This window comes from Neltuma alba, unplaced genomic scaffold (assembly GCF_004799145.2).
Source record: "Neltuma alba isolate B1F8T4 unplaced genomic scaffold, ASM479914v2 tig00002244_pilon, whole genome shotgun sequence".
In the NCBI taxonomy this organism is placed as follows: domain Eukaryota; kingdom Viridiplantae; phylum Streptophyta; class Magnoliopsida; order Fabales; family Fabaceae; genus Neltuma; species Neltuma alba.
The window spans coordinates 45-72,133 of NW_021632793.1; the positions used below are offsets into that span (position 1 = coordinate 45).

A 72,089-nucleotide genomic window follows, 5' to 3' on the forward strand; every position below is an offset into this window, starting at 1 on the left:
AGGCTTCCACCATGAGTCCATGACTCGTCTAATTCAGCCTATTTTAAATTTATAGTGTGCATTAATATCGATTATCTGGTACACATTAAAAAATTTATTTTGGTGATATAATTATCAATTGATAACTGAGTTTTTAAATGTATTACACTGTTACACACTTAGAGAGTGTTTAGTTTAACTTTTCAGAGGTGATTTTACAGTGTTAAGATAAACATATGAGAATAATTTTGTCTCTAGTGAAAATAGTTTTCTAAATTCTTTCAGAATATTTCAGACGCTTCCCTTTAGGTAAAAGTAAAAATATGTCTCACATCGTATAAATTATCGAAATGCCGAAGTTGAATTTTGAAAGTATTAGTAATTAGTTACATATATTTTTTTAATTATACGTTATCGTTAAATTTTACATTCAGCACTTTACTAGCGGCATATTTCGAAGCTGTCAACAATACATTATAGTTAAATGAGGAAGTCTTTCTAATATGTCAATAAGAGTTGATCTAATTAGTAAAGAATTAATTTATAACCCACAACTTCGTAAGAAGTGAAGATCTTATCAATGGCCTCTCATTATCAGTTTCTCACGGCAATTGGAATTGATACATGTTATGGCGCCAAAAAAAAATCGTTGCTCTACTCTTAATTAAAAAAATCACTATTTTAATCACAATTTAAACATAACCCTACCTTATGTTAAAAACTTGATTTCATATTTGGTTTTGCACTTTTTTCTTAATTCATTATTTTTAATTAATAGAATACTAATGTAAAATAGATTAATATTAGAAAAATCCCAAAACAATATCTCTTGAATTTCAAATTTTCAAATAAATCTTATTTATTATATTTTAATAGCAATTGATTACATTTAAAAAGTAAATAATAACAAAGATAACTTAATCAGAATTTGTAATTTAAATTTTGAAAGAATTAAAAACACAATAATATTTTTAAAAAAAGTAATCTTTTCAAAGAAGAGGTTAACATATTAGCTTGATCACCTGCTGATCCACATTAAGCGGGTTCAAGCCGGCTAAATACCAACTCACATGGAGGCCGACCTTTTTAGCGAGTCGGTCTGGATTCCCACTCCAAATTTGATGTCATAAATCTGACGTCATAAATCGCTAAAACTTAATTTAGTGCACTGATGTGTCCTTTCAGATCATTCAACGTTATCTTCGCGGAAAATGCGTCCAGTGATCTCTACAAATACTCTCAGATAAGCAGAAGACGATTTTTACAATGGAGGTGAATGAGAAGTCCAGAAATAAGTGGTATTCCCATGAATTAGCTCAGCTGTTGGCACAAGCCATAACTTACAAACAAAGCTATTGGACGTTCACCCCAAATAGGAAAAAGAAAGGGAGGGGGGGGGGGGCGTGGATAAGCAAACAAAACTATAGGGGATGTTTAACAAAAGCCTTTTTGCTTCCTTAACTTGCTTGAAGGGATGATCAAGGCTCCGACGCATTCCGTGAAGACCTCAATATTCCATTCCTTTCTTCTGCAAATCTGAACACTAACAGCTAGAGGGGCAATCAAAATATCCACCGACTTTTTTCTAATATGTTCCTCATCTTGTTTATGTTTATAACCAATATACCTATATTAATATATTAACATACAGTATAAAATATATAACAAGCTGTTAATTTATAAATCATAAACAATTCGGACTAATTCCTCGAATTTCATATAATGTATGAGAAAACAAATTTAGATAGAGGAATCAAATACCAAGGAAAACCATGATAAAAGAACCATGAGCAGAGTAATTTCCTTTTTGATATTAGTTGTATAAAATAACTATTTATCCCGTCGGAATCTCAAATAATTTTTCAACAATATGAACACTTCTCCAAGATCCGTATACAAAACCGGTCTTCAGTATAATCCCTCTTCATTCACACAACATTCTCCTCTCCTTCAAGAGTCCCACAAATTACCTTCAAAGTTTTATTCCTCAAGCATGGTCTTGGCTGCATCTACCAGTGTTGGTCTTAATTCACTGGAAGCTCGACCAAGCACCGTATATCCTTCCTTATCCTGTGCATCTACATCTGCTCCATGTCTTATCAGAAGGAAAGCAACCTGGAAAAAACCCCAGAAGGCAGAAGCCCTGGTAATTATGAGATCCGCTGCAATCTACTCTATCTATATAGACTCCAAGCTCGAGATAAATTCATATGCAAATGCCATGACCGATTAATAAATAATCCCCCAAGGTTCACATCCAAGTACAGTCAAACAAGATTCAGACCTCTATTGTCAAGTCAACAGAAAAATTGCAAAAAGCCAAATGCACTAGCATAGTACAGAAATATATGGGAAAGCTGTAAAACAAATTCATCAACCTGACGACTTAACAAGCTTACCTCTTTGTTTTGGCAAATCACAGCATTCATTAATGGGGTTTGACCAGCTCTATCAGCTGCATCAACCTCTGCTCCTTCTTCAATTAAAAATTCACACAGTTCAGAATTTCCAGTGCTCGCAGCACGATGTAATGGGGTGCTTCCAACCTGATTAAAGTTAAATCACATGAACAGTCACTTATATCAGCGGTCCTGAAAAAGGTGCTCTAGTAGATAAACAAATACTAATAATCCATAAATATCTCAAGGCGGTCATTCTTCATAACCTTATCCTTAACGTTGATCTTGGCACCATGGGAGATGAGAATTTCAGCAATCTTCAGCCAACCTTTGCTGGCAGCATAGTGAAGTGCAGTTCGGCCCCCATTATTTTGCAAATTAACATCAGCTCCTGATGAAAAACATTTGAAATAATTTAAACATTATAAATGAAATATACTGAGAAATCCAGAAGTCTTGCACAGTTTAAGTAGGGGGAGTAAGACACATTTAGGCTTTTAAAAAATAAGATTATAGTTGATATAATGAATAATTTAAAACAAACCCCTCCGATATCACTCTCTAATACAGCAAGAGCAGTGACAGGAACGATTCCAAATTAGCAACTAGTAAAATATGAAGCTTGACAGCAGAAAGATAAAAAATTTATGAAATATGGACCTTTGTTCAACAATGTCTCAACAATTTCCAGATTCCCAATGCTAGCCGCAGAGTGAATCGGAGCCCATCCTTCTTCATCGATACTATTAATCACTTCTGTAGACCCATCAGCAGATGCTAGGATCTTCACCACCTGATTTCATATCAAAAGGGCAAAGATAAGATAAAATTTCCGAAAATGACCGCCCAAAAAACAAGGACCTAGGGCTGCTCAGAAGCGAACAGCCACCAGGACTCAATTCCTCAAAGGGAAACCAGACAATTGCCAATACAGTTCAGCTCCGGTAATTCCACTCACAGATTCGAGGAAAAACAAAGAGAGGAATCGGATAATTAAGAAACACGAAGAAAGACAGACCTGAGAGTGACCGGATGAAGTGGCGACGTGAAGAAGGGAACGTTCATCCTCATTTCGAAGAGAGAGGGCCTTGGAGAGATTCTCCGGAGAGAGAAGCTGGAAGGTTGAGACGTCGCCGTTCTCGGCCGCTTTGAAAAGGTCCGCCGCTTTGACTACTTGTTGCTGCTCTGGTTTTGGAGGATCCACTTCCTTGTCCATTTCGTCACAATCAAAGGTACTGTAGTATCTGTTATGCCCGGGGATTTATTGCCTTCCCGAAATCAGGATTCTCGCTTAGGGTAAAATCGGAATTTGGCTTTTTGAAAAAGAAAAAAATTATTAAAATAAAAATAACCAGAGAAATTAAAAATTGTCAAAATTATTTTGGAAATTCTCCATCCAAATTCTCAAATTTTAACTTCTTGACATGAGATATCTACTCATCCTCATCTCTCTTGTTGCATTGATCTCTCTTCAAGGGAGACCATAATAATTGTCATTCATACATTTCCATACGAATGAATTACTCGTTACCAGCCATTGCATGTTCTTAAAAAAAATTTCATTTGCTTTTGTTTTGAAGCTGTTGTCTCGTCCATCGATATTGCCGCCGCCACCACCCAAGTTGCCGTCACGCCCTTCGCCATTATTGATAGTGGGGGAGGAAGTGCGGTCGCGAGGATGGCGCTTGTTTGGATCACCGTTTCAAATAGAAAAAGTTTATAAAAAAACATGAAATTGCAACTTATTTAGTGTGTTTGGATGAAACCAAACCGTGGTTTGGAAAAGTAATTCTGAAGAATAGATTCCGGGAAGAATAGATTCTGGAAAGAATAAATGTTATGAAAAAGTGATTTTGAGAAGTGAGAGTGTTTGGATAGTTGTTATCAGAAGCACTTTTTATATATACAAATTACTAAAAAAAAAGACATAAGTTAATATGATAATTACAGAAAAAATAAATTTTATGATATATTTTAATTTGAAGGAATAAACTTGTTAATAATATATTTTTTATTAACATAATTAATAATACATAAGATAATATAATTAATAAATAATTAATATGTATATATATATATTTTAAATATAAGATTAAATATGTTTATAAAAAAATATGTTTATAAAAAAAATAACAAGATACATATCCTATAAGCTCTCACACTCTCCCTTTTTTCTCCAAAAGCAAAAAATTTCTACTTTTTCCAAAACCATGGTTTTGGAGCCAAAACCATGGTTTTGGTCCAAAACCAGTGGGTGTTTGGGTGACTTATCACCCAAACCACGGTTTGGGGGTCCCCAAACCATGGTTTGGGGTGTCACCCAAACGGAGCCGAATTCTTAGACTAAGGGGGTATTTGGATATAACCAAACCATGGTTTGGAGAATAGTTTCTGAAGAATAGATTTTGGGAAGAATAGATTTTTTGAAGAATAGATTTTGTGAAAAAGTGATTCTGAGAAGTGAGAGTGTTTGGATAGTTGTTACTAGAAGCACTTTTTACATGTACAAATTATTAAAAAAGGCATAAGTTAATATGATAATTACAGAAAAAATATATTTTATGATATATTTTAATTTGAAGGAATAAAATTGTTAATAATATATTTTTTATTAACATAATTAATAATACATAAGATAATATAATTAATAAATAATTAATATGTATATATATTTATAAGATATAAGATTAAATATATTTATAAAAAAATATGTTTATAAAAAAAACAACAAGATACATATCCTATAGGCTTTCACACTTTTTCTTTTTTTCCAAAAGCAAAATTTTTTTGCTTTTTCCAAAATCATGGTTTTGGAGCCAAAACCATGGTTTTGACTCAAAACCATAGTTTTGGTTTTTTTAAGGGCGTTTGGATGATTTTTGCCCAAACCATGGTTTGGGGTCCCCAAACCCTGGTTTGGGTTGGAACCCAAACACCCTCTAAATGGTTGTTTGGATGGGCTAAAAACTCAACCAACTTCTGGCCTTCAATCTCAGTTGAACTCAATAGAGGAAAATCTGACTTTTTTCATTTCAAACTGCAGTTTCAAACGGTAATCATTAAAAATATACCAACTCAGATTTACCCTCATATTTTCTCTTCTATCTCATTTCCTTCGTTAGTATAATTAGCTTTTATTTAGACTAAATGAATTTTAATTTATATTCATGTTTATCCATTATATATATTTAATTAATTATCTACAATCTGTTTTTAAATTTTTCTTGGTGACATATGTTTTTATTTCATAATCTCACAAATAAACTATTTTTATTTTATCATAATAATTTTAGGTATTTTTTTAAACTATTATCACATTAAAAATATAAAATATCAAACAATATTATTTAATAAAGTCCATGCCTTTTTTAGTTATTTTACAATTGAATTCATTTTTTATTTAATTATCTAAACAACTTTTAACTTTTCCAACTGACTTTTTATAAACACCTATTTAAATATAAATTATATTATACTAACTGATATTTATCTTAATTTCAATTACAAAAATCAGTTAGACTAGAAGTAAGTTTTATCTAACGTCAATTCAAACACACCCGTCGAATCTTGATAGGAAGGGCTTTTGCCCCCCCTCCCTCTTATTGAGGGGATATTATGGTCTTTTATTTATTTGTTTATTTTCTTACAAGAATTTACTCGTTCTTCGAATTGAAACCGTACGCAGACCGCGTTGCGCTTTTCTGGCGAGAGAAGAGGGAAAGACAGCGTCGTGCTTTTGCGCATCGTCTGGGGAGGGGAGAGGGATAGAGTCAGAGAGAGAACCGATCTAGCAATCTCTCCTTTTCTCTTCCTATTTTTGAAGTACATTTTGATTGGTTCGGAAATTCTCTGTAAAATCACGTTAGATTGGGTTTCAGATCCTTCTACTGCTGATATTTAGAGGTACAGATTTATTTGTCCCATTGATTTGCTTTTGGTCCTTAACTTCTGTACTAGATTGGGTTTCAAGTCCTTTCAGATTTATTTGTTCCATTACTGGCTTCTCATTGGCAGAATGATGACTAAGCTAGACTTATTACTAGACTCGTAATATAATTAAAGTGCTCTCGATTTGTTGAAGAGCTGTGAATCAATAAGCAAAGTTGTTTTCCCAGTATAGAATCCATATTAATTTGTGGCCGTTTTTTTTAGCCTGAATCTTTTGATTACGTTTGACATGCCTTGGACATCAAAAGGAAATGTTGTTTAATTCCAAATCTACACTGACTGGTTAGAGAATAACTTGTTACCTTGTTGATCAGGTGGCCTGATTGGAAAGGCTTGGTTATAAACAGCGGAGGACTGATTGTCAAAAACCAGTTTCATGACAGTGTGATCGTGTCGGACAATGATCGACTGATATTTTTGTCGTTGATGCTGTTTCCTTAACAAAATTGCTTGTCCTTTATAATGTGGAATTTTGCTGCAAATCCATTGGCAAATATTAGAGTGAAAGGAAACTCTAGAGAGACAAGCCAAACTTGTTCAGACTGCTCAGATGATGAGGTCTTCTCTAATGCCAGCAAAGATGAAGGGTTGGAATGCCCCATATGCTGGGAATCTTTCAACATAGTTGAGAATGTGCCTTATGTCTTGTGGTGTGGACACACTCTCTGCAAGAATTGCATTCTGGGACTTCAATGGGCTGCTTTGAAACTTCTCACCCAACAAATCAAGATCCCACTTTTCGTTTCTTGCCCATGGTGCCAACTATTATCATTCCGATTGGTTTATAATGGAAATCTGAAGTTTCCTTGTAAGAATTTTTTCCTCCTTTGGATGGTTGAGAGCCGGAATGGTGATAGATATAAGCTTGTTTCTTCCAATGTGAATAGCCAACCAATATGTCCTCCCTTGAACAACTTTCTTCAGGGAAATCATGCTTCTAATTGTAACCTTAGGAGACGCTCAATTAATCTTGGTTCTGGGCAAAGGGAGTCTGATGGCAATGATGGTAGTAGGGATGGAACTAGACGCCTTTTTTCCCTTTATAAATCTCTGGATTTCTTCATTCATATTATGTCCAAATTCCCATTGGTCGCCATTTTTCTTGTGATCGCCTTTTTTGCAGTTCCATTTAGTGCTGTTAGTTTATCTGTTTACTTGTTACTCACCATAGTTTTTGCTGTCCCTTCTTTCCTGGTATTGTACTTTGCATACCCTACTCTGGAGAGGTTGGTCAAAGAAATAATTTCTTGAGATATGGCTTGACTTTATTATTTTTGTTCACTTGGAGGTTTTTGTACTTTTATGTTTCTTCTTCTTTTTCTTGGTAATGTTCTTCATAAATCAACTTGGGGTGAATCTTCTGTGAGCAACTCACTTCTGTTGAACAGGGAAATTGATTGTGATTCCTTTTACCAGCTGAGGACAATTAGTTAATGCATAAGAGAAATTTTAAGTGATGAAAATTTTCATGTGCCAAAATATTGAAGTTATGTAAGTTCAGAAATTTGTTTCATGCCTCATGCTTAAGTGCATTTTAGACTTAAACGGAAGACCAAGGGTCTACATGTATTGGTTTCCACTTTCAACCCTCCTAGAGGTTCCTTTTTCAATGTATAAAAAATTGTCAAATGTCCTTTCTCTTTCTGTGGCTTAAGTTTTTAAGGTTTGGATTGGACATTTATTGTGGCATTACTTATTGTAGCCATGTTATCATACCATTTTTTAAAAGCCTTTAGAATACTTAATGAAAATATATAGGGATGTAAGAAGCTAATAAAATGTCGTGGAAGTGGTATTTTAGGTAGTAAGGCCAATTAACATTCATTTTTATGAATTTTTATTAGCTTTTTGCATCAAAGACGACCAGGGAGAATGTATTTATGTTATTTTAGTCTCAGACACCAATGGCACCTATTGGATAAAACGTTTGCTTATTATCATATTTTTCCTCTGAATATATCCTCTAGCATCTTAGAGTAGTAGTGAAGGTAGGTGAAAAGTAATAGTCTAATGTGCTACTTAACCAAGATCGCCCTGAGTGATCCTTCGTTTATGAACATCTTCAATAATTTTGGACAGGAACTTCTTTCTGTGGAATAGGTGCAGCTTCTCATACAGTTTTTCATAAATTTTGTGGATTTGATATAGTTTAGCGCCATACATGATTTTCTTAAAAGAGAGGGAAAAGGAGAGAATTATAGATACAATAATTGAAAGAAACATCTACTGATGGCCCCAAGCGATAGATATAATAGTTATCTCAGAAACAAGAGCATGGTCCCCGAGGCATTCCTGTTGTTCTGATTCTATTTGCCTTTTCTCTTGCTTTAAGCTCTTCCTTCCTTCGTTTTGCATCTGCTTGTTCTCTTGCTCCCCTTGCAATTTGATCAATACGGTCCACGTCATCTCGGAATTTGTCCATCGCTTTCAGCCTTCTTTGCTCCAGCTCACTCTGATATTTCAGAAAGATCATAAGCACACACTATGCAATATCATTGTTAATCATAAAGTTCGAATGAGTAAAACCTCTTGCATGTTCAGCTTGCGTTTTGCTTCCTTCCTCTTCTTGTTTTCCCAGGAATCTATTGTCTCTTTCAACTTCTCATACCTGACAATAATTTTTATTTAGAGTATGAAATATGAAAACCTATGCAATGTAAAGACAATGCAGGAAGCAAGGTATTTGCAGTGTATATTCAAGGAACTTCAATATGACACTACTGTCAAGTACTTTTGTTTGATCTTTTCAAGCTCAGCTTTCTCCCAGGCATCTGCTTCTGTGTCCCTGGTGGGTGGTATTGCTGAAGTTGGCGGCCTAGAAGATTCAGATTGTGCTGGTGCAGCAACTTTTGGTTCTGTGGTGTCAGATTTTGTCTTTAAGAGCTCTCTAAAACTTAATGTCTTCTTTGATGGCACACTGGCCATGGCCTTTTCATCTCCAGCAGGTGATGTTGGCTCCTTCTTCCCTTTTCCATCTGTGAATTTGAATGAATCTGCATTTGATTCAAACTTGTTAATCTAATTTATTTACCTTCCAAAATCTCTCTCTCTCTCTCTCTCTCTCTCTCTCTCTCTCTCTCTCTCTCTCTGTTTTTTTTTTTTTTCACTGGAAAAAACTTTTTGTCCAAGCACTGTCCTTAAGGTTAGGCAAACAAGGCTGAAGTTAGATAGTCCTAGTGATTGTTGTGTGTTCTTATCTGTTTACCTGAGAATCTCTTGGATCCACCAGTCTTCTGTTGTGGGATTTCTGAAATTTCTTGGTTGCTAGCTGCATATGCGGCGGCTGCTATAGCAGTGACATGTTCCAAGTCTCCAGACTGGTCATCCCGATTCATTTTCCTTATGAACTGTCTCTGAAACCAATTCTGACCCTTCTTCTTTTCTGCGAAAATTCCCCACTAGAATATGTCAACATTAGCCTCACTGATTGTTTGATCAGGCAAAAAGGAAAAGAACATAAGAATATGATAACCCCCCAGTTTTCTCTTTCCTCAAATAGAAAGTTTTCTATATTGGGACATGAGCAAGTGTTAATTAGTAGATAACAATTTCTTCCCCTTCTTTTTAGCCCCTTATCTTTGTTAAACAATGTGGAAAAAAATCTTTTTTTTTTTTTTGGGTTCAAGCAATGATACTATTATTTTTTACTCATACAAATAATTAAGTTCATAGAATAAAGAAATTTCTTTACCTTGATGAGATTGGGTTTTCTGCATTGATGTCTTCTGGTCTCTGCCGCGACTCAGATCACCTTTTTTCTCTGGTTGTGAACCGTCAACACTTGACCTAACCAACGTGCACAGCCAAAAAGATGATAATTATGATTCTCATATCAGTGTTAGTTCCCCACTAAACCCCAATTTCTGTTGCTGGAAAATCCCTTTATGATAGTAAATCTGATTGAACAAACCATCCTCGGTGACACAGATAAAGCAATCTTATTGGCATACCCGCTTGGTAAGACGATGCAAAATATATACAAGAATTTTTTTTTGTCTGGGATTTGTGCGTGCTAGAAGATCATGCAGTCTAGAATACTTGTAAGGAATAAAGATTCAGAATTACTAACCTTGTTAGATTCATGAATTTCTCCATAACCCTACACCAAGAACTTGTTCTGAAACCCTTTTGTAATCAATGGGTCATGGCTTTGTAGTAATAAGCTAGGTGGCGTTCATGAGAAGAAAGAGCGCAGAAGAAAAGGCGAAACCTTGTTTAGGTATTGCCATAGGCTGAGGTTTGAAAGGAAAGCAAGCAAGGTTAGATATATACTTGGCATGTATTGTCTGGTTTTCAGAATAAAAAGAAAGTGTCTTTTGGATGAAGATTGGTATTTTCTTTCCTTTCTTTGGAGGCATTCTCGTTCAATGTATTATTTGATCTGCTCCACCATATATCAATATTAATCTAAAAAGTAAATTTTATTATTTGAAAGTTTAATATAGCTAACTTTTCAAATTCTTTACCATGCCCAGTAGGTTCGCTTTTTGATGAATGTAAAAAGAACTGTTGAGTTGAGAATAAAATTAGATTCTGTCTTTGGCTTTAGCAATTCAACTGATATAACTGTGCAAAGATTCTATTGCACCCTGAGCCAAATATGGAATAAGATAAAGCCATAAAAATTTGACCTTTTTTTAAGAAAAAGAAGGGGCCGTCTGGATGTCACTGGTATCTATTCTCATTTGTGACTCTTTTCCTCCATAAAGAGTGATGATTAAACAATGTGTTTTGATCTGGCTAAGGAAGAAATGTAACTTGAAAAGGAATTAAAAGCAGAGAATAAGAATATTTTTCGCATCCTATACCAAATTTGAAAAAAAAAAAAAAAAAATCCGTTGCATCTTATAGTGGAAGACAGATTTCTTTTTGGCATTGTTGTGAAAGACAGCCATGAAGAAAAGACTCCCACAAAGAGATGAATATGTCCACTGAAACATAACATGTATTGTAATGAACGATTGTCAAACAAAAGCATTGAAATATACAAATCGGCAATAGAATTAAATTTAAATATTATTACCCAAAGAATCAACCAATAAAGAAATCGATTCTACAACATTCAATCAATGCAATGAAGATACAGTATTTTGAAACTAAGCATAAGTGAGTGCGACAAGCATCCATGTTGGTGGGAAAAGAAGGATCCACGAGCACCAGTTCTATAAAAGGAATATTACAAGGCCCAAATCCAATATAATCAGCATGAAGTCGCTTTAAATAGTTTCATCTTTGAGAGTCAAATGGTGGTACTCCCAGGGCTATTCCAAAAATACCTGGTCGAGTCTAGCTTTAAAAAAGCAATCCAAACAAAAAATCGAGCTGGACTGCACCGGGTTGGACGTCAGGTTAGATTGGGTTTCGGACTGACTCAGACCAAATGGTCTGGTCTGACCTGACCCAGTGCTTACATTTATTTTCTTTAATTTATATTTTTTTAACCTAATCCTTCTGCCTCATTTAATTATTTCTGATAGTTTTTATTTTATTTTTAGATTAAGGTTGGTTTATTTTGTATACATGACATGACCGTCTATTATAAGTGAAAAAATGGCTACCAAATTTTTTTTTTTTTAAAAAAATACATGAATGGCAAAGCAACCTGGACCTGTATCAGGCCTAACTAGACTAGTCTTTAGACCAAAATTTTCAGCCTGATTATTTTTCAAAATAAACTTTGAGATGATATCTTACCCAGTCCAGTTTGATCATTGCTCAGCCCTAGCACTCCCTCTTGAGTTTGAAACTTGTTGGTTTGAGCACAGATCATGTCTAAATTAACAGTCGCTTTGAAGGTAGTAGAATTCAACATATCTAGTAGAAACTTATTATTTCTATGACTGAATGGAGCTGACCCTTGGAGCAATAAGCGTATGCACACAAATATGGCGAGCATTCATGTTACAGAGAGTACTTTCTTTTTTCTTTCGAGTTGGCAAACACCAAAATGTTTGTAGGTGCCGTTTGAACCCGCAATGTTAGCATCCCAAGGATGCCACCTATGCCCCCTGGGCCAGTGTTCATCGGCTTCTAGGGAGCGCTCGCCGCAATAGGGTTCTATTCAATAAGACATTGATCACGCCCAATAACTTGCTTTCAAGACACATACAAGTAACCAATAAAAGCTAGGAGCACAACAAACTAGTCTCTCATGACACAGTGAATCAAAATTTGAATTCCTGTTAAAAGATGTACTTATGTACTTATATTTAATGCTTGACAGTACTTCAAATAGGATTATCTCTATTAGGAGAATATATGAGCCTAGCAAAAAAAAAAAAAAAAACACACACACACATGTACATACACATTATACAAAGTAGCTCAAACCAAAAGTCACATCCATAATAATTTGGGTTAGGAATGGATGACGAAGTGTTAAGCAAATAATAGTTTCCTCTAATAAGTGTTTGTCTGCAATAAACCTTGTCATTAAATGCGTCATGCCCAATTGATCCAAATACCTCATGTTGATTAGGAAATACATTGAGTAAAGTTCATAAAATAAACATTTTTACCACAAGTTCACAAAATAAGGAGAGCAAGGAATTGAAATTAAATGAGAGAATAATTGAATGATGACCCAAGGATGCGCACAAAAATATAAGACCTCCACTATTAAATAAGAATATCAACATGCTAAAAGTCATAATATCTTTAATAAGTTAAATTATCTAATTTTCTTCATATAAATGAATATCACTACCAAATTAATAGTTATAAATCTAAGTTGCAAATCAAGTAAAATAAGTATCAAATTATTGGAGGTCACAAAAATAAAATTTTCCCTCTTCCTTCATAGATAGACAATATCACTTGCAAATTAGTAGTGAGAAAATTGTAAATGAGAGAACATGAGTATTAAACCATGATAAGTCATGGTATCTTTAACAAGTGAAATTTTTCATTTTCTTTTATAGACAGACAAATCTCACTTACAATAATTAATAAAGAAGAGTATCAAACCATTGAAATAGCCTTCAGTTCTGATTTTGGTATTCTCAAACTTTTATCGCCTTTTTAAGGTGAAAATAAAAGGAAGAGTTGATTTTTTTTCCTTCTTTAATGATTCGACAGACACAAGAACCTCAACCAAAAATGGAATTAAAAAAGGCATAAAAATGGTTTTTTAAAAGAAATGAAAAGAAAGTTGTCTGGACGTCCGGTGCATCTATTCTCAATGTAGAATTTATTTATTTTGTCCAAAACAACTACAAAACAATGTGCTTCTATCTCACCAGAGAAAAAATAGGCACAGGAGTAAAGCTGGAGACTGTACAGAACGCATCTGGTATCCTACACCAATATTCATTTATTTATCTCTAGGAAAAAAAATCATTGCATCTTATAATGAAAAACATGCTTGTACAAATAGGCCCCCCACAAACAGATGAGCATATCCATTAAACGTCACAAATATAGTAATAACTAGTCACGAAACATAACAAATATATTGACAACATAAATTGCCGATGGAATATTATAATCAATGGAAAGAACGAACAATCTATTCTAAGACAATCAATTCAATACACATACACAATATTTGACCATTGTGAAGCTAAGAAATCTAAAAAAACACATGATGAGCGAGAACATAAGAATAGGATCACTGCTAAACACAGGCAGGTGCATTAAGGTTGTTGAGACGAGCAAAGACAATGGAATCAGCAGCAACATTAATTGGAGAAGAAGGATCCAGAAGCATTGGCTCCATGGAAGGAATATCCTGAGACTCAGTCAAGCTCAAAACTTTCCCATTCAGCAACACGACGTCGCTTTGAATATTCCCATCCTTGGGAGTCAAATGGTACTCCTCTCTCATATTTGAGTCTGAAACTTGTTGATTTGGGTACAAATTCATGTCCATGTTAACACTAACTTTAAAGGAAGTAGAATTTGACATGTTTATCAATAGCAAGCTCACAGCAGCCTAGAAAAATACAAGAAGGTGTGAATTTTATCAGTGGAATTTGGCAATAGAGAAAAATGTTTTATTATTTTTGGAAATGAATGCACAGAGCTTACCTTATTCTTAGAACAATGAGCATATGCACGCAAGTATGGAGAGCCCTCATTATTAACAGAGAGTACTTTGGTTCCCATAAGCCGATGCCATAACAAGGCTCTATTAAACAAAAGATATTATTAATAACATACAATGGCTTTCTTTTAAGATGCACACGTGTTGGAATCAAAAGCCTTACCCATAATAATCTGGGTTAGGGATGAATGATGTAGTGTTGAGCAGACCATAATTTCCCCCAACTAGTGTTTGTCTACAATAAACCTTGTGGTTAAAGGTTGATGTCATTCCGAGTTGATCCAAATACCTGTTTATCAAAAAACACGTCAAGAGAAGTTCATAAAACGGGAATTTTCAAGAAATATGAAAAAAGGAGAATGAGAAAGGTGCTGATATTGAACAAGAAAATAATTGGAGAATGACCAGAAGCCATTAGCAAAGGTATGTGACACATCTTTGCCTCCACTATTATAAGCTCCTCCAGATTCCCCAACCCATGCTTGGGCCCATGGTGCATACTCTTTCACACTTGTTGATATGTCCTTGAATGTTTGAGCAACCTGACTTAGGAAAAATGGGTCTTGCACCTTATTAATCAAAGTCTTATCCACACCTACATTCATGGTATGAATGGAGTGTTAGGCATTTTCTCAAAAACCAAACACAAGATTATGGTTTCATTTTTCCTCTTTGTGTTTGTAAAAATGCTCAAAATAGAAAAGGAGAGAATACACAAAATGGTTAATTAATTCATATATGTGTGTGTATTTGCAATATCAAAAAGTCCATATATTTATACTTTCAAAAGCTTAGTAGCAAATAACTCTTTTAAAAGACGTTAATTTCATGGAAAAATTAATAAGAACTAGAGAATAATAATGTTGCTCACCAGCACCCAGATTGTAAATATGATGGGTGACTCCATCAATAACATTAGGTGCGGTATTCTGTAAGAAGCTATCAAACCACTCTTTCTTGTAAAAACCACCTGGGGCTAGCACTTGGGGTCTTGTATCAGGTTCTGGGTAAAACATATTCACTAATTTTCTGAGTTCAGTGATATCTTTTGCATATTGCACACTTTCTATTCTTGCACCGATACCATCACTACATAGCTCATTTCCTACCATGAATAGACTTGTATCAGAAATCACATACAACTCACATTAATATACTTGGAATCGAAGTTCAAAGCAAAAAAGCATTGCCTTACCTAATTCATATGAATCTATTTTGTATCCTTTTGAAATAGTGTAAGTCATAAGGGTAGCAGCATTATGTGGGTTCCAATTACCTAGCCAAAGAATTTTGTCCTCCACGGATCTCCTCTTTCCATGGAGAGCATTCAACCCAAATGTGAGTTTGACTCTGCCACAACATCAATGCTAGATTATAAGAATATACTTCAAACAACACATATATAGTTGCTGAGATAATGAGAGATCATGGTTTGGAATGATACATGATAAGAGTGTAATATACCCGGTTTTGTTGAAAAAGTCATTGATTTGATCCCATCTAGTATGATTAAGGCATCCAGAGCTAAATCCAAACAAGCCACCTGGATTCTTTGTGAATCCTATGCAATTTTTTGGATGTCTAAATCTATACACCACTTGATCTTCTAATGAACCTCCTAATCTGATTCTCAAGGAGTTAAATGCTACATGAACGAAAGCAAATACATATGAATATTTATTTGAATCTTTGAATGTAAATTAAAGTAGCTAGTTTTTGGCTATTATTGGAAGTAGCTAGAAGGGAAAATGTGATAAAGAAAAAAAGAAATTTTTACTTCACCATATTTTTACTGAAAATTCATAAATTGAAATTAAATTATAAAAAGAGGACAATTTCACAAAAGTTTACAAAAGTGCAAAAACACTAGATAGAAAATTCTCGAATCATTCTTGTCCTTTTTCTCAATAAAGAATGAGGGGTATTTGTCCCCCCCCCCCCCCGTGGGAAAAAAAAAGAGGGCCTGAGGGGTACTTGTGCAATATTAATATCAATGAAGGAAACTCCCTAAAATTGAAAAATATTCAAAATCACTAAGCGCCAATGACGAAACTTTCTGTGCTATGAATTTTTGTAAAGAAAGAAAATATTTTACCCTTTATAGCATTTATCATAATCTTGTTATTCAAATCCTGCCAACATGAAGAGAGCAAAAATAAGATACTAGTATATCCATGATATTTAATAAAAAATTGACGGAGAATTGTAAATTAATATATGTATGTATGTATGTACCAGATTGAGAATGCCCGCTTGTCCCCAAGGACATTGACCGTAATCACATTTATCAGAAGGCCACCAATCCAAAGTTGCACAAATGAAATTTTCATCTGTATTTGCTATTGATGTTATCACTTTTACATCAAGTTTCACGTCTTCTGAATGGGTTACAGAAAACAATGAAACAAGAACACACAAGAAAGCTAATTTTGCTTCCATGATGGAAATTTGTAAAACAAGAAATGGGAGGGAGGAAGCACGAGAAATTAAGAAATGTTCCCTACATTTATATAGTCAATTGGGTGGTAAAATTCTTCTCTTTCCTAATCAGATCGATTTGATTTAGAAAATATGTTCCAAGTATATTTCCGTTTGTTGTCAAAACAACATAACTGTACTAATTGACAGCTAAAACAAACTAAAGAATGTATCAGTAATGCCTCCTTTATGAGCTGTCTCAACAAAAATGGGTTGGAATTTGGGAGAGAAATTTTACCTCTTATTCGATGTTAAAATTGACTTTTTTGGCATTAGTTACCAAAATTAGTATACCCTTAAATACCATTGCAAGATCTAATCTGTATTCCGTATATCAAGAGGTAATTCAATTGTTAAAAGATTGAGTTCTGGTTTGGTAGATCAAGTCTAGTCCAATCCAATCTTAGGTTATTACTAGACTTGACCAAATTAGGGACTGTCAAATCCAGTCCAACCAAAAAGTAGACTAGTCTTCGGATTGGGCTCTGGTTTGATTCAGTGTGTCCATTGTGCAGTCCTACTTTCAGACATCATCCTGTCCTTCTATTTGCTAGCCTTAACTAAAATTCCATGTAATACAAAGTTCTCATGTTATGTGTCTCATTGATTGAAATTTTGGTTTCATTTCTTAATGTTTTCACGTCCATTTAATTCATTTTTGTGATGTTAGCTCTAAATAAATAATGTCAGTAGCAGTGACATCCACGTATCGATTTCGGGGGCTTGATAGGCAAAATTCTAGGAAGATTTTCTTTTCTTTTAAAATTAATACTCATGATTATTATCGTTGGACATAGAATGGGGAAGGAGAAAGGAGAGGGATAGAGAAGAAGAGCGGACAGAGAGAGAATTGGAAGGAGAGGAGAAAATTCAAAGAGAAAGCAAATGCTATAATAAACTCAATTTATTCAAAAGGAGTATACTGAAAATAATTCTTGCTCTATTTATAAAGCTCTAAGCAACCTAATCCTAACTAATTAATCTTCAAATAAAAAAATTACAAAAATTGGAAACTCTATTAAATAGGACATAAAAGAAATTACAGAAATAGTAAACTCTGCCAAATAGTAAATAATCTCTCATGCATCTAAACATAATCCAAATTATTTATTTTAAAGATAATTTTAATTAAAATACCAATATTTCAATATCATATTCCATCGTTTTTCCTCTTATTGAAAAGAACCCTCCTCTGAAGAGATAAAGAGCTGTTAAGACTCGAGCAAGGTGGGATTGATTTGGCGAAACTCTTTTTCAGCGATCAAGGACGCATTTGTATTAGAGTAACCTTTCTAATGAACAATATAGCAGTGAACAAAACCACCAGAGATGAGAATAGATTCCTCATCCATGATAGTATCAATCACTTCCTTGGCTTGTGGACAGGTTGGTAGTGGCAGACTAAAGCACTGTGTTGCTTGAAACCTGTAATGACTTTTGAAAGATGTTAATTTCATGGAAAACTTGATAAGAACTAAGAGTTATGTTGCTCACCAGTATTCAAGTTGTAAATATGATGGGTGACTCCATTGACAACATTAGGTGTAATATTTTGAAGCAAGCTATCAAACCATTCCTTCTTATAAAAACCACCTACGGTCATGTAAAAGGATTTGGGTAAAACATATTCACTAATTTTCTTAATTATGTCCTTTGCATGTTGATCACTTTCCATTTTGTCATCAATGCCATCACCACAGAGCTCACTTCTTACCACAGATTAGCCTTTGATCATAAATCACAATGGCTAAGATTAGCTTTTTACAATGTATCACTTGTTCACACTATGACAATGTATATGAGGAGAGAGGGATCAACGTGTCTAACAGTGAAAACTTCAGAGAATTTTATAAAAATAAGTTAAAGCGCAGGGACTAATTTATGAATTTGATAAAACTATAAAGACAAAAAAAAATATATGCACAGAACTAATCAGTATTTAAATGCTGTTTGAATCTTGAATGCTGAAAAATCTATTGAATTCAACCGCATTATTATGTCATCATAATATTAGGACCAGGTCAGTAGCTTTTCTTTCTTTTCTTCCAATTTTTAATTATTTGGTTGCAGCATTGCGCTAATTAGTCTTATTTGTTACTATAAAAAATAAGTCAGCCTTGATGTCCAAGAAAGTAGTCTTTCTACGGCTTCTTCCTCACTTGATTCTTTTCTATTATGATGGTATCGTATCATACTATAACATTATGTGGTTCTTAATAAGATCACGTAAATTAAAGCTGTGTATTCAACACAAACGGTGAATGAATGGCTAGGAGTACCAAATAAACTATTTTGTATTTAATAAAAGAAATGACACACTTGATTTGTAGTTATATTTTTTGAAGGATTCAAAGGTGATATTGTAAAATATTTTGAAAGCAATTTTCAGATGGGCCCAAATCAATATTTTAATGTTAAAATTTTAAACGCTGAAATGTCTACTGAATTCAAATTTTATTTAGTTATCAATTACCATCTTGATTCTTAATATAAAAGTCAGCTTGACATTCAATTTAATTTTAAATATAAAACTCAATTTACTTTGTCTCTTATATTTATCTATTTTCTTTAAAAGTAGTTTTTGTAGTAGTTACACATATTAAAAGTTTCATCAAATGGTAGTTCTAACTAATATACATGATTATTAAGGATATTTTAGAAAAAGATAATACCTATTTATTACAAATAACTAATTTAAATAATTTTTTTAATTTACTCAAATTAGTTAACCAATTTTTATATGAAGGACCAAAGATAGTAACCAGGACTTTGTCAATATAGTATTCTTGAAATAAAATAATGTCTTCTTGGCTTCTTGTTTAGTTGCAACTCGCCTCGTATGTTCAGTCTTTGCCTGTTAATGTAAAAAAAACTATATATATATATATATATATATATATATAAAAGAGACCAACTTTTTTGTCTAAAAAAATAAAATCACATATTCTTTAGCTTCCTCCTCAAGAAATGCACATGGACCAAGCAATGAAGAACTTCTATAAAACCCCCCTCAATGTAGTTGCAGTCTAATCAACCATATATGTACAAAATAAACAGAAACAATTATTGATAGATGGAAGAGGAAGTTGGCCAAGTTGTGCTTTTAGGGCTATGGGGAAGCGGCCGGTGCACAAGGGTTGCATTAGCCCTTAAACTTAAGGGCATACCCTACAAGTATGTGGAGGAAGATTTAACAAACAAAAGTGAATTACTGCTGAAGAGCAATCCGGTGCATCAAAAAGTTCCAGTGCTCTTACATAATGGCAAGGCAATAGCTGAGTCACTTGTTATCTTAGAATATATCGAAGAGACTTGGAATCACACTCCCAAACTCTTGCCTCATGATCCTTATCAAAGAGCCAAGGTTCGCTTCTGGGTTAATTACTTTGATCAAAAAGTAAGTGCGATTTCCTTACTACCTTTCCGTATGCAATTGATTATTTAGACATCAGTAAAATAACATCCAACACCTTGTTGTTATTTTCCAATAGCATTCAATATCTTAATTTTATTTACGATGCCCAATATCCTGATACATCTAACACCTTTTGATGTTATTTTTCAATTATATTTAGCACTTTAATCTTACTTATGGTTTAGGATACTGGATGCACTATAAATAAGATTAAATTGTTGGAAGCACAAAACAAAATTAATATCAGGATCTTAGATGCACCATAAATAAGATTAAGATGCCAAATGTAATTGGAAAATAACGTTAGGGTTCTAAATGCTATTTTATTCTTTAGAGATTCTAATAAAGATTGATTTTGTTGATCTTAGATTGCTTCAGCCTCATACACCATCTTCTTATCAAAGGGGGAAGAGAGAGAGAAAGAAATTGAAAAGATGAGTGAAATTATTAGAGTTTTTATTGAAGGAGTGAAGAGAGATTTAGGTGACAACTTCCCTTATAGCAAGGGCAAGTCCTTAGGACTCTTGGACATTGTGGTGGGAACACAAGCTTGCAACTACAAAGCTGCTCATGAAGCCTTGAAAATGGAAGTGATTCATCCCCATACGAATTCAGAGTTCTTGTCATGGGTTGATGCCCTCAAAGAACATCCTACAATGAAGGAGACCCTTCCTCCTCATGACAAGTTGGTGGCCAACTTGATAGAGAAATTTGGTCCTCTCAATTAGATCTTGTTTTAATAACAAAATTACTATACTATATAAAGAATATAAATATAGTGCTTTTGTGTTCCCTTTTGCATATTCTCATACTTGATGTTTTGTTGTAAAATAAAAATATGTATTAGCAATTGCTACTTTATATTCATGAGAGTTGCTCCTGCAACAAAATAAAAACTTGATTTGCTCATTGTATGATATGTCTGCTTTTATTTTGGAATGGATAAAGTTTGATTGAATCGCCTCCATTTCTCCCCCAGAAATATTTTTTCCCCAATTTAATCTCGGAAATTATAATTTTATTCTTTGACTCTAATTTTTTTCTCAAATATTATGTCATAATATGCTCTTGTAGTGATGAGTTAATTTTATCAACATTCATAATTAGCAGTAGAAATAATTTGGATTCCTTGAAGAACTTAACATGCATCGTGAGAAAGTTAAATTCAATTCTTGGAAAATCGAACGAGACCAACCATTATTCTGATTGTAAAATCGACGACTTAACACCTGGTCCTGTCCAAAATAATAGTCAAAGGGGGGTGGGAAAGCAAACCCGTATGACCTAATCAATCCAATTTTAAATTGATCAGAATCGGCAAAACTAATGGATTTGTTGGTTTGGTTAGGTTAATAAAATGTCGAAGAAGAATGAGAAAAATGAACATGGCCATAGATAATTCCCAAAACTTAAAGGCTATGATTTATTCCCCTTGACTTCTTTAAAAGAATGAGAGTATATTGTTTACCATCAATATAGGGGGAAAAAAATACTTATCATCTTTCGTGTTAATTGAAAATTTTCTATTTTAAGCTCATCAATTAAGTTAGCATAATTGATGCACACAACCACTATGGGAAGCAATTAATATGGGCATTTTGATTAAAAAAAGGTGAAGTCAAACATACTCATTTTTTTAATTGTATTTTTTATCGTTGGCCAAAAAAATTGTATTTTTTTACCTATATGATTTTATTATTTATTTCTTATAAATAGATTGAGGAGGAGTCGTTGGCCTTAAAAAAAAAAAAAAAGATTGAGAGGGAGTTTTAAGAAGAGATGGCCTTCCATTACACTTTCTAAGACAATTAATTACTCCATTTGCACCCATGTTATATTTGACAAATGTCACATTTGATATTTTTACACGCAGATTAAATAAGGAAAATGAGAAAGAATATGTCAAGTATGAGCTAATTAAGAGTAAAGCAAGAATAGATAGGGTCTTTTCAATAATCAGGCCAAAGATACCTTCCTCGATGCCTCAATGAAGCACTTACCTTTGGTTTAAATCGGATCACGGGCCGCCTCTTCTCCAACTAGAACAAGGTATGACGTCCAGCCATCATGCTTGGCCCTTTAGATTTAATGCTTCTTGGGTTCTCCATTGTGATTTTAACAAGTGAGTTAGAGAAACTTGGAATCCAACACTTCACCGATGAAGTCACTAGCTAGAGTAATTAAACAAGTGTATGGACACTTGGGTCATCGAAAAAGTCATATCATAGGTCAGCTAAAGGTTGTCTCTTGTACAATCACTTGTTATGGCACCTCTTTGGACCTTGACCGCTTCAGTTTACCCTCTAGTTAGATCTGGAAAATGTCTTGTTAGAGGAAGAGCTTCATTAGGCCTAGAAGGGCAAGTGCAATTGGTTCAACCTTGGAGACCGGAACACAAAATACTTCCACTTAAGAGCCAATGGTCACCGCAAAAGGAACAAAATAGAGGCAATAAAAATGATGCTGGAGAATGGACCGATGATAGAGAAGAAATTAAGCAGCTGGTGACAAACTTCTTTATCAACCTCTTTGGTAGGGAAGGCAATGTCACTTTTAGGAACCCCACGGAGATCACGTACCCAAACTTGGAAGACATTCACATCATAAGCCTTAGCCGCAACATTTATGGTGTTTATTCCAAAAAAGACCGCATGGAGACGATTAAAGACTTTCGACCCTCTACAACATCATCTATACAATGGTAACTAAGGTGATATCTAATCATTTTAAATTTGTTATGTCTCATATTATTGCACCTAACCAATGAAGCTTTATCCCGATCAAGGTGCACAAGTTTCAATAATATCATAGTAGCTTAGGAAGTTGTTCACTCCATGAAGACAGTAAAAAGGAAAAAGGGGCTACATGGCAATTAAAGTCACCTTGAAGAAAGCCTATGACCACGTTGACTGGCATTTTGTGATGGAGTGCTTACAGGAACTAAAGATCCCTTCAGATATCACTAATGTTATCCAACCTTATATTCCTCATCTTCCATGCAAATCTTATGTGAAGGAATTAAAGCTAACGTCTTCTCTCTATCTCGTGGCCTCAGACAAGGAAACCCCTTTTTCCCTACCTCTTTGTTATCTATATGGAGAAGTTAACACACATCATCCAAAAGGAAGTCCTTGAGAAGAGACGAAAGTTGTCAAATTGAGTAAGAAAGGGCCACCTATCTCTCATTTGTTTTTGCTGATGACCTTTTGAATTTTACAGAGGCTAGTTTAGACTGGGTAAAAGTCATAAAAGAGTGCCATGATTGCATCTGTTGGACTTCGGGACAAAAAGTGAGCCAAGGGAAGACAAGAACCTATTTATCAAGGAATATCAACTATACCAGAGTTCCCCAATTAAGCACAGAGCTTGGCTTCACTTCTACTGTGGACATGGGTAGGCACTTGGGGGTTCCCCTCCATCATGATTGTGTCACTAAAGACACTTACTAGGGCTTGGTTGAGAAAGTCAAGAGTCAGCTTAATAATTGGAAGATAGACCAACTTTCTCTCACTGGTAGAGGCAAATTGGTGAAGTCGATCATAAATACAATGCCTACTTATGCCGTGCAGACCACGTGTCTACCCGATAGCACTTGTGCCTAAATTGAGAAGTAGGCCAGAGACTTCCTATGGGGTTTTTCTTATGCAAAAAAACAGATGCACCTACTTGCTTGAAATGAGGTTTGCTTGGAAAAAATGTAAGGGGGTTTAGGCATGTGGCATATCAAGCAACAAAACAATCCCTTCATAATGAAGCTCGGATGGGGCTTGGTTAAACATTATGACTCGCTTTGGGTTAAGGTTGTTCGTAGTAAATATGGTTGTGGTGATGATATTGCTCTCCATAAAGATATCCAAAGTAAGTTTTACCACTTGGAGAGGCATTTGAAATAATTAGACACATGTTACCATAAGTTTACAAGAATTTCGGGACAAGCCCCAAAGTGAGAGATGAATTTTAATAATACGAGCCTTCCCATGAATTCAGAATGTATTTTGTGTATGACATAGAATGTCCCTGGAATAAGCGGGTTCCCATTCAGTGCTCATTAGGTGATGAGCACCCAATGCTCATCACTTGATGAGCAATCTGGACCGTCTCGATCTATTCTGGACGGTCCAGATTTAATATTATTAAATAATTATTTTAAAATAGAAAATATTATATTTTCAAAGAATAATAGTTAAGAAATTATCTTTATTTTTTATCCTATATCTATTAAAATAATTATTTTTTAAAAAATAAAAATAAACATAAAAATAAAAATAAATCTGAACAGTCCAGATCTAATTTAAGAAATATTACAAAAGAACAAGAAAGGAGCCAAAGTTAAATAGGAGAATAATTGGAGTATGACTAGAAGCCATTGGCAAAGGTATGTAACAGGAGAATAATTGGAGTATGACCAGAAGCCATTGGCAAAGGTATGTAACAGGAGAATAATTGGAGTATGACCAGAAGCCATTGGCAAAGGTATGTAACAGGAGAATAATTGGAGTATGACCAGAAGCCATTGGCAAAGGTATGTAACAGGAGAATAATTGGAGTATGACCAGAAGCCATTGGCAAAGGTATGTGACACATCTTTGCCTCCACTATTATAAGCTCTCCGGATTCGCCAACCCATGCTTGAGCCCATGGTGCATACTCTTTTACACTTATTGATATATCCTTGAATGTTTTAGCAACTCGACTAGAAAAAATGGATCTTGCACCTTGTTAATCAAAGTCTTATCCACACCTACATTTATCACATAGACATGGAGTGTTAGGCTTTTTCTTAGAAACCAAACACAAGATAGGTGTTCAATTGCCCTTTTTGTGTTTGTGAAAATGTCCAAATTTTAAAAAAGAAAATAGACAAGAAAAAAAGTGACTCAATTTGCATATGTATATTTCCAACAATATCAAAAGGTCAATATATTTTATGCCTTTTGAAAGCTTTTAGTGTTAGGTAATAAAGTCTTCTCAAAGATTTGTTAATTTTCATGGAAAACTTGACAAGAACCAGAATTATGTTGCTCACCAGCACCCAGGTTGTAAATATGGTTGGTGACTCCATCAACGACATTAGGTGATGTATTCTATAAGAAGTTATCAAACCATTCCTTTTTGTAAAAACCACTAGGAGCTAGGACCTGAGGTCTTATAGAGGAGTCTGGGTAAAACATATTCACTAATTTTCTAAGTTCAGTGATATCCTTTGCATATTGCCCACTTTCTATTCGGGCACCAATGCCATCACCACATAGCTCGTTTCTTGCCACAAATTTGACTTTGATCATATTTCAAAATGCACATTAACAAACTTTGACTTGAAGTTCAAAGCAAAGAATTTTGCCAAACCTAATTCATGTGAATCTATTTTGTATCCTTTTGAAATAGTGTAAGCCATAAGGGTAGCAGCATTATGCAGGTTCCAATTGTTGGCGGCAGCACTTGCAGAAAACTGTTAGTCCGAGTTGCATCCTACGAACGCTGTCCTTAAGAGCTATTCCGCAACCACCAACAAATGAGGAAGCGGCACTCCCCAGGATTAAATGGACTCCTCTTGCAAGAACAGGGTGAACAGAATAGCAGAAGAGAAGATGAAAACCTCAGCGAGGCAGAGAAAATTCCAGAAGAGGGAAAGAGATGCATGAAAGCTCAAGTGTGGGATACTTGAGCCTCTACCCCAAAGTGCCTTATATAGGCCTCAACCCACTGCACCGTTGAACACAGATTAATCACGTTTAAATGTGATTAATATCGTTGTTTTAGACGTTGCAGCAATGAAGGTGCATAATGCAGTGGTTTCTGAACATTGGGTGATTAAGGCACGTTAAAATCAGTTTAAACAAAACCGTTTCTGCAATTAAAGGATAATCCGTTCAGGTAACATTAAGGCCTTTACGTTTATGAAGGTTTCAAAATTCAAAAGGCACTAAATCATGTTTCCAGGTAAGCTTCGAAATTATTAAAATTAATTTTAGATTTTGTAAAAACGTCTAAACAAAAAGGTGCTTTATCCGCTTTTAACTCTCGTGCAGGAGGGGAAATCGCCAGATTTCCACTGTGTTTGCCTCCAGTGGCCCATGCTTATGTGTGCGAGATCCTCCTTCTCCTCTAGGCCCATTCACTAGCCCAAGAACACAAGCTTGTATTTATGGACTTGTGCCTTCACTCTCTTGAGCAATGTGGGACTTGTCCTTTTGACACACCCACAGAATTTCCAACAATCCCCCACATGTGTCAAAAGGGATACCATTTGCTGAGTTTCACACATGGATATAACCGTTGTATCTAGTGATCCTTTGGACTATGAACTAGACCTAGACCAATAACACTTAGTACACAAAGATGTCAGTAGTCCTATAGACTATGAACTCACACCTCTTGGGCGTATACTAGAGGCATTATCAGTCAGGTTATACCCCACCATTTCTATTGTTAACAGCGTTTTTGCACTTTAATACGACCGTGCGTGTACCTGGTGTATAACGAATGCTCTAGAGATTTCACCACGATCTCATAGGAGTGGCCCCACTCCATATTCGTAGAAGTGATTTCATTAAGTGTACCTGTAATGAGCACACCATCCTATAGGACTATGAGATCATTAAGAGCTTATGCTCAGCCTTACCAAAATGCATTCTAGCATAGCACTTTCTCACACACTATAGGAAGGAACTAACTGTTTATTTAGTGCTAACAGAACAAACAAACGACTTATTCTTACCCATTGAACCTTCTTCATGGGATAACCAATCACAAAGGTTGGGTTGCCATCGCTATTAATTTCGAACTTCAGTCTCATTCCCCTCGATGTTTCATAAATTTGTTTCCTCCCCAGAGGTTTCATTAACGGATCCGCTAGGTTCACTTCTGACCTCACATAATCAATTGAGATTACTCCATCTTTTAGCAGCTGCCTTATAATATTATGCCTCAATTGAATATGTCTGTTTTTACCATTAAAGGTTTTATTTTCAGTGGTAGCTATCGCTGATTGGCTATCACAGTGTAAAGACACTAATGTTGTTGGCTTTTCACCTAGTGGAATGTTCGCTAAGAAGTTTTTTAACCACTCAGCCTCAGAACCAGCCAACTCCATTGCAATAAACTCAGAATCCCTCGAGGATTTGGTTAGTATAGTTTGTTTGGCTGACTTCCACGTTATTACACCACCACCAAGAATAAAAATGTAGCCACTAGTGGATTTTGTCTCATTTGAGTTTGAAACCTAGCTAGCATCACTGTAGCTTTCTAATACAGTGAGAAATCCACTATATAGTATACCATAATTCATAGTACCCCTCAAGTAACTCAATACCCTTAGCAGAGCCTCCCAATGCTTACTGTTTGGGCTATGAGTATATCTGCTCAACCTACACACAGCATAAGCTATGTCTGGCCTGCTATAATTCATTAAATGTAGCAGACTCTCAATGATTTGTGCATATCTAGATTGAGCAACTGGATCTCCTTCATGTTTTGTTAAATGCATATTGGGATCATAAGGAGTGCTAACAGAAGAAACATCACAGTGTTCGAACTTTCTAAAGATTTTCTCAACATAGTGCTCTTGAGAAAGTAGGATACCACATTCATTCCTTATGATTTTAACGCCCAATATAACCTTTGCTTCACCTAGATCTTTCATATCAAAATTTGAAGCAAGAAAACATTTTGTCTCACACACAGCATTCATGCTAGTACAAAAAATAAGCATGTCATCCACATATAAGCAAATAATCACACAATCACCATTTACAAGTTTTGTATAGACACAACATTCTACCTTAACAGTAGAGAAGCCACCACTCAACAAAACTTGGTCTAGCTTTTCATGCCACTGTTTAGGCGCTTGTTTCAAACCATATAAAGACTTAACAAGTTTGCAAACTTTATTTTCTTGCCCAGGAACTATACACCTCTCAGGTTGGGTCATGTAAATTTCTTCTTCTAAGTCACCATTTAAAAAGGCTATTTTAACATCCATTTGGTGAATAAAAGCTTGTGGATCAAAGCTAAAGCAATCAGGATTCTAACAGAAGAGATCCTAGTCACAGGAGAAAATGTATCAAAATAGTCAACGTTTTCCTTTTGAGTAAAAACTTTGGCTACCAATCTAGCCTTGTATTTATCAATTGACCCATTTGGAAAATATTTTTTCCTGAAAACCCATTTGCACCCAATAGGTTTCACTCCTTGGGGCAAGTCAACCAAAACCCATGTTTTATTTTAATTTAAAGAATCTATTTCAACTTTAATAGCTTCTTTCCAAAACTAAGAATCTGGAGAAAAAATTGCTTCATGAAAATTTTTCAGTTCACCTTGTACCATATAGATATAAAAATCATCTCCAAAAGAGGTTTCTTTTCTTTGCCTTTTACTTCTCCTTAAATTCTCACTCAAACCATCATTTGAAGCTTTTTCAAAGGAAGAATTTTCAATTCTTTTAGGGACACGCTCAACTTTCAAAGGAAATATATTCTGAAAGAATTCTGCATCTTTTGTTTCAACAATTGTGTTGTGATCCAAAAAATTGCTTTTCAAAACCAACAAACAATAAGCAGCACTTTGTTGAGCATAACCAATAAACATGCAATCAGAAGTTTTCAAACCTATTTTTCTCTTTTTAGAATCAGGCAATAAGACTTTTGCAAGACACCCCCACACTTTTAAGTATTTAAGATTAGGCACAAATCCTTTCCACAGCTCATAGGGTGTCTTTTTAGTTTTCTTATGAGGTATTCTATTTTGCAAAAAACATGCAGACAACAAAGCCTCTCCTCACAAGTTATTAGGTGCAGCAGAACTCACAAGCATAGCATTCATCATTTCTTTTAAAGTTCTATTTTTCCTTTCTGCAACACCATTAGACTCAGGCGAATAAGGAGAGGTTACTTCATGGATTATTCCTTCTTTTTCACAAAACTCATTTAAAGCTAAATATTCCCCTCCTCTATCTAACCTAACTCTTTTAATTCTTCTATCAAGTTGATTTTCTACTTCTACTTTATACAAAAGAAACTTTTCAAACGCTTCATCTTTATTCCTTAACAAATATACCTTAGTATATCTAGAAAAGTCATCTATAAAGGTAATATAGTATCTTTTACCTCCTCTAGTTTCAACCTGTTTTAAGTCTCCTGAATCAGTGTGAATTAAGGACAGTAGTTTAGTTTCTCTTTGTGTAGAAAAATGTGTCCTCTTTGTTAATTTAGTCTCTGCACATACTTCACATTTGTTTTCAGTATCACTTTTCAGTTCAGAAATTAGACCAAGGTTCTATAATCTTTTAATATATGATTTATTAACATGTCCTAAGTTAGTATGCCACAAATCAAGAGAGTCAATCAAGTAAGCAGAAGAAGATGCATTTTCATTAATTTCAGCAACACCCAAGACAAATAGACCCTGATTACAATATCCCTTCCCAATGAGAACATTATTCTTAGTCATGACAACTTTGTCAGACTCAAAGGACACTCTAACCCCAGCTTTCCTAAGCAGCGCCACTAAGACTAAGTTTGCCCTAACATCTGCGACATACAGTACATCGTTCAGTGCCAAGGTTTTTCTTGATGTGAGTTTCAACACCACTTTTCCTTTTTCCTGAACCTTGGCAGTTCGGGAGTTAGCGAGGTAGATGTGGTCTTCCCCTTCTTCAAAGGAGGTAAACATCTCTTTATTTGCACAGATGTGTTTAGTGGCTCCTGAGTCCATTACCCATTTCTTCACATCAGTCACAATGAGGGCCTGAGAGACCACTGCAGCTATGACTTTATCATCACTGCCATCATCTCCTTCTACTAAGTTCACATTTAGCTTAGGAGGATTATCACCCTTTTGAGTAGCCCTTTTCCTGCATTGCGCTGCAGAGTGCCCTGGCTTTCCACAGAAAAAACAATTGCCTTTCTTTTTGAATTTGGGGTTAGAGTCCTTGGATTTGTAACTAGATTTCTTATTCTTATTATTTTCATTTTTGGGATCATTCCTCTTGAAGTGCGGTTTTGATTCCACCAAGTTTGCTTTGGCAGCTATTTTCTTTCCCTTTGCGGCTTGTATGGCCTTTCTGTTTGTGTCTTCAATTATTATGTGGGTAATAAGATCTGACAGGGACAACTGCTTCTGTTTGTGCTTTAACTGCTGTTTGTAGTCACTCCATGTTTCTGGTAGCTTCTCAATTAGTATGCCAGCTACGAACTCATTTAGCAGGTTAATCTTCTCAGCACGCAGCTCCTCCAACAACTTGTGGTACTCGTTGATTTGAAGCTTGATGTCTTTCTCTTCGGTCATCTCCCATTTGTAGAAGTTCCCCACCATAAATTTTTGCTTACCAGCATCCTCAGCAATGTACTTGAGGATAAGAGACTCTCATATCTTGTGTGCCTCCTTATAGACACAGTACACATCGAACAGGTCGTTAGATAAAGTACTAATGAGAATGTCTCTGCAAACCTTATTAGTATGTGTCCAAATATCTTTCTGGGCTTGATCAGCATCTGGGCCTAGTTCGGACTGAGTAAGAGTAGCAGCCACTCCATGCATATCAAGGACGGAGTAAATTCGCTCCTGCCACTGCCTGAAGTTCCTTTTGTCAAATGTCTATTTTAGACGTATCGGGGAACGGCCTAGGAATAGGTACTACTGCTAGGACAACAGTGACTGGGACAACATCGTTGTCATTCTGACCGGTAGCGTTGCGAGGTTGCTCTATGATGTAAGATAGCTGTTAAGATTGTTGGCGGCAGCACCTGCAGAAAACTGTTAGTCCGAGTCGCGTCCTACGAACGCTGTCCTTAAGAGCTATTCCGTGACTACTGGCAAATGAGGAAGTGGCACTCCCCAAGATTAAATGGACTCCTCCTGCAAGAACGGGGTGAACAGAACAGCAGAAGAGAAGATGAAACCTCAGCAAGGTAGAGAAAATTCCAGAGGAGGGAAAGAGATGCACAAAAGCTCAAGTGCGAGATGCTTGAGCCTCTATCTCGAACCGCCTTATATAGTCCTCAACCCACTGCACTGTTAAACATAGATTTATCACATTTAAATGTGATTAATATCGTCGTTTCAGGTGTTGCAGCACTGAAGGTGCATAATGCGGCGGTTTCTGAACATTGGGTGATTAAGGCACGTTAAAATCAGTTTAAGCAAAACTGTTTCTGCAATTAAAGGATAATCCGTTCAGGTAACATTAAGGCCTTTATGTTTCTAAAGGTTTCAAAATTCAAAAGGCAATAAATCATGTTTCCAGGTAAACTCCGAAATTATTAAAATTAATTTTAGATTTTGTAAAAACGTCTAAACAAAAAGGTGCCTTATCTACCTTTAACTCTCGCGCAGGGGGGAAATCGCCAGATTCCCACTGCGTTTGCCTCTAGTGGCCTATGCTTGTGCGTGCGAGATCCTCCTTCTCCTCTAGGCCCATTCACTAGCCCAAGAACACAAGCTTGTATTTATGGACTTGTGCCTTCACTCTCTTGAGCAATGTGGGACTTGTCCTTTTGACACACCCACACAATTTCCAACACCAATTACCTACCCAAAGAACTTTGTCCTCCATGGATCTCCTCTTTCCATGGAGAGCGTTCAACCCAAATGTGAGTTTGACTCTGTAGCAACATCAACCCTTATCATAAAGGACATATATGAGACAACATATATATACATGCTAATATACTGAAAGATCAAGGTGTGAAATGTCACGTTATGTGATAAAAATTAATCGAATATACTCGGTTTTGTTGAACAAGTCATTGATTTAATCCCATCTAGTATGATTAAGACATCCAGAGTTAAATCAAAACAAGCCATCTGGATTCTTTGTGAACCCTGGGCAATTTTTTGGATGTCTAAATCTGTACAATACTTGGATCTTCTAGTGATCATCCTAATATGTTTCTTAGAGAGTTAAATGCTGCACTAACAGGAGAATTATCTATATAAGTAATTCGATCTTTCAATGCATAGCAACTAGTTCAATTTGTGGTAGCTTTTATTGGAAGGAGAATGGAAGAGAAGAAATCTAACAGAAATGAAAGAAAGAAAGGAAAAAAAAATGAATTTTAGGTTAACAATGATCATTTTACTTACTTTTATTAGATTGAAATTCCATACATCGAATTTGGAAGATTAATTCATAATTTCTTCCAAGGTGTTTGGATAAAACCCAAACCATTATTTTAAAAGTGATTTTATGGTATACAAAGTAAATATGTGATAGAAATTACCTCAATTTGTGTGAAAGCACTTTTGAAAAGTGCTCATGGGGTTTGCCAAACAAGGAGAAAATATCATAAATCTTTTTCTATCTTTTTCCCTTTTTTATCCATTTAGTTGATGAATGAGGAGTACATGGGAACATAAGAATGAATAAGAAGGCCTCCAAAAAATTCACAAAAAAAAAAGAGCAAAGACTGAGCATCAAGGATGAAACTTTCATACGGTCATGTAATTTCATTGAGGTCTTACCTTTCATAGCATTTATCAGAATTTTGTTATTCAAATCCTGTCGATATGGAAACAACAAAGGATAAAATACTTATGATTGTTTTTTATAGCAACAATAATTTCAAAAGAAATTTTAAATGGTTATTTACCAAATTAAGAATGCCTGCTTGTCTCGAAGGACATTGACCATAATCACACTTATTAGAAGGCCACCAATCTAAAGTCGCACAGATGAAATTTTCATCCGTATTAGCTATTGATGTTATCACTTTCACATTAAGCTTTACATCTTCTGAATGGCACACTAAAAACAATGAAACAAGAATAATATACAAGAAGACTGATTCTGCTTTCACGATGGAAATTATGATGAGAGAAAAGAAGCACGAGAAAATTAGGCAATGTTCCCTATATTTATATGTTCAATTTAATGGTAAATTTATTCTCTTTCCTACTCAAATGGATGAGATTGAGATCATGTTCCAGGTATATCTCCTTTTGTTTTCAGAATATTATAACTAATCATTATTGATTGTTAAAATAAAGAACGCAACGGTGTTGTCTGTTCCCGAGTTGTTTTAACAAAAAAGGGTTAGAAAAGAAAATCCGTTCTATTCAATGCTAAACTGGACCTGTCACTTTAGATATTAATTACCAAAATTAACTTACCCTTAATTATCACTGTCTTGGAAAAAAATTATAAAAGCCAGCTGATCTAAGTATAAATGACAAGGAGCAAATTAATCTTAAAAATATTATTTGTAATACTAGTTTTTGATATTGTCTCACTATTTGAAATGTTGAATTTTATTAATTTAAACAAATTCATAATTAGATTATATAATGAGTTAAATGAAAATTTTTCCCTCAAAAACTTTTCTTTTTCCGTTAGCTGGTCCTAATGGTATCATAAACCTTTGACTGGCTCAATGTTTTCCTAAAAAGTTTCAAAAATGACACCTATTATGGTATATGCGCACGCTCACGCCCTCAATCCTCTTAGATATATTCCTCCACCATCTCTGCACTTCTTCCACTTGAAAGAGATGCAATCCGCCATTTATGGTGGCTTGAGTTAGTTGAAGTTCAGAGTGAGCTTTTGTATTCATAAAGTCTCCCGATCACAATGCAAAACTCTATTCATAAATATTATTCTATGCAATAAGAGCTTTCCAATAATGTAGGATGTGTTTAAATTAGCGATTAAAAAAAACTTTTATTTCATCTAACTTTTATAAATATGAGTTAGGGTAAAAGTTATTTAGCGTGTGTTTGATATTACTTTTGGGCCTCGAAGTTTGGGTGCATTCCAATTAGTAAAATTTACTTTTTGGTTAAAAAGGATGTTTGGTTAGCCATTTTTGGGATCTGACTTTTTGGATCCAAATGAATTTTTAGGGAAAAACTCCTTTGGATATGTTTGGATTGGCGTTGGACAAAACTGATTTATAGTCTAATTGACTTTTGTAACTGAAGTTAGAGTAAAAGTCAGTTAGTGTAATATGATTTATGTTTAGATAAGGTGTTTATAAAAAGTCGGTTGAAAAGTTAAAAGTTGTTTGGATGATTAATAGAAAAGTTAGTTTAGTTGTAAATGACTGAAAAGGGCATGAACTTTATTGAATAGTAGTGTTTGAAATTTTATATTTTTAATATGATAATAGTTTAAAAAATACGTAAAATTATTATGATAAAATATAAATAGTTTATTTGTGAGATTATAAAATAAAAATATTTGTTACGGAGAAAAATTTGAGAACACATTGTAGATAATTAATTAAATATACATAATGGATAAACAAGAATATAAATTAAAATTTATTTGGTCTCTAATTAAAGTAAATGAAATCATATGACTAATTAGATCATAAGCTTTTCACAATTTTCTCATAAGTCAGTTAGAAAAGTTGATTCAGATTGCGTTGGATAAATCAGTTAGAAAAGTTACTTTTTCCCTTAAGTCAGTTAAAAAAGAAGTCTCATCCAAACAATCTTATGAGCCATAATAAGCCACTAACCTCAGTTTTACGCTTTCCCATGCGCTCTTAGAGTGTGTTTTCTGTTAAAAACCGAATGAACGGCACATCTTAACTTCCAATCTCCCAATCTGAACCTCAATTCTATATCCCATAACAAGTCAAATCTACTCACACTTGACATCCTAAATCATTATTTTCTTCGAGCTAGAGGTGCGTCTTAAGGGTTAAATGTCATGTCAAAATCCGCTTATCCCATATGTGCTTTTTCCCTCCGTATTTAAGGTGTCACAGCTAGAAACAGGACGGTGGAGGCAGGTCCAAAAAGATAGGCGCACAGACTTTTTGATTCAGGGCGACCTGGTTTTTAATGTAACCCAGGCTTTTGCATGAAGGTTGAGGCTTTGATAAAGGATTCAATTGGGAGTGAAGAAGTTAGTTAAAAACGCTTCTGATCTATTCAATTTGTGTTACTCACTCAAACAAGGATGCTGAACTGATCATGAACAAGTTTCCAGATGTGGTGGTTCATTTCAAGTTGTGCTGACGTGTACGATCTTGAATCCAAACAAATTTCATTTGCCCCTGCTGATTGTGGCAAGCATGAATAAAAAAGGAATATGCAATCGTCATAGATTCATATGATAAATAATTCACTTGGCTTCATTATATATATAGAGAGAGAGAGAGTCATATGTGAGCATGTGTACACCAAGTGCGACGTTATCAACTAAGCAACTGTTGAATTTGCTGGGCTCTCGTGCAATGCCTGTGAATTAGAAATAGGATTAACGTGCAAATCTGCCTTATGAATAATATTGCCTTGAAAGTTTTTTCGAGTTTAATGGTACTTCTAAAGTTTCAAAACGTAACAATGTTACCCCTTTTAGTTTTAAAAAAACCCAATACAGATTATTAAAAAATTAATGTTGACTCTTACATTTTTAATATTGGCCACTAATACTTTCAGGACAATTTTGAATCTAAAAATTTTTTTTGGATAAAATTACTCTTAAGTAAAATGATCTGTAATTGTAATAAATAAAAGAATGTCAGTTATGGTAGTTGAAGAATGATGGCCGTTGCTGGTTAATAAGCAGATGCAAATCCCCTTCTTATAAAGGAGATTATGATGTGGATGATATACAGTATTCCGTTCCAATTTCTCTCAACCTTCCTCTATTATTCTTCCTCTCTCTCTCTCTCTCTATTTTCCGCTGTTCCCGTCTCTTTTCCCTTTCTCTCTCATCCTAATTATATTTTACATAACATAAAAACTTTCAAAACAAATTTATTCCTTAACTCTTAATAAGTTAACATGCTAGTCGATTAATGAATATAAGATCTCGTTTGCAAACCTTTTAATACGTACTACCTCCGATCCTTAATATAAAATCTCGTTTGACTTTTATTTTGGTCCTAAATATAAGATCCCAATCCACTTTATCTTTTATAATTTTGGTCCTAAATATTTATCTTTTTTTTAAGGTAATCCTTCTAATAATGGTAGTTCTAACCAATACACTTGATTAGCAAGGATAGTTTAGGAAAGACAACACATATTTATTACAAATAACTAATTTAACTTATTTTCTTAATCTCCTCAAATTAGTCAATTAGCTTTTATAATTAGGACCGGAGGCTATAGTATTTTGTCCTAAATAAGTGTTGTCGTTTTTAAAATATCCTTGCAAATCAAGTGTATTGACTAGAACTATAATTATTAGAAGGACTATCTTGAAAAAAATTGAGTAAATATGAGAGACAAAATAGATTGAGGTCTTATATTTAAGATCAAAATAAAAGTTAAACAAGATTTTATATTAAAGACCAGAGATAGTACTATTTTTCCGGAAGTGTAAGGTTAAAATGAGCGAAAACTTTTAACAAACTCAATAAGATGTATTTTACTATTTTTGGGGAAGTTGACTTTCTATGAGCTCATATTTGGTGAGGATTTTGAGATATCAGGTGAAGTGTATTGTTTGTTGGGAAAAAAAAAAGATGAAGTGTATCATTTATAATTTGCATATCAATAATGTTTTTTTTTAATATTGTTTATGCATACAGAGAGTAAAAATTTTATTTAGGCGAATTAGTTTGTAGTACCTGTCACCATGGACAAATCACAGCTAAACAATCTAGATATTACTTAACTGAAGCTATTTATCAATGGCGTCTATATATACTGGACAAAATTAAATACCGTACAACTTGTAGTCAAAATGATGGAATTGGAAGAAGGAAATCGGATTTTCAGACTAAAATATCAAATCAAAAATAATTTTGCATTAAAAATTGGAAAAATTTTAATAAAACCTGACTGAAATACCTAAACTGAATTAATACTTACACTTTTAACAAATTCTTAATCAGGTCATGAGGCTCAATTTAGGATTTCTAAATATTATTAAATGACTAAAATACCTCTCTTTACTAGAAAAAATTGCTTATTTTACTCCTTCTAAATAATCTCTTATCTCTTATGATTATTTTTTAGAACAAGCCCAAGTAATCTAATAGTATTCAAAATTTGTATATATACTAAGCTTAAAAAATATTCTAATAAAAAATTTTAAATTAAGACATAAATAGTCTTAAAATAAATATTTTTTTAGTTTTTGTTTGCCTCTATTTATTTTAAGATCTTAAAATATTTTAATTACATGAAATATTTTAACATTATATTGTTATAATTTACTTTAAGTTTTATATACTTAAACGTTGGATTCACAAAATAAAAAATATTTATTATTTTATTCCGTTTTGAAATATTATTTATATCAATTGCAAATATTTTTCTTCAAAAGGTACTTATTTGATTAAAATAAGGGTTAATTAATCTGTAAGTTCTTATAGTTTTAACTAATTTTGAATCAAATCCTTATAGTTTTTTTTCTTTTTATCAAATCCTTATACTTGCACCTGTTTTTAATTAGGTCCTTGTACTTATTTTTCTTTTTATTAAGTCCTTATAATTTCACTAAATCTTTAGTAAGGTCCATGTAGTTTTAATTTTTATTTATTAATTAAATAGATTAATACTGAAATATAAAATATTAATAATTAAATTAAATTAATAATTATATAATAAAAATAAGTAATATAAATAATTAATTCAGGAAAATTTTTCGGAACAATTAATTTTTTTGTTGAAGAAAATAAATTATTATAATAATTCATTATTTTTAGAATATTATTGTTTATAAACTAATATTAAATAATATATACTATTTTATGTTTATAGAATAGTACTATTAGAATTTATAAAATAAAGAATAAAAAATTCAAGGACTTAATTAAAAATAAGGTAAACTTATAAGGACTTGATAAAAAGAAAAACAAGTGCAAGGACCTAGTTAAAAACATGTGAAAGTATAAGGATTTGATAAAAAGAAAAAAGACTATAGGGACCTGATTCAAAATTAGTTAAAACTATAAGGACTTGCAGATTAATTAACCCTTAAAATAAAATAATTTATAATTTAAAGTACTTAAATTATTTGATCAAAAGGTACTTATTTTATAATTTAAAGTACTTAAATTATTTGATTAAAATACTTTTGAAGGTTTTAGTTATTTATATACAAATTTTAAACACGATAAAAATTATTTATGTGTTTTTTAGTCTCACAAAATAATCATAACATATGAAAGACTACTTAAAAGTAACAATCATAAATTTCTAATGAAACTGCATAGCTTGATTAGAAATTCATTAAAAGTATATGCCTTCATTTGAATTTAGATATTTCAGCCGAATTATATTGAGATTCTCCCTTAAAAATTTCAATGAAGGAGCAAAAGACATTAATAATTTAACAGACAAAATAAAATTACTTCATACATGATGTTTACATTAATTTTTTTATATTCATTATATCAAATTCACCTATCACATATGACTATGTGTCCTATTTTATTTTTGAAATACTAATATTTAGTAATATTTAATTATAAATTTAAGTGAAACGAAAAAAGACACATAGTTATGTATGATTAGAGAACTTGACTTAATTTCTCCATAAATTGTTTGGTATTAGAAACTGAAAAAAAAAATAGTTGCAAATTTTATAAATCATACATCTATTATTATTAGTTAAACTTAAAATTTTTTTATAAATAAATTAAACAGTTTTTCTAAGTTTTCAAAATTTGACATTGAAATGTAAAAGTTTAATTGATATTCTAATGTTGACTTGTTACTCAAGATGATGGGATTCTCTAACATATTGAAAATATAAAAATATAGTCATGATACAGAGAGGATATGAGCATTTTATAACCTAAATGCTCATTTAAATATTAATGATTTTGATTATAAAAATTTGAAAATGACTTTAGATATTAAATAAAGCACAAAGATGATGACTCTGGTGATAATAAATGGTGTTGAGGTAGGTAGAGAAAATGATGGATACGAGATTATTCTAAAGAATTTGACAATGGAGATTAGTATACATGCTTAGACCATGGTTTCGTTCTTAGGGAGTATGCTTGTTTGGTCAATCATAGACTCACACTTACTAGGAGATTGTTAGAATGTATATTATAGTGTGCGCAAAGATTTAGAAATGAAGATATAAGCATAATGTCAAAAACTTAAGCTGATATCAAACCTTAAGAATAGAGTACTTACCATAGACTTGGCCTCCTGTCCGCATGACTTTGGTTGCCACCTGATCAAACCCAATCCACACAATACTTGATACGTTCCATTTCCTTGCTCTTAAAGGAGGTTTGGCCTCAAATCTTTCTTAACAAAAGTAACATCAAATCTATACAAGTTTTGATATCAAATCAAAGAACAAAGCACTAACCATTGTACCAAATGTTTAAGCTGATAGTGGAGGCTTAAAAACCCCTCAAACCAACTTTAAGTAAACTCAAACACGAGTCCTCTAGTCTCTACCAACTTTAGGTATTACTTGGCCAAACATAATCCACAGCCCTCAGACCCCTGGATGCATCGCATCACATTGGTAATAACATGATGGGTGACCAAACCTTAAGAACAAAACACTAACCATCGTGCTAAGAGTTTAAGTTGATAGCATAGACATATGCCAATTCCTTTAAGTAAACTCAAACATAGGCCCTCAGTCTCCACCGACTTTAGGTACCACTTGGCTGAACCTAATCTTAAGAACAAAACACTAACTATCATGCCAAAAGTTTAAGCTGATAACATAGATGTAAGCCAATTCCTTTAAGTAAGCTCAAGCATGGGGCCCCCAGTGTCCACTGACTTTGGGTACCACTTGGCCTAACCTAATCTTAAGAATGAAACACTAACCATCATGCCAAAATTTTAAGCTGATAGCATAGATGTAAGCCAGTTCTCTTAAGTAATCTCGAACATGGGGGCTCCAATCTCCACAGACTTTGGGTATCACTTGGTTGAATCTCATCTGCACCCCTCAGTCTATCTGGGACATATCACGTCGCATTGGTGATAACATGATAGCTGACTCTAAAACAACTAAATAAAATTTACCACTTGCCTCCTTACCTTGTTGATGTTGTCACTTATAAATGTTTATTAGGCAGCTAGGATAGAATTCTTCCTTATATTGCAAGAAACTAAGTGTTAGGCTCAAACAAAACTCATGAATTCTCACAAAATTATTGAACTCTTGAACAAGTGAGCAAGCTAAAATTAGAACAAGGTAGCATATAGCCTATAATAAGCTTAGCACAAGTTGGTCCCTTAGAAAAGATATCAATAAATATGAGGTATTGTTATGAAATAATTGGAGAGGAAGGTCTACCATATAAAGGGAAGTAAGCCAGTTCCTTTAAGTAATATCGAACATGGAGCCCCCAATCTCCACAGACTTTGGGTATCACTTGGCTGAACCTCATCTGCACCCCTCTGATCTGGGACATATCGCATCGTGTTGGTGATAACATGATAGCTGACTCTAAGACAACCAAAATAAAATTTACCACTTACCTCATTACCTTGTTGATGTTGTCACCTATAAATGTTATTAGTCAGCTAGGATAGAATTCTTCCTTATATTGCAAGAAACTAACTATTAGGCTCAAACAAAACTCATGAATTTTCACAAAATTATTGAACTCTTGAACAAGTGAGCAAGCTAAAATTAGAACAAGGTAGCATATAGCCTATAATAAGCTTAGCACAAGTTAATCCCTTAGAAAAGATATCAATAAATATGCGGTTTTGTTATGAAATAATTGAAGAGGAAGGTCTACCATATAAAGGAAAATAAGAAAGAGAATAATGTCATTTCACTCTAAAATTAGACATCTGGGTTTATAACTACTAAATAATATATATCATAACTAATGGAACAACAAAATTTTAAAAAAATGGAAAGCGCAATAAAATCAATTATTAAATTGTTTCCTTTCTATCATAAAAGATTGAAACATATGCTAATGTGAACATAAACAATTACTCTATGGATATTGTTATGGCTATTAACATCATCATCTAGCCATATAGAAAAAAATGCCAACATGATAAAACAAGCACATCCAATAAAACGAAAACAAAAAAGATGGGGTATCATTCCTTAGCCAGCCAACTTGTGAACCAAAAAGAATTAAAAAGAAATCTGGCTAAACCCCTTACTTATGAATAACTCATCAAAAACTTAATTATCAAGACTAGAGTTGTCTTTAACATTTAAAAACACGGAGAAAACAAAAAATGCTAGCAAAATTGGATACTATGATGTAAATGAAGTCATATGCATTAAAGTGAATCTAAAATGTCAAAAATATAAAATAGTTCAGAGGCTTGTATTCTTATTAAAGAGTAAGTCAAATACCACAAAATATGACATTCACGATTATATAAAATAAGCAAATATTGTATCCAAGTTTCTAAAAGTTCTCCATTTCATTCTGCATTTCATGAAATATCAATTGTTTTAAGGTAAAATCAATTGGAAAAAATATGTATGATCATACTACAATTAAAAGTAATCAATGACAGGCTATCATTCAATATAAGCCAATTATTATCATCTCAAATTCACCAACCTTAAATAGCCTTGAATAATCATGTGTTTGTTGTCTATAATCACATTTGATATGATAAATTGTGAATACAAGTAGTGCTTTATACTTTGGATCATTTTGATGGTTGAGTTAACAAAGTGTTTCATTTCACGAACAAAATGAGCAAGATAACATGTTTAGATTGTGAGATTTGAAAGAACAAGAAAAATACAAACTAAACTCATAGGAGAGAATTCTAAACAAATAAATAATAAATATATTAACTCATCATGGCATTTCTTGAAAAAACTACCCATGATATTAGAGGTATTCATTCTAAAGGTATTTTCAAACATATTTCCAGACAAATTTGTATGTGTGCTTGTGTAACTTAGTAGGAAGTGATATATCTTGAACAAAATAAAAATAGAATTGAAAAGAAAGTCAACTAAAGCTCATACCCTATGACATTATATCATATCATATCAAACAAAAGTTATCTGAACCCCTTAGTTATGAATAACTCAAAAGGTTAATTGTAAAAACTATAGTTATTGTCTTCAATATTTGAAAACATGGAGGAAACAAGAAATACCGGTTCAATTTGCAAGTTTGTAGAGAAGCAATAAAAAAACAATTGAATATTATAATATAAATCAAGTCGAATGCATCAAAGTGAATCCAAGACGTCAAAAGTATAAACTAGTTCAGATGATTGTATTCTTATCAAAGAATGAGCCAAATATGACAAAATAAGAAACATTAGATAACTAATAGGAATGATATCATCTAATATATCACCAAGAGCACACATTTTAATCATTATTTTGGGTTTCTTTTCCTTCTTATATACCGATAAATGTAAAAAATACCTTCACTAATAATAAAATAGGACTTAAATGCCCAAAACAGTTAGGCATACAAGAATTGTCCTGCAAGTAGCAAAATAATTATCTATCTACATAATTACATGCATGCAATGAAAATCCAAAATAAGTAATCATTTGGTTGCTTTCACAGGTCAAGAAGATAAATGGTAAAGAAAGAATATAACGTCTATGTGAAAATTTTAAAAAAATAAAAATAAAGAGTTCATCGTAAGATTGTTTCTTGATCATGGATCTTAAGGAAACTATGCGAACAAATAAACATAGGTGCCTCAAATAACCTAATTTTTTATCAGAACCCCTTTTTGTAATTAGATGTATATGCAAAGAAAAATTATAGGAGCACCAAGAAAGAGGCACCCAGAACAGAAACCACATTAAGTCTTAATAATGGGGTCTCTCAGGTTCTAGTATTTCTTTTGCAAACGCAAATAACATTTAAGTATTAGCATTTCCTTTGAAGGTCGACATTTGATTTCAACAAGCGTATGTTTAAACCTCTCATATAACCTTAAAAATGAAGCATTGGATGCTTTTTTGTTTAGAGAATTTATTAGCAGCAATCTTCCACAAGATTAAAATTATTGTCCAAATGTTTCAAATTAACCTTAAAAATGATGATGTCACGATTATATGAAATAAGCAAGTATTATATGAAATATCAATTGTTTTAAGGTAGAATCAACTGGGAAAAAATGTATAATCACGCTACAGTTAAAAGCCGTCAATGACAAGCTATTATTCAAGATCAGCCAATTAATATCATCTGAAATTCACCAACCTTTCAAACATATTTCCAAAGAAATTTGTGTGTGCGTGTGTGTATACACACACGTGGTTACGACATCAGAGACAGTGAAATCCATCAACTAAGACAGCAAAGAATATATAAAAGCAAAAGAGCAAACACTGAAATATATACATATTAGTGTCAGTTAAGAGAAAGTTACAAGGCACCACCCTGTCCTTCTGAAAAAATCATTTGAAAACAGTATAAATAACAAGCAGATGCAACAGTGGAGGTCAATTATGAGGCGCATTAGCTTCCTGTTAGCCCTCATTACTAACTTGTTCTTTTTCTTTCCTTATCACATCAACCCCTCAACAAGTCAAAGAAAGCCAGAACAACTTTTATCTCTATATACCCAATCTGCCACATAATTTAACTTAAAACTATGATTCGACTAAATCTCAAGTGAAACCTACTCATTTGTATCTTCAATTACTATAAAACATTTCCTTAATAGGAAGCTTTGGCATGCTGAATAATCACAATCACAAGAAACAGCGCTGAGTGTAAAACAGTTTAAGTTACATAAAGAGAATTAAAAAACTTATCAGTATCATACTTTGGAAGAGGCCCTTGGATCTAGAAAATAGTGAGCCAATTTTGTTGAAGGAATTCGATAGATACTTGTGGGAATCTTGTTCATCATGTTGAGAATAACCGCAAGAGATGATCTCATAAATAAACTATTAGAGTTGTTAAGATTGTATTACAACAAGCACGAGCCTCTGCAGGCAAGTGTAATAGTGGAGGCCATTCTGGAGCATTAGGAATTGCACAAATTGTAATTGTAACTAAATATAATTGCCATCTCTATTTAGTACAAATGCAATTACACCTTTTTCCTGGTTTATCCAATTCGCTGGGGCAATAACAATCAACACGCAGAGTTTGTTATCAACTTATTATCAAGTTCTTTGGTAAGATCAAAACGTCAAATGTGAAAATACTGTTTGAGTTCATTATATGCAAATATTCTAATGGAAAACGTTACCTTCCAGATGCCGTCACTAGCCAAGATGATGAACTCAGTGTCCTCAGTAATGTTTTGAACCATCACATCTGGTTCTGCAGTAATGCCGTCTTTCCACATAAATCACAGTTACGGGTAAGGAAAAAAAGGTAGTATCGGTTATATAAATTACAATTACTGACCAGGATTATAATGATCATTGAAAAAAAAATGTAAGTTGAAGAGAAATATGCATTGATTATTTGTTCTTCCAACATGTCAACAAAATTTGCAAGAAGTCGGCAATGGAAAAACACAAAATTTGCAAGAAATGTTGACTAGTTGCAGAGGACAAATGGGAATAATAAAATGAGAGACGTATATTTATCTTTACATTTTGTTTCTTTAAACAAAGATATATGTGCATTATCGTCAGACAAAACCCACAAAAAATATATTTGCCTAGATGCCATAAGTTTAAGAATGAGGTGTATCTGTTTCAAACCCATCAAATTGAAATAAATGCTTACCAGACTCTAATCTACATAAGAATCATGGAAGAAAATATGTGTATTATCATCAGAAAGACCTATAGAAAATATATTTTCCTAGACGCAATAAGTTTAAGAATGAGAGTTATCTGTTTCAAACCCATTAAATTGAAATACATGCATACCAGACTCTAAACAAATCTACATATGGAAAATATGTGTATCATCATCAGAAAAACCCACAGCAAAAGTATTTTCCCAGACGCGATAAGCCTAAGAATGAGAGGTATCTGTTTCAAACCCATCAAATTGAAATACATGCATACCACACTCTAAACCAATCTACATATGAGAATTATGGAAGAAAATGTGCATTATCATCAGAAAAAACCCACAGAAAATGTATTTTTCCATACGCAATAAGTTTAAGAATGAGAGGTATCTATGTCAAACCCATCAAATTGAAATACATGCATTCCATACTCTAAACGAATCTACACAAAAATCCTGGAAGAAAGTAATCCCAGTTTCACTGGATAGGTTATGAACTTATGAACTTATGCTACAATTAGCAAGGCTGCTTCAAAAACCATTGTATCCAAAGTTAACATATGGCAGTTAAAAGCTCTGAACGAGCATCTGGATTTACAATGCTTAGACCAACAGCTTCGTTTAGAGTCCCCCAAGAACATGAAAAGTTAAGAAATGGAACAGAGGGATGGAGGGAGAGAGGAACCTGTAAAGTCGAGTTTTTCTGAAGGAGAGTGCTAGCATGAGCCCAGAAGCTCGCAGAGCCACTAGGCAAATCTGCCATTGATGACCGTTAAATTCAACCGAGTGAGTCAGATCGCCGGATTTGAACTCTCGAAGCAATACACTTCCAACCACCAAGCCATAGGTTTGATAAGTGACCATTAAATTCAATTATATGGACGCTGATCATCTTGAAATATATAGCCGTTTGGTTACAACGATCCGAAATTTGAATTTTCATTTTATCAATTTCAGTGTGATCAATTATTACCAATCTCAATCAAATAACTTCCCAATCACAATTTAATGATAAATTTTTCTGTTGGAAAAAATTAATAATTTTTTCGTCCAATTCCTTAGATATATGATTTTTTTATACAACAAAAAATAAAGCAATTATTATCAACCTCAATCAATTAACCTCCTTATCACAATTTAATAATAACGTTTTCTGTTAGAAAAATAATATTCCTCCTTAATGTAAATATAAGACTCATTTTATAGTGTATTGTACTACAAAATAGATCTTATATTTAGGGTCGAGTAATAAAATTTTCCATTAATTCCTTAAATATATGATTATTTTTTGAGAATAAGTTCGCTAATTTCAAATAAATGTAACCATAATTGTAGGGATTTGCACGAAACATATTTTAACTGAGAATTCTCTAATTAATACATGTGACTTGCATTTATTATTGTTCCGTTTGATAATTTGGCAATTAGAAGAGATTTCTGAATAAAATTTTCAGATTTTAGAAATAAAAATTTATGTTGAAAAATTTAGTTATCTTTCATTTAAAATCTAACAATACCAAATTTAAATTGACTAATAATAATTTTAAATATTAAATAGGAAAAATCTCATTTAAAGCTAACTGAAATAGAAAAATTTGGTGCCTAGATTATATAAATTTTACTCCATTGTAGTGTTTATCATCACGTGTGTGTATTGGACAAAACTGAACGCCGTACCGTACAAATATAATTTAGGATTAAAAATTGTTAAAATTCCAATAAAAGAGAAAAAGTCATTAATAATTTAAGAGTAAAATACATGAACTATCTTTCTATTTTACTTAATTATAAAAACCTCTATTCTATTTTGAAAATATATATAAACTTCTCTTCAAATTAAAATATACGTTACAAAAACCTTCTTTATATTTTTAAGATTCAATTTTTATTTATTTAACCGTTAGTTGACTGTTAAGTTTGACATTTAAATTTATATTTTGACCAAAGTATCTCTCTTTAACATAAATATTATTTAAAAATTTATATTTATAAAAAATAATTTTTGATACACAAAAAGTAATTATAATACATGTATTTTCAAAATTTTTAATATGTTATAAAATTTTTAATTTCAATTATATTATAGAATTATATAATTTTAGTTCCTCATGAAATATTGAAACTTAAGATTTTTTTTAAATGGCTAGAAAATATTTTGAATTCTTTTTTTTTATCTCATAATATAAATTATACAAGTTTGGAAACCTATATAAATTATTTAAATTTATGTTTGTATTAACTAAATTACTTAATTTTTTGGCCCAATATGATAAAAACATTAAACAAACAACAATTTTTAAAAATAAAAAAAAAGTAAAATTAAGGTAAAAGAGAAAATCTTAAATTCTTTGATATAGTTTTAACCAAGATTTTGGAATTTAGTATTATGAAGGGTAATTTAGCAAATAGAAAGTATTTCAAGATAAATTTGAATTTAAAAAACATTTTTTTGAAATATTCTTAATGGAGTTAACAGTTTGGATTTGAGTGTATGTTTTCGAAATAGATGGGAGGTCCGTGTAATTAAGACAAAATATAAGGGAGGTTAGAGTATTTTACTTATAATTTAACACACAAAATAAAATAATTTAATTACCTACTTCATAGAAGGTTTGATGTCAAGAACTGAAAAAATAGTTGCTGATTAGGGTTATTATAATTTTTTCTTCTTGAAATTTGGTCCCATTTTGGTTTTAATCTCTTAAATTTTAAATTCATCGTTTTAGTCCTTGAAATTAAGTATGTCTTAAAATGTTAGTCCTTGAAAGTGTAACAGTATTAAAATTGTTAAAGCATCATAAAAGGCATTAAAGTGATAATGTAGAATTGACATGTGACATGCTTTTATTTCCTTATTTTTCTTAAACGAGGTTTCCTTATCTAATTTTTTTATTCCTCAACTACAGATCTATTAAAAGGTTCTTTCTATGCAAATCATATACCAGATAGGCCTACAACAGAGGCATCTTTGATACAACGGTAAAGGCAAATCAAAACAGAGTTTTGTTTACTCAGTTATTTCTTGCCCTTTGGCTATTATAAGATATGTAAAATGGCTGATATGGAGTCAACTTTTGCTTTACTGTATTCTCAACGTTTAGAAGTGGTTATTTTTCTATAGAAAATACCCTTAGCGCACGAGGTTACATAATTATGTCAAATTGTCATCTGAGTCATTAAGTTCTGTTTTCTTATCACTTTTTAACTCTAAATGACCAAATTAGGAAGTGTTTTCAACTCTGGTGCTTGTGAGCGTCTGTATCACCTAGGCTTTTGCATGTTCTGTAGTATCCATCATACTGTGGATCAAATATATGGCCCAGCAAAGCATTACCAGAACTTAAAGTGGGTATGTCCTAGACCAGTTTTGCGTGTGCAGCACTTTTCCATCAAATGTTGCTGGAACTATTTCCTCTGATGTTACTTGAATGATAACGTAATTGATGATTGTAGTCCATAAGCTATTTTTCTGGATTTATCGTTTGTATGTGCATGCAGCACTTTTGCCATTTGCTTACCTACATCTTTATCCATTTTTGTGGTTCTCTCTAGCAGATAGTCTGACACTTCTCTTCATGCACTACAAAAAAACATGTCTTTTGTAGTAGTTAAAATATGACTTTTCTAGCGGTTATAACTTCAACAAATAACATTTGTAGTGGTTAGACAAATCGCTAGAAAATTAAGTGCTAGAAAGGGATTTTAAGCAGTTACGGGAACCGCTACACAGTATGATCAAAACGCCAAAAAATTTTTAGCGGTTAAAATAACCGTTAGAAAAAACAAGTAGCAGAATGGGAATGATACGAAATTTCTAACAGTTTATAACCACTAGAAATCGCTGATAAATTTCTAGCGGTTAATTAAACGCTAGAAAATTCTAAGCAAAATTTTATTTTGCAGGTAAACAAAAATTTTCATTTTGGCACCAAAAATTTCTAGCAGTTAATAACCGCTAAAAAGTTCAGAGAAAATCAAATTTTGCTGGGAATCAAAATTTTGAAATTGGCGCAAAAAAATTTCTAGCGATTATAAACAGCTAGAAATATGGCGGGATATTTAAATTTTACGAAATTTGTCTCTTTTTTTTTTTTTCATTTTCTAGCAGTTTGGAAACTGCTAGAAAGTTTATTCTAGGCCAAAAAAATAAATTGAGATGTTTGATTATTAAAAAATATAATATTATAAATTTAAAAACCATTAAGTAGATTATATTAGAGAATTTTTGTTAATATGTATAATTACTAATGTGTTACATGTTATACATTTGAATTTTGTAATAAATAATAAATAATTAAGTTATGATTGTGTCAAATGAAGTGAATTAAATTTAATAAGATAGTTGAATTAAAGATGAGATAGTTTATAATATTAAACCTAAACTGTTATGTTGAGAAGTGCTTGATATAATATTGAACCTAAAATGTTATGTTGAGAAGTGCTTGAATCAATTGAAGAAGGTATGAGAAATATGAAGAAGAAAAATCTGAAAGAAAAAGAGAAATAAATATGTTAATAAATTATAAATAAGGACAAATAAAAGATATTAAGACTTACAAAAAAAAATCACCTTACCAAATAATAAAGAGAAAAAAACTATCATATGAGATAGTAAGAAAAAAAGAGAGAATTATAAAGAAGAATAGGGAGAGAAAGGAAAAGAGATGGGGTAAATGAATGAAGAGGTGAGGTGATATTTATAAGAGATCAGCGAGACATTTGTAACTGTTTTTTTGCAGCGTTTTGATTCGTTGTGTAGCGGCCTTGTATTTTCTAGCGTATAATAAAACTGCTAGTATTTGTAATGGTTTCACAATTTGTAGCGATCATGTATCCGCTACAAATTGTAATTTTTTTACTTTTTAAAAAACTGAACCAATTTTAATTTATACATATTTATTTATGAAAGGCAAATTTTTTGAATGATAAAAAATTTTGAAATTGCTATTCTTGATCATCATCTTGCCTAAAAAGAGATATTAAAAAAATTATGTTAGAATTATAATATATTTAGAAAAAATTAGTAATTAGTAATTAATTATTTAAATAATTTAAGAAAAGACATATACCTGATAATTGCCAAATTATCGTCTCCTTAAGGAAAGAAGTTTTCAAAATTCAGGGGTTAGAAGGGTTCGTTGTCGTAAATAATGTCACCATCACCTATATCATAAAGATCCCGTGGCTTGAAGTAAACGACCATATTTCAGTCTCTATGTTTCTCTTTCTTGACATAGTAAACCTAGTGTGCCTCGAAAGCAAGAATATATGGCTCATCATCTTTAGATTTCCCCGTATGAATAAGTCTAAAGAAATTAATAGAGGTGATGTCCAAGTGGTCAATAGTGAGTCCCCGTGAAGTTGTCGTATTTGCCTAGGAGCACTTAAACAGTTACAGTGAAAAGCTAGTAACTCAACCCAATGATGTCAATTAGCTTTCTATAGTAAGTGACGCCTCCAAAGTGCATATCACCGTTACTGTTACTAGCATAACATCTTGTCCCGAATGTCCCGTAAACTCCAGAGTTTTGTGTGAGAAATCCTTGATCACATCCAACCGTACAGAACTTGTAGCCATTAACATTATACGTGATAAACCTTCGTGCATGGTCTAACAAGCCAAGAGAAAGAGCTTTGAATTCATCTGTGTATGGGCTGTTGTCATTACATATTCGACATGTAAACCAATAGAGAAACTCTTTGTGAACTCTTTTATCAATGTCAGCGAAACACGCACACCCCTGTAGCTGCTACCTGAGGTAACTTCTAAACTCACTACAGTGAAGTGTAATTTGTTAGAAGAGTCAGTGAGAAACAAATATAGTGTAAAAGTTAGTGAGCTTATATAATACTTACTGCATGAAGGGTTCAATTTAGCTGCAATTTATCAAAACATGTCTGTGTGCCTGGAGTTTCTCTGTGGGAGTGAGTCTGAAGAATTCATATTCTCCAACTGGCTTCTTGACAGGAGGAAATGAAGTTGACGTGGAAGGACTAGGAGGAGAATCATCTATGCGACGCGGGTGGTTAAAAGATGTCTTCATGTCATCAAAGTACCTTAAACAGAAAGTTAGGACCTTGTCTCTGGAATAACCTTCTGCTATTGACCCCTCAAGCCATGCCTTATTCCTAACATATGATTTTAATTTTTCCAAGTACCTGTAGGTTAATATTCCATTAATAATTACAAGCAAATGAAATAACAATGTGAAATTTAAAGAGGCAGGGATAAAAGATAATCTAGTACCTCTCTATAGGGTACATCCATCAATAGTGTTTTGGGCCAGCAATCTTTGCTTCTCGAACAAGGTGGACAGTCAAGTGAACCATAATAGAGAAGAATGATGGAGGAAATATCATCTCCAAGTGACAAAGTGTAAGAATTATTTTATTTTGCAACTGATCAAGCTCTTCCACTATCAAGACCTTTGCACACAACTTCTTGAAAAATGAACACAATTCCACCAAAACCACTGATACATCAGAAGGAAGTGTGTTTTTCAAGGCCAATGGAAGTAACTGTTGCATAAGAACATGGAAGTCATGACTTTTTAACCCAATAACCTTTCAAGCCTACAGATTGATACATCTTGAGATGTTGTTAGAATATCCATCAGGTACTTTTATGTTCTTTAGCATCGAAAGAAAGATATCCTTGTTATGCTTCATCAAGGTGAATTTAGCTGGTTGAAACTTGTCATTTTCATCAGGCCAAGCCTCTTCACTTATTCCCCAGGCCCATAAATCTTTTCTAGCTACGAGATGGTCTTTGGACTTTCCAGCTTCATTGAGCAAAGTATATAGCACATTATCGCATATATTTTTTTTCAATGTGCATAACATCTAAATTGTATCGTAGCAAATTAGATTCCCAATAAGAAAGCGTGAAAAATATGCTTCTCTTCCGTCATTGTATAGGTTGTGCATCAGATGTCCCACAAGATCATTATCCCAATCGTTTAGAATCCATATTCTTACCAAACTTGACATTAACATCTTCTAACTGCTACAAAATATCCACACTAGACAAAGTAATAAGAGGATCTCTCTTCTCCTGTTTTCCATCAAAGTAAATCCGTTGCAATCTAAATCTGTGCTTGGAATCGAGGAACCATCGATGTCCTATGAAGCAGCACTTGCGACATGGCATGGAATCAAAATTGCACTTAGGACAAGCCAACCCAGTATGCACGTTCTAGTCAGACAAAGTTCCCAAACCGAGAAAATCACTTATTGTCCACATCAAGGCTGTGCAGAGATTGAATAGTCACTTGTCATATGAGTCATATGTCTCAACACCATTCGTCCACAGGTCGATCAATTCGTGTATCAATGGTTGCAGGTATACGTCTATATCATTTTTCGGTGCTTTCTTGCCAGGAATGATCATGGAAAGCAAAAAGGAGCTTGCTTCATGAACATCCAAGGTGGTAGATTGTATAGAATTAACACCACCGGCCAGATATTGTAACTTGTGCTCATGTTTCTGAAGAGATTAAAACCATTGGTTGCCAACGCAAGATGTATGTTTCTAGGATCACTAGCAAAGTCTGGAAATTTCACATCAAATGTTTTCCATGCCTCCGAATCTTATGGGTGCCTTAACCTGCCATCTAGATTTTTCTCAGTCACATGCCACCTCATGTGCTGAGACATTTTTGATGACATATACATTTTTTGTAATCGCAGTTTCAAAGGAAAGTATCTAAGGAAATAATGTATTAAAAATTTCAAATATCAAATATTTAAAGACTGAACAAGTAACACATTATAATAAATTGTACCTGAGAATTTTGGCTGGTTTCTTCTTCTGCTTTTCCCCCCTCCATACTGACTTATAGCGAAACGTCGTACATCTCAACAAATCTTCTTGTTTACATCATCTCCCCAGTACAACATACAGTCATTTAGACATGTATCTATTTTCTTTTAGTTCAAGCCAAGCTTGTTAATAATCTTCTTTGCTTCATAAAAAGATAGATGGAATTCAGCTTGAGGGAAAGCATCTTCTAATAATTCCAATAGCATGGACATCGCCTTGTTAGTCATACCACACAAGCATTTGGTATGATACGACCTCACTAAGAATGACAACTTAGAATACTTTGTATACCTATAATAAAGAGGCTTATCAGCTTTGTCATGAGGTCAAAAAATTTCCGAACAGTTTCGTTTCTAAGAAACTCTAGTTAAGGCCTCTCTACTTCATCTTTATTAGGATCCTCACTTTTGTGAACGCCAAAAGCATCACGCAAAACATTGTTCACAGCATCAACTTCATCCACTCGAACTCCCATCCATGAAACTACTGGAACTGACTCAGCAACCATATCTGGTCATTCCCCATGTAGTTGCCAAAATACATACTCTCATAAGAAGGGCTTAAAGATCAAATGTTCTCTAACAATATCTCTGGGATGTCACTTCTTGAAATTACATTTTGGACATGGACACTGAATCTTACCATTTACAGTGGATTGGCACAAGCAAAATCCAAGAAATAGTTTAGACCAACCAAGTATTGTAGAGTTAACCGGTCAAGTTGATCCACATCCTATCCATCACTAATGTTGCTCAAATTTTGTGAACATATGACATGGGAAACTTAAAGAGAAGTTAAAATGAATTTCAAATGAAGTTCTTCAGCTTATAAAGGAGGCTGCCAACAGATACACAACGGTTAAATTTTTATAGCGATTCTAAACCCCTAGAAATTTCTAGCGGTTTTAACAGCTAGAAATTTGAATTCAGAAGCATTTTCTAGCGGTTACAAATTTTCTAGCAGTTACAAACTGCTAGAAGTTTCGAGCCGGGAGGGAAATTTGAAATGCCAACGATTATCCATTTTCTAGTGGTTTATAATTGCTAGAAATTTTTTCACCAACGATTATTTATTTTAAATTAGAAATGCCAACAGTTATCCATTTTCTAGTGGTTTATAACTGTTAGAAATTTTTTGCCAATGGTTATTTATTTTCTAGTGGTTGTAAACTGCTAGAAAGTTCGAGAGAGGAGGGAAATTTAAATTTCACTGTAACGGGGTGACTTTTCTAGCGGTTAACTAACCGCTAGAAATTGTTAACATTTTTCAGTCTTTGTAGCGATTTATATCCGCTAGAAAGTGTTAGTTAGAATAAATTAATATTTAGTAAATTAAATTTTACAAAAATAATAAAATAATAAATAAGTATTAAAAGGTATCAATAATATATGTATGCATAAAATTAAAAAAGTTCCATGATATGTTAAATATTAAAATACATATTCCAAGAAAGAATTTTAATGTTAAAAGGATATATGTTTAGCATGTTTTATATAGTGCAATAATATATTAATTAATACTTTATATAAATAAAATTATAGAAACAAATAATAAAAGTAAAGAAATAAACATAAAATTTAAATAAATATTCGCATAAAACATAAGATAATAAAATCCAAATCTAAATAAAATCCTACACAAGAAAAACAGGGGAAATCAGAGGTGAGGGGCAGAAGCAGCATCATCGTGATCATCTGGCGGTGGATCCTCCTGCTGGTTTTGTTAGGGGTGGGCAGGCTGCTAATCGTGCTAGGGTTGGACTGGCTACTAGTCGTGTAGGGGCTGGACTGGTGGCAGGTGTACGTCAGGGATCTCGGGAATCGGGATGTTTGGAGTGATAGTGATCACCACATCATGCATGGCCATAGTAGCTGCCTTTAACTGGTCAAGCTATAACTGGAACTGACAGTCAAGCTCCTCAATCCTGGCCTCCATCCCTCGCCTGATCTCCTGTTACAGCTCGTTTGAGGATGAGGAACCCGGCCGCTTCACTCTTGTGCTCGCCTGAGAGCTCCTCGCAGTGTATGAAGGGCCAGCGCAACCTAAGCGAGGCAACTTAGTTGGTATGGGTCCAAGACCAAGCCCGCTAACTTGACCAGGGTGCTATGCTCGGCCATGACCTGTTAAAAGTGAGGCGGTGGGATCCAAGGCAGACCCCTGAGATTGACGCAGCTCGGTATCAACCTGAGTCATCCGCGTCTATCAAAATTAATATAAAGATATTAATTAGTATGAAATAATATTTATACTGCGATATGATATTAATATTTAATTAATTACTTATCGCCATCTCCTCAACCTCATCCGACACTGGCTCGTCTTGAGGTCTGTATAGAATCGGCCACATCTCGTCACAGGTGGGCGTGTATCCCCGCTCCTGCTGTGCCTTTTCCCTTTGTAAATGAAATGAAAGAAATTATTAATTACAAATTAAATACATATACACATTTAACAAATTCTTTTCAATTACTTACAATCTCATTATAGGTGATAGTAAAGCTCCTAGATCCAGCCCTATGATGTATTGTCTGCTGCCTCGCACTCCCAATATTTCTCTAGGAAAGAGCCTGAAACAAAATGTAAAAAAATTAAATTAAATTAGTCAAATTGGACAAAAAAAATTATAATTAATGTAATATTATTATACCATCTGCTTAGTCGACATCTTGAAATAAACATAACTCGACCAGTCTTACTCCAGGACTCCACTAGGTATAACTGCCAGTATCTCCTGTAGGGGCCTCGTCTTATTACCTTTCTTCTCCCTCCACAGGTCAGCCTTCCTGTTCTTCCATGCCACCCCAAGTCTCTTGATCATATCCACCCTCAACTCCTCTCCCAGTATGAATTTACTCTGTAATTAAAAAGATAAAGAATTATATTCATTTCACTAATATAAATAAAAAATAAATTAAATAAATAACAAATTATAATCAAACAATTAAGCAATTTAAATAAAATATATATTCATTTAACTAATTTAAAAATATTATAAATAAAAAATAAATTACATAATAACAAATCATAATCAAACAATTTAGTAATTTAAATAAAAATATATTTTCATTCAACTAATTTAAAATTATTATAAGTAATAAATTAATGAAATAAATAACAAATTCTAATCACACAATTAAGTAATTCAAATAAAAATAAATTACAGCAATAACAAATCATAATCAAACAATTAAGTAATTTAAATAAAAATATATTTTTATTCAAATAATTTAAAAATATTGTAAGTAATAAATTAATGAAATAAATAACAAATTCTAATCACACAATTAAGTAATTTAAATAAAATATATATATTCATTTAACTAATTTCAAAATATTATAAATAAAAATAAATTACATCGATAACAAATCATAATAAAAAATTAAGTAATTTAAATAAAAATATATATCCATTGAACTAATTTAAAAATATTATAAGTAATAAATTAATTAAATAAATAAAAATTTAAATACAAAAAATTAAGTAATTTAAATAATAAATATATTTTCATTTAACTAATTTTAAAATATTATGAATAAAAATAAATTACATCAATAACAAATTATAATCAAACAATTAAGTAATTTAAATAAAAAATATATATTCATTTAACTAATTCAAAAATATTATAAATAACAAATTAATTAAATAAATAAAAAATTGCAATCAAACAATTAAATAATTTAAAAACAAAATATATATTCATTTAATTAAATTAAAAAATTATAAATAATAATTTTATATTACCTTCATCATTTCCCAACCTTGTTGCTTCTTCTTTAGAGTGATTTTCTTCCAATCCTTCACATAAATGGGGAACAGGGTCCACTGCTGACCAAGAAGGTATATATACTTATTATACAGCTAGTCACCTATTTTGGTCGATTGACCCAATTCATTTAGCAGCACAACCACCCGTTCGCTCATCGTTATAGACAACTCTCTAGCTGTCAGCCTCCTATAGGACCTGTTCCCCTCAGAGTCTGCAAAATTTAATTAAGAAATTAATTATATATTAATTAATTAAAACAATTTCTCTATAAATTAAATAGTTGTCAAATTTTAAAAAGTTAAATAAATACTTATCCTCAAATTCTACTTCAAAATCGATCTGGCATCTGGGAGTGGGACGCTGCTCAGTATGGGGATTCTCATTCCCCTGAAACAGCTCATCCTCCTCCTCCTCACCAGCACCACCATGGGGTTGTTCATCCCCCGAGAAATGAGCCTTCTTAGTCCTCTGGATATCATCATGCTCCATGAAACTCAGGATATCCTCCTCGTTCAGATTGTAGTCATGAATGCTCGGGAATAGCTCACCAGCATTATGACCTCCACCACCACAATCCTCGCTAGGTCCTGCTCTCTTAGGATCAATCGACTCCTTCCCTGCTTGACGACTCATCCTAATAAGAGCAAATAGTAATTGTAATGAAAAGTATATTTTACAACTAACAATTATTAAAAATAAATAATTATATAAAATAATAATTATTTCTATTAACTCTAAATAATAATATCAAATAATATTAATTGAAAAACAGATATTCTTATATTTAAATTTACCATTAACTCATTAAAAAAACTACTTCTATTAACTCTATAAAAACTAGCCTACTATAAAAAAATTTTTTTATTAACTCTAGCTATATTAAACTAGTCTATCAAACTTAACATAAAAATATAAATAAATAAATAAAATATAAAATAAAAACAAAAATTATTTATAAATAAATTACTATTCTTACCTGAAAATATGGATTTGCAACTAAATCTAGATCTGGACTTGGATGTACTTTGTGGAGAGAATTCGATAGAGCTTCGCTTCAAAATTCGCCAAAACAGTGAAAATGGCACGATGGGAGGGCATATATAGGCCATGATTTTCTAGTGGTTTTTGTGGAACTGCTAGAATTTTCTAGCAGTTTAAGTAAAATAGTTAGAAATTTCTAGTTGTTACACTCCGCCATCACCTGCATTCAGCCACGTGTCACAACTCCTCGGGAAAAATAAAAACTTCTAGCGGTTTTAAGGGAAACCGCTAGAAAGTTGGTTGCATTAGTAGCAATTTAGTAACTGCCAAAATGAAATGACAATTTGCATTCTCTAGCAGTTCCATTAGCAAAACTGCTAGAAATTAAACACTGGAAGTATGACGCCAACTTCGCGCCAAAACGTGCGAACAATTGTGGCGGTCACTTTCTAGTAGTTTACTGCTAATCGCTAGAAATTCTGGGGCCCACTCAGTTTCTAGTCAAAGCGCTATGAATTTCTTGCGATTTGTTTAAAAGCTGCTAGAAATTTCTGAATTTGTAGCGGTTTTATTTAACTGCTAGAAATGTATTGCTGTTAATTCAACCTTTTTTTTATAGTGATGTCATCGACAATCTTTCATTAACTGAAGATGAATTGGTTTGTGTATATATGTGGTGGGCCTTAGGGAAGAAGTTGCCTCATCAATACGTCTCTTTGGGCTGATCACTCTTAGGGAGGCCAAGAGTTTTTACTTGCATGCAAGAAGTTATGCTTAAATGGCAGATCAAGAAGAATGAGACCTAAGAGGTATTTGTTGAAATGCAAGAATCGTCTAGCGTCAGTGGGCAATGACAAACGAGTCCTCAAGATGTTTGTGAAGCCAAGTGCAAGAAACCCATAAAGATTTTGTCGATAGAAGAATGAAAGTTTGAAGCCCCTATTCCTGAGCAAGAAACTGAGAGCGTTGGTGAAGCCACAACCATGAGACTGAGCTTCTTAAAGCCACCGCTGACGTGTTCACATGTCACATGAAAGACTGAAGTCGCGAAGGTAAGTTTGAAGATGACGATAAATAGAGTTATGGTCGCCACGAATAGAGTTGTCAATAGTCTTCGCAAACCAAATATGAGGGGGAGTGTGGTAATCGCTTCTGGACAGTAGTTCGAAGCCATTGATAAGGCCAAATCCATGCGTCTAGACCTTTTGGGGGTCAACACATTTGAGTGGGCTTTTTTACCAAAATACGATAAACAATAAAACTATATACCAATATGCCGCACTTTTAAAAGTATTTACCAACATGCTGCATTTAAAATCATTCTTGATAAAAATAACTTTCAAATTACACACAAGTCGTTCTTGGCATGAATGATTTCAGAAATCATTCTTGGCGTGAATGATTTCAGAAATCATTCTTGGCGTGAATGATTTCACTTTTTAAATTTTTTTTAAATCAAAAAGTGAAATCATTCACGTAAAGAACAATTTTTAAAATCGTTCACGCCAAGAACGATTTCACTTTTTCCTATTCACTCCCGATACGAGAGAATCTCTGCCAATTTTTCAAGCAAAAAGAAGAATATCTGATAATGCTCCTGTGAGGCTATAACATCTATGGCTTTATATATATTACATGTGAATTACTTCATCAGAGACTTATACTGGATTAAAATTTGAAAAACCTAATTTTTAAAATTTTTTTAAATAGAGCTTGATGAAATTTTCTATCATTTTCTCTTCTTTTTATTTTTCTCATACCAAACAGTACCTAACAAAACAAAGTTATGCTTTGATTGTAAATTTTTAATTGTAGCAATTAAGTTGTAGGACTAAATTATTATTATTAATATTATTTTGGTCACACGCATAAAAGGCCTATGCCCAATACTTGATTTCTCGTCAAACCAAACAAATGCCACATGACAGGCTTTTTCACTAAAATACTACAAACAGTAAAATTATACACTAATATGCTACACTTTTAAAATATTTACTAATATGCCATACTTAAAATCATTCTTTAGGTGAATAATTTTTAAAATCATTTATCTGGTGAATGACTTCTTCATAATCTGTTCTTGATGTGCGTGAGGTGAATGAAAATCGTTCTTCTAGTGAACGACTTCTCCCTCTTCTCTCTTGATTAAAATAATTAGTATAATTATTTATCAATCATTTGAATGACAAAATCATGACTAAATAATGGGAGAAAAATGTTGATAATTACATAATGATGTTAAAACTAATTGTAAAATGAGTATAAGATGTATATTAATTAAAAGTAAAAAGTAATAAATATTTTATTGTAAAAAATAATAAATAAAGTTTAAGTTTACAAAGAAAAAATTATCCACCTTACTGATAATGACTTCCAGTACCACATCTTAGCCTTCTTCTCATACGTTGTGGTTGTTGTTGTTGTAGGTCAATTTCTTGAGATTCAAGCTTTCCAACTGTTTGTGTAGTTGGCGTGTTCAAATCAAACCAAGGTGATTCATTTAAATGTATAGATTGTCGAGGAGTGACGAATGCTTCATTTGATGGTCCACCATGTTCAAAAGTAGAAGCATTGTATTCGGCTGAAAATAATACAGGATTATCTAATAAAGTCATGAATGGTTGAAATTGAGAAGGATTGGCTGAGTTGGAAGGGGATGATGATGAGGATGCCATGTAATGAGACTCAAGTTGTGTAGGATCAACAAAGGTGAAGGGGGATGATGGTAACGGTGATATGTCACAAGCCTGAGTAAAAATTAGAGATTCCTGTTCCCTTGTATTTTCGTTTTCAATTATAGGTTGGGTAGACAAGTAACCACTGCATTTCTTGCTTGGTCTATCACGAGGAATTTGTGATCGAGGCAACTCAATTGTTGGTGGAGCAGGCTGAGGGTTCATATTAAAACGTTGTTCTCTAAGTGAAAGTAAAATGTTACGTTGGTCGCAAGTAACCTTGTCTCGATAATCAACACAACTAGGGGCATGTTGAAGGAGAATTAATTGAAAGCTTGTATAGCTCCTCTACTATGTCAAACTGAAATAAATAATAAGATATAAGATAATAACACTTTTTGTGTAAAAGAAAATGATATAATGGTGAAAAGATGAAAAACTTACCTCACGACCTGTATTGCCATTGATACGTTGAATCCATCATCTTGTATGTCTCCAGTAATAGCCCCCATAATAAGTGGTAATTAAACATTTTCAGAAACAATAATTAATTCTTAAATGACCAATATAATTGGAAAGAGTTAACCAAAAACATTTAATAAGAAACTATGGTAGAAAGAATAAATCATACAATGAAAAAAAACTACCATAGTTATAAAAGACTCCCATAATTACTTTGAAAGAACAAAACCATGGTAAAAAGAACAAAACTAATCAAATAGAAATCTATCATAGCCATTAACAATTTACATCTATAATAGTGCAGTAGCCACTATTCCAGAGTAGTAGAGATAATTAATATAACAAGAAGTAATCAATACTTGATTTTTCATGTGTGCAATAACTCCATCATGAATATTGATAAAGCCCAATTTTTATAAATTTTATTTCACATTAATTTAGGATTTAAATGATAATTTTAAGCTTAAATGAACTTTTTATGCATTATTGGATTAATTGGTTGATTTTTGGGTTTTGCATAAAAATTGAGATTTTGGATTAAAAATATAAATATTTTGTGATTTCCTAGTTTTGACTTGGAATTAATTTTTTCTATTTCTTTGGAAACATGTCTCATATTTTTAGAAAGATTACTTTTAGAAAGTTTTGCAATCTCTTGCCTAATTTTTGTGCGTACTTAATATTTAATTTTTTATTATATTTGGATATATTCTACATTAATGGATGCACTTAAATTCTTGTAGGTCAAGAAAGAGTACATAGGAAATCCAACAGTACAAGATTGTTTCTTAGAATCTAATGGCTAATATCAAGGGGGTCAATTAAGTACTAATAGGCTTGAGTTTTGTATCCAGAAAAATTTTCTTTTTCCCCCGCTAAAATAATCCTCTAGCCTCCATATCTTCCCTCATCTGTATTCACCATATATCATCTCTCACCATCATCACTCCACATATACAAAAGTATCACGCCCTCTCTCAATTTTCATTGATTCCTTCGTTTCATAGTCACACAGCATCATCCACTCTCATCAATTGCTCCACGTGTACTTCACCCATAACTTGAATCATCCACACTGCGTCACATACTCATGAATTGCACTAAGGAGCTTGGACGAGGAGATACATTGATGGAAGCTTAAGCTTGTTAAGGAGACAACTTGGGAGGAGCATGGAGGCTTAAGCCTTGGACTAGCACTTGAAGACTACAAGGGAGTGATATTCCATTTATCTTTTTAATTCAAGGACTTGAGATTATTTTTTAAATAATTTTGAGTTGTATTTTTGTGAGACAATTTAGTTCTAGATTGTCATTTTTTTATTCTTGGATTGGATTGATATTTGGATTTTATTTGTGTTGAGACACTTGCTGGAATTTATGTTTATGAACCTTTGCATTGTTGATTGAATTTATAATTGAGTTTTCATTATAAATTTAATTATTAGTGTGGTTTGAATTGCAAAATTTGGGTTCTTTTGCCTCTTAATTGTTTAATTAAGTTGGTTAATTGTCTGATTGTTTAATTGGATAATTTCAAACATAATTGTCAGAATTAATTTGAATTAGTCTCATTGGTTTTAATAAGCTTAATTAGCCATTATTATACTGTTATGAGTTCTCTAATAGTTTAAGGGTTTTTGAGATTGAGGGTTCCCTTCGTTTCAAGTAGGAAATTAAGTTTATTAATTCTACTATCTTATCACTTCCCTGTGATCTAATTAACTGATTAAGGTTATGAAGGTTAAATCCATATGAATCCTAAGTTGTCCCATCTACCTTATAGAAGAGAACTTCTCAATTTTCGCTTGTTAATTTTTTTTGCTCTTTAGTCAATTTTCTTCATTTATCATTTTAATTTTCTTTTTTTCCAAAAAAATCCCTCCAAAAATTGCTTTGCATTCATTTAAGTTTAATTTAATTTTCATATAGATTTTAGGACGCTTGCATCTTGCATTTAGAATTAGAGTTTTGCATTTTAGTTAGGGCCAATTTATTGTATTTTTTTATCACCTAAATTTTTACCTAAAGAAACCCATAATTTGCTGCTTAGAAGTAATGATATAGGTCGATCCTAAAACTACAAACTAATTAGTACCTAGTTTAATTGAGTGCTTTAACAATAGATGCATCATCAATTTTGGCGCCGTTACCGGGGAGCAATGGTTAAACCTTAGGTTTGAGTTCTAGGTGATTTCTCTTGTTTTTTCTACATTTTTTTCTTTGCATTTTATTTTGTCTTTATTACTTGCGTCTTCTATTTTCAATTGATTTTGCTAAAACATCCTGCACTGAAATCTAACTTTTCACTACCTAGATTTCCTTGAAATTCTGGTTGTTAAAGTTTTTAGGTGTGCTAATCAATTTTGGGTTGTTTTAGTCAAATTCAACCATTTTCATTGAGCTTTCTAGTTTTCTTTTATTTATTTTTCAAATTTCTTTATTTTTTTTCAATTTTCTAGCTTTTTCTTCTTTAATTTTTCTAAATTTCTTTTCAGCCTTCTTTGGCTAGTTTAGTTTTTCTTTTCCTTTTATTTGTGTTGATGGTCTTGATCTTATGGCTTGGAATGCTTCTCTTTATAAAAATCATTCTTATATTTCTATGCCTTATCATTATGTCCATGATGTGACACAGGGATATGATCCATATTCAAGAATAGAGAGTAGGTTGGAGACTATGACTAATGTTCCAATGTGGCAAGATTACTCAAATCTTGGATATGTCCATCAAGTTATGCCTATTCAAGAAGACTTAAAGTTAGAAAACAAGCTGGAGACTATGATGCAAATCCTACTAAACAAGTTTGAAGAAAGGGAATTGCAACACAATCAAGCGATTCAAACCCTACAAACTCAAATTCAGCAGTTGTCTAATACAATTAGCGACTTGGAAAGTGGAGAATTGGAAACAAATGGTGAATTATCATATGATAGCACATTTTCACCCTCCAATGATCCATATCCTTTTGCTCCTACCGTCTCACATGATGACATGAATAGTACAGTAACCGAATATGGATGCACTGATGATGTTTCTAGATTGACTGGTTCTATTGAGTCAAATAATGTTGCATCTTACAATTCATGCATTGATACTTCTTCCTATGCCTCTGATTCAAATTCTGTTGATTTCGTTGGGTTGATAGAGAAATTTAAGCAAGATGATTCTGATGATGAAATTGATGAAGAGATTATTGTTGAACCCCCGTACACTGTTGAGTCCAAAGATAATGTATCATCTCTGAGTGCTGATGCTCCTTTGTGTATTGATGCTTTGCATGGTAAAAGTAGTATTTCTTTTGATTCTGCTGACATCACTTGTGATCTTAACATGACTATTGTTAATGAAAATGTTGTTGAGAATAAGTGTGGGGGAAATCTTGAGTTGGATGTGCACTTAAACAGTAAGGACATGTTGCCTGATGAGACTTCACATGTAGAATTTGCTTTGTGTAATGAATGATAAGTATGGGGAAACCATTTTGAGTAATCACCTGTCACTTCATTCTCTAACAAACTTGACTCTTATTGAGGAGAGTCATATTGATTTTGTGGGTTGTTCAAAATATTTGGGAATTCCAAGTCTTTGTTTTCATCAATTTATTTTGGGATCTTCCTTAATTGCTGAAAAGTTTGTTGAATTTATTGATTATATTTTTGTGAGAAAGATATTGCTTGGAGTCATAGTTTTGTGTAGGTATATGGATTGATTCCTCCTATCTAGACACCTTCCATACTTGAATTAAAGTGTTTTTTTAGGATCTTAAAGAAGGAGATGATGTCTTTTGAACATCAAAAGCAAATATCATTGGTGCTTTCATGTGACTCGCCACCAGACAAAGGAGATATGCCAACTCTGCTACTTCATTTGGGTCTTCAAACTTCTGCTCATTTGGTCGTATTCCTTCCTTTCTCTTTTACTTGCATTACTTGTTGGTATTGGTTAGATGTGCATTTCACATTGAGGACAATACATGGTTTAAGTGTGGGGGAGGGATTTTGTTCCTACTTTTGGTTTTTGTTTTTTGTTTTTAAAATGAGGAAAAGAAAAATATTTTGGTTTTTACTTTGGTTTTTTTTTCTTATTTTCAAAAAAAGAAAGAAATCTTTTGTTCAAATTTTTTTTGTTTTATTTCAAATGTGAAGATTGCAAGTTTGAAGTGATTCAAGTATGATGCATTCTTGATTTGAAAAGTGATTGATCATGTCTTGAGTTGACAAACTAATTGGCAATAGATTTGACTTAGGTGAATTTAAGCTAGTAATCATGTACCTAGTGAGGTTTTGAGCCTGATGCATTTCTTCTTTTCATGTGTGTACATCCCTATCTCTTTCCTTGATCTAAAACTTGACTTGAATCTTGTTTGAGACTATGATTATGCATTGGCATTTATAAAGATAATAAAGGCATTCATTTCAATTTTTCTAGCCAGATAAGCCAAAACCCTACTCTGTTCATGCATTTATCCTTTGTTAACCCCTTTTGAGCCTTCATCATTTTCTTCCCTTAACCCATAGCCCAAAAAAAAAAATCCTATCCTTTCTGAACGTCTTAGGAGTTGAAGTGTTATATTTTATATGCTTGGGATGGAAGAACAAATTTGGAGTTATGGTTTGGGTCAATTTGTAAAAAAAAAAGGAAAAAAAAATACTATAATAAGATTCCTCTCCTTTAGTTTAAGCTGTGCTTAGTAACTGGGGATCTTCATTACCAATGTCGACCTTCGCGTCAAACGGCCAGTAAGGGCTATGAGCATGCTAGTAGCATCTTGGTGCCAAGGAGTTATCCATGCTTGAGTAACCGGGCATTTGTATCACCAATATAAAGGTTCGCGTTAAAAGAGCATATACATAATGGCCTAAGAAAGTTAAAAGAAAAAAAAATAAAGAAGAAAAAGAGAAAGAGCTTGGAAAAAAAAGAGAAGAGAAGAAGAATGACCCAATCCAAGTTTAATTTAGTTTCTTGCATTCTATTATATTTTTTCAATGGTTCTCTTTATTTCCTAAGATATTCAACTTTGTTTTCCCAAACACTATATCCTTTCTTTCTTTACCTTAGCCCCATTACAACCTAATAAAAGTCCTTTGGATTTATGCTTGTAATTGCTTTACTAATGGTAAAGAATTTAGATTCTTGTCAAGCCTATGGAAAGAGGATTGGATAGGATGGTTTTGAGTGCAAACACAAGCCAATACACTTTTGAGCGATGAGTGACATACCCATTAACCTTGGTGAGGGATTTCTGACTTAGATTCGTCTTTGTCAAGTAAATTGCCATGATGCTTGTTTTCTTAATTCATGAGAAGATTACTTGGATAAGAAAGATGTTGAATGCTTTGACTTACTTTTTGCTTGTGATTGTAACATTTACTTTTGTTTGATTTTCTTTTGTTCTTTTACTGTTCTTTGGTCTTCATTTGCTTTGTTTAGGAGTGCAAAGGCTAGGTATAGGGGAATTGATAAAGCCCAATTTTTATAAATTTTATCCCACATTAATTTAGGATTTAAATGGTAATTTTGAGCTTAAATGAACTTTTTATGCATTATTGGATTAATTAGTTGATTTTTGGGTTTTGCATAAAAATTGAGATTTTGGATTAAAAATATAAATATTTTGTGATTTCCTATTCTTGACTTGGAATTAATTTTTTCTATTTCTTTGGAAACGAGTCTCATATTTTTAGAAATATTACTTTTAGAAAGTTTTGCAATCTCTTGCCTAATTTTTGTGCATACTTAATATTTAATTTTTTTATTATATTTGGATATAATCTACATTAATGGATGCACTTAAATTCTTGTAGGTCAAGAAAGAGTACATAGGAAATTCAATGATGCAAGATTGTTTCTTAGAATCTAAGTACAATCTAATGGCTGACATCAAGTGGATCAATTAAGTACTAATGGGCTTGAGTTTTGTATACAAAAATATTTTCTTTCTCCCCCGCTAAAATAATCCTCTAGCCTATGCTATATCTTCCCTCATCTGTATTCACCATATATCATCTCTCACCATCATCACTCCACATATACAAAAGTATCACTCCCTCTCTCAATTTTCATTGATTCCTTCGTTCCATAGTCACACAGCATCATCCGCTCTCACCAATTGCTCCATGCGTACTTCACCCATAACTTGAATCATCCACACTGCGTCACATACTCATGAATTGCACTAAGGAGCTTGGACGAGGAGATACGTTGATGGAAGCTTAAGCTTGTTAAGGAGACAACTTGGGAGGAGCATGGAGGCTTAAGCCTTGGACTAGCACTTGAAGACCACAAGGGAGTGATATTCCATTTATCTTTTTAATTCAAGGACTTGAGATTATTTTTTTAAATAATTTTGAGTTGTATTTTTGTGAGACAATTTAGTTCTAGATTGTCATTTTTTTATTCTTTGATTGGATTGATATTTGGATTTTATTTGTGTTGAGACACTTGCTGGAATTTATGTTTATGAACATTTGCATTGTTGATTGAATTTATAATTGAGTTTTCATTATAAATTTAATTATTAGTGTGGTTTGAATTGCAAAATTTGGGTTCTTTTGCCTCTTAATTGTTTAATTAAGTTGGTTAATTGTCTGATTGTTTAATTGGATAATTTCAAACATAATTGTCAGAATTAATTTGAATTAGTCTCATTGGTTTTAATAAGCTTAATTAGCCATTATTATACTGTTATGCGTTTTCTAATAGTTTAAGGGTTTTTGAGATTGAGGGTTCCCTTCGTTTCAAGTAGGAAATTAAGTTTATTAATTCTACTCTCTTATCACTTCCCTCTAGTCTAATTAACTGATTAAGGTTATGAAGGTTAAATCTATATGAATCCTAAGTTGTCCCCTCTACCTTACAAGAGAGAACTTCTCAATTTTCACTTGTTAATTTTCTTTGCTCTTTAGTCAATTTTCTTCATTTATCATTTTAATTTTCTTTTTTCCAAAAAAAACCCCCCAAAAAAAGCTTTGCATTCATTTAAGTTTAATTTAATTTTCATATAGATCTTAGGACGCTTGCATCTTGCATTTAGAATTAGAGTTTTGCATTTTAGTTAGGTCCAATTTATTGCATTTTTTATCACCTAAATTTTTACCTAAAGAAACCCATAACTTGCTCCTTAGAAGTAATGACCTTGATTGATCTTAAAACTACAAATTAATTAGGACCTAGTTTAACTGAGTGCTTTAACGATAGAGGTATCATCAAATATCTATAATCCCAAAAATATAACTAAAACCAATCATGAATGGGCTATAGCATTTGAAGTCCACCAAAATAACTACCACCACTGCTCATATCAATCGCAATCAAAATAATAGTCACTTATACCCAAAAAGGGCTTCGCCCAATAGCTCAAGTCTAGAATGTAGCGGAAAAATTAAACATTTGTTAAATTTAACCAAAAGACCCTAAAGTTTGGCAATATACATCAAACAAATCATGTATGCCAAAATAGAAGCTACACAGAGTTGGAAGAGCAACTCAACTCTTGGACAACTTCTCCTTGGGACTAACACCTGAACCCTTGCCTGAAGAAAATATTAAATAAGCACGGGGTAAGTCAAATTGACCTGGTAACCATAATTCCAATTCAACAAGTATACAGGGAGTGATTACAAGATAGTTATGCAGGTAAAGTAAAATTTCAAATAACATATAAGGCAAACATCTTTACAGAAAACAATATATAATAATTTCAAAAGATAACTTGCATGCACGAAACTTAATCAACCATCCTTATAACCTTCTTGTAACCTCTGACAGACAACCTGTAACAACCCGATTTTTAAGCTTAGAAGTACTAGAAATAGCCTGAATGGGATAGGCTACCAGACCCCTTTTTAGTAGAGGTTTTAAAGATGAAAAAGGAAGTTAAAGCAGTTTCAGGGACTAAACTGCAAAGTGAAGGTTTTAAGGGGCTAATGGATAATCAAAGTTAGAGGCTCCAATAAAGTCTCAAAGGCTCAGAAAGAAAAAAGAGGCTAGATACAGATCAAAGGTTAAGTTAGAAGCCTCAAAGAGATGGTTTTATGAGGTTGAGCCTAAGCAGGGGTAAAACCGTAAATTCAGAAAGTTATGGCCATTAGGGGTAAAAATAAAAAGTACTTAGAAAATTCTAAGAAAATCCCAGAAAATGGAAAATAATATTCTAAGGCTCTTTTGTGAAGAGAGATGATGAAAATACCCCTGAGGTAACTTAAAAGGAATTTATAAGTTTATGGCTCAATTTGAGATGTAGAGGTAGATTTAATTGTTTGAGTCATAAGAAAACCTCAAAAAATTATGGTAAAATGGGGATGTATGATCTAAAGACTATAGAAAATTATAAAATTAGTCTCATCCCCAGAAGACCAGCAAAATGGCTTTAAGAATACTTAAAAGCCAGTTATGCCGAAAAAGGGCATTTTAAAGAATGATTTTTAAGTGAGCTATAGGTTGAGTTATGACCTGAGAAAATTCACAGATTTTCTCTAGAATATGAGGAATTTTATGATATTTTTGGATGAATTTTTGGAGCTCTGGATTGAATAAAATGCTCCAGTCAAATATTAAATAATTTTGTCCCCTAAATAAGAGACAAAACCAAAGAAAACATCTAAGAGCCATCATGACGATGCTGAGTCATCAAGCGTAATCATGACACCGACGAGTCATCATACTGAGTCATCAAGCGTAATCATGACACCGACAAGTCATCATGCTGAGTCACTAGAAGATATTTATGGACAGCATAAAAATCAGAATGCAGTATGGGAATATTTTAGACAGTCTTTTGTTTACCCGTTATAGTGAAATCTCTACTGTGTGACTCAGTAATGTTAAGTAGCCTGTCAGTAGAGCTAATTATTTTCATCTATACTCCTCTGAGATGGCGCCATATATGTACCTTTTATTGGCCAGAATTTTAAGAAAAAGTTGTCCCAACGGTACAGGGTAAGTCAAGACTTGAAAAGTATCTGATATGGTGCAAGATTGGCTTGATAGGTGGAGAAATAATTGAGAAAATATTTTTGCACGAATTTTTGATTTATTTTCTCCCTATTTTAATGCCATAAATGATGAAAGGACATGAAAGCGATAAGTGTACGGTAGATGAGAAAAAGAAAATATTACGTGTACGGCTAGATGGAAGACACATGTACAGTCGGATGCAAGACACATGTGCGGTTGGATTAAAGACATGTGGCTTGATGATATAAGCATTATGTCATCATGACTAAGTAAGCATGATGTCATAGGACACTTGTCACCGTAAGAGCAAAAGAGAAAATGGACGGTCCAGATCGAGCCACGTATTTTTAAGATCAACGGTCCAGATTTAGTCTGTTTTTCTATAAATACCCCCTCCCCTCCCTACCATTTCATCCAAGCATAAGGAATCCATGGGGAAGCTCTTGCAAAATGGTTTCTAGAGAGAGAAAGAAGAGGGAGAAAGAAAGGCCAAGTGGTTCCAAGCCAGATCAAGCTCTAAAACAAGGTATGTGATGGTTATAGCACCTGATTTTATGCCTATTTCGGATTAGTTACTGTGCGTATCTGATTCTGAAATTTTGTATGCTTAAAGTAAACTCTGTTAGCTTTAAATCCATAGGTAGAACACTTCATTTGGATATGTGTACGATTTATGGTGATTTTTCAAAAATAGGGTTTGAAATCTGGAAACAGTGTTGAATTTTTGGAAGAGTTTCAATTTCCGTACAGTTCCGGTACTGTTAGGCATAGAATTGGATCCTGAAACTATTTTTCCCTTAAATATAACTTAAGGATATTTCAGTGTGACTTGGAAGCACTCAATTTGTATTTTTCTAGAATTAATTATGAATTTTCAAAGTTGAGCGAAAATTCTGGAAATTTTGCATGAACAGTACCCGCGAAGCAAAATTTCCAGATTTGGTATTCTTGAATCTAAGGCCATCTAAAGTGGTCCTAATTGACAAGAAATGGATCTTAAGGATGGTAAATGATAAGATTTATGTTAGAAAAGCTAGAAAGAAAACCCTAAGACTAAGAGAAAGAGTTGAGGTTCAAGAAAGCTAGTCTTGAACTTTATGCAATCTAGTGGTCCTAATGGATTGTATGATCAATGTGACTATGTTTAGGACCTTTAGAACATCCAAGAGGATGTTTGGTGATGTTAACCGAATGTCCACATGGTTGGAAAGACAAGGGAATCAAAGGAAAAGCAAGGGGAAAGCCATGTTACAAGGTAGTGAACTTACCTATACTGCGTGCTTGATATGTATGCTTGCATGATGTGACTAAGCTATGATGAAATGTTTGCAAAGTTATGTTTGCAAGTTTATGTTATGTTTTGCCTTGGCAATATGTTATGGAAGCATGAAATGCTTTAGCTTACTTTCCATGGCATTCATGTGTTAATTTTATAACATGTCATGCATGTGCATTATGTCTTGCATGCTTATGGGTAGTGTTTGCTACTGAGATTCTCCCAAATCTCATCCCTTCCTAACCAACCATTTAGGTCAATCAATGATGGGCAATAATGGCATGAGAAGCAAGGAGAAGTAAGCAGAGAATTATTCTTGTTAATGGATGAGACTGTTGATAAATGTATAATTCTACTATTTTGCGAACTATGTTATGGATGCCAATGATGCCATGTATTTAATTATAATATTTATGGTATGAATGAAAGTGTATGAGCATGAACGGGAAAGAGTAAGACCATGTTATGTATGCCAAAGAAATAAAAAGAATTAAAGAGATGTTAAGGGATAAAACGTAAGTCCTGGAGCAGTGAGTTTGTAGCTCCAGTTTGACCTATCAAACAAGTGAGTTAGGTCATAAGATTTGGCAAGCAAAGAGATCTGATGTTTCTCTTTAAAATGAGGGGTAGTTCTCCCGATTTCGATAACCGAGCAAAAAGTTATGTCTTTCCAAAGTTAGGCAAAAATACAGTAAAATCCGAAAATGACTAAATGAACAGTAACTTTTTCAAAGGAAATTGAGCTCGAATTTCAAGGCAATCAGTTCAGAAACTATTTTTCCTCAAAATTTTATCCAAAGAGCTTTCTGTAGAACTTAGAATCACTCAATTTCAATTTTTTTATAATTAGTTATGAATTTTCGAAGTTTGTCACATTTTAAGGTGATAATGAATAGTAACCCGTAAATGAAAATTTTCAAACTTGATTTTTCATCAATTGTAGCCTTCAAAAGTGATTCCAAATGCTTCCGCAAGAAAAGTTAATTGATTAAACATGAGGTGTTACACAACCCATGGGCTAATAATACATAATAGGATTCGTCTCTTTAACAAGACTGCACCAAGCTCTCTAATGATGAGGTATAACTCGACCAAAAGTTACAGAGCTCATATCAGACCATGAATTCCCTTTCCTTGGAATACGAAAAGGTGTCATGTCCCTTGGGCTGACCCTTGACCCGGCCAAAGAAATAGTGATACTGAGGGCCCTAAGAATATTAAAGCCAGTCACTGGGCACCAAGTGACGGCTATACCATGTGGTATAAATAATCAAGCCTCCCACAATTACGTTTCAGAACAACCCGATACAGCACAATCCAACCATCCAGT

At 33.1% G+C, this 72,089-nt stretch overlaps 5 protein-coding genes, 1 long non-coding RNA gene and 1 pseudogene across 8 annotated transcripts; 3 read left to right on the plus strand and 4 right to left on the minus strand.

The window, feature by feature from the left end:
* Nucleotides 1-1,639: 1,639 nt before the first annotated feature.
* LOC114720601 (26S proteasome non-ATPase regulatory subunit 10-like) lies at nucleotides 1,640-3,622 on the minus strand. The gene is made up of 5 exons (XM_028906261.1): nucleotides 3,397-3,622; nucleotides 3,039-3,171; nucleotides 2,645-2,769; nucleotides 2,379-2,525; nucleotides 1,640-2,094 (listed from the first exon to the last, which is right to left on the minus strand). The coding sequence occupies exons 1-5, from the start codon at nucleotides 3,592-3,594 to the stop codon at nucleotides 1,960-1,962; spliced, it is 738 nt and encodes a 245-aa protein (XP_028762094.1). The 5' UTR covers nucleotides 3,595-3,622; the 3' UTR covers nucleotides 1,640-1,959.
* A 2,432-nt stretch (nucleotides 3,623-6,054) lies between these two features.
* Nucleotides 6,055-7,940, plus strand: LOC114720635 (uncharacterized). Its single transcript, XM_028906301.1, has 2 exons — nucleotides 6,055-6,281; nucleotides 6,641-7,940. Exon 2 carries the CDS (start codon nucleotides 6,789-6,791, stop codon nucleotides 7,575-7,577), a length of 789 nt encoding a protein of 262 aa, XP_028762134.1. The 5' UTR covers nucleotides 6,055-6,281; nucleotides 6,641-6,788; the 3' UTR covers nucleotides 7,578-7,940.
* Nucleotides 7,941-8,444: 504 nt separating this feature from the next.
* On the minus strand, nucleotides 8,445-10,475 carry LOC114720618 (remorin-like). 2 transcript variants are annotated; one of them, XM_028906291.1, is made up of 6 exons: nucleotides 10,396-10,475; nucleotides 10,018-10,112; nucleotides 9,532-9,708; nucleotides 9,058-9,301; nucleotides 8,853-8,934; nucleotides 8,445-8,778 (listed from the first exon to the last, which is right to left on the minus strand). In XM_028906291.1, the coding sequence occupies exons 1-6, from the start codon at nucleotides 10,419-10,421 to the stop codon at nucleotides 8,587-8,589; spliced, it is 816 nt and encodes a 271-aa protein (XP_028762124.1). In that variant the 5' UTR covers nucleotides 10,422-10,475; the 3' UTR covers nucleotides 8,445-8,586. The 2 variants fall into 2 exon arrangements, with proteins under 2 accessions (XP_028762124.1, XP_028762117.1); XM_028906284.1 differs by having other exon boundaries at nucleotides 9,058-9,319.
* Nucleotides 9,194-10,766, plus strand: LOC114720646 (uncharacterized). Of its 2 annotated transcripts, none has more exons than XR_003737985.1 (2): nucleotides 9,194-9,271; nucleotides 10,254-10,766. It is a non-coding gene; the product is annotated as an uncharacterized LOC114720646 (long non-coding RNA). The 2 variants fall into 2 exon arrangements; XR_003737984.1 differs by lacking the exon at nucleotides 9,194-9,271 and adding an exon at nucleotides 10,038-10,163.
* A 3,175-nt stretch (nucleotides 10,767-13,941) lies between these two features.
* On the minus strand, nucleotides 13,942-16,809 carry LOC114720563 (heparanase-like protein 1). The gene is made up of 9 exons (XM_028906220.1): nucleotides 16,606-16,809; nucleotides 16,466-16,502; nucleotides 15,835-16,015; nucleotides 15,566-15,720; nucleotides 15,242-15,475; nucleotides 14,776-14,965; nucleotides 14,534-14,659; nucleotides 14,355-14,454; nucleotides 13,942-14,259 (listed from the first exon to the last, which is right to left on the minus strand). Exons 1-9 carry the CDS (start codon nucleotides 16,807-16,809, stop codon nucleotides 13,942-13,944), a joined length of 1,545 nt encoding a protein of 514 aa, XP_028762053.1.
* A 3,071-nt stretch (nucleotides 16,810-19,880) lies between these two features.
* On the plus strand, nucleotides 19,881-21,226 carry LOC114720610 (glutathione S-transferase U10-like). Its single transcript, XM_028906272.1, has 2 exons — nucleotides 19,881-20,245; nucleotides 20,632-21,226. The coding sequence occupies exons 1-2, from the start codon at nucleotides 19,922-19,924 to the stop codon at nucleotides 20,989-20,991; spliced, it is 684 nt and encodes a 227-aa protein (XP_028762105.1). The 5' UTR covers nucleotides 19,881-19,921; the 3' UTR covers nucleotides 20,992-21,226.
* Nucleotides 21,227-24,554: 3,328 nt separating this feature from the next.
* On the minus strand, nucleotides 24,555-57,045 carry LOC114720571 (uncharacterized; annotated as a pseudogene).
* Between the last annotated feature and the right edge of the window lie 15,044 nt (nucleotides 57,046-72,089).

Bases quoted from the DNA above. Each gene is read 5' to 3' on its own strand.
- LOC114720601 (XM_028906261.1), bottom strand. From the start codon at position 3,594: ATGGACAAGGAAGTGGATCCTCCAAAACCAGAGCAGCAACAAGTAGTC. The intron at 3,172-3,396 runs GTCTGTCTTTCT...ATATGAAATCAG, and splicing joins CTTCATCCGGTCACTCTCAG to GTGGTGAAGATCCTAGCATC. The intron at 2,095-2,378 runs GTAAGCTTGTTA...GGTTTTTTCCAG, and splicing joins TGATTTGCCAAAACAAAGAG to GTTGCTTTCCTTCTGATAAG.
- LOC114720635 (XM_028906301.1), top strand. From the start codon at position 6,789: ATGTGGAATTTTGCTGCAAATCCATTGGCAAATATTAGAGTGAAAGGA.
- LOC114720618 (XM_028906284.1), bottom strand. From the start codon at position 10,421: ATGGAGAAATTCATGAATCTAACAAG. The intron at 10,113-10,395 runs GTTAGTAATTCT...CACGTTGGTTAG, and splicing joins AAATTCATGAATCTAACAAG to GTCAAGTGTTGACGGTTCAC. The intron at 8,935-9,057 runs GTACTTGACAGT...AATTATTGTCAG, and splicing joins CTTGAAAAGATCAAACAAAA to GTATGAGAAGTTGAAAGAGA.
- LOC114720563 (XM_028906220.1), bottom strand. From the start codon at position 16,809: ATGGAAGCAAAATTAGCTTTCTTGTGTGTTCTTGTTTCATTGTTTTCT. The intron at 15,476-15,565 runs GTAAGGCAATGC...TATTCATGGTAG, and splicing joins AATAGATTCATATGAATTAG to GAAATGAGCTATGTAGTGAT. The intron at 14,260-14,354 runs GTAAGCTCTGTG...GTATTTTTCTAG, and splicing joins CTCATTGTTCTAAGAATAAG to GCTGCTGTGAGCTTGCTATT.
- LOC114720610 (XM_028906272.1), top strand. From the start codon at position 19,922: ATGGAAGAGGAAGTTGGCCAAGTTGTGCTTTTAGGGCTATGGGGAAGC. The intron at 20,246-20,631 runs GTAAGTGCGATT...TGTTGATCTTAG, and splicing joins TTAATTACTTTGATCAAAAA to ATTGCTTCAGCCTCATACAC.